Raw genomic sequence first — 58,608 nt, forward strand, 5'->3', positions numbered from 1 at the left:
CCGGTTCAAAGAGCAGACAGCGCTTCATAGTTTGAACTGTGAGGCGTAACGTGAAGTGGAACAACATTGTCACCTTGCTGTTTCATGTAAAGCATCATCTTGTGTATCGGAGGACGCTATTCTTCCGGCCATATGGTTGCGTTAATATTCCGAACTTTTGTAACGTGTTGCCGAATGGAATTTACATTTCAAATTCTGCATGTTCAGTTTATTCACAACAATTTTTTACACACTTGTAACTATTTTGTGAGCATCTGGAGAATTATCAGGAAGGTAAGCAGTCACCTGTCTTATCTGACCACCTCTCTGACTAACCTGTCTAACTACTTGTCTGAGCCGTCTACCTGTCTAATGAATCACCTGTCTAACTGACCACCTGTCTGACTACCTGTCTAATGAATCACCTGTCTAACTGACCACCTGTCTGACTACCTGTCTAATGAATCACCTGTCTAACTGACCACCTGTCTAACTACCTGTCTAACTACTTGTCTGAGCCGTCTACCTGTCTAATGAATTACCTGTCTAACTGACTGAGCTGTCTAAGTACCTGTCTAACTAGTCACCGGTCTGTGTGATAAAGATTCCTGCTAATTCTGCAAGATGTTGTAGAAGACCAAAGGAAATTGCAGAGAACATTGCAAAGCTACAGAAGAGGATTAGGGCCACATGTGAAACATTTATTTGAGGTTTGAGCTCAAAGTCAGGACAAAGTCAGAATTCTGACCTTAAACTCAGAATTATGACTTTCTTCTAAGAACGCATATTTGTTACATGGCCCTAATCCTCTTCCGTACAAATCCATCAACTCAAGGGATGAGGTGTTGACCAGGTCAGGATCTCTAATAATGCTTTCAATTGATGGGATTAAGCTGTAGGAGATGGTAAGTATTCTCTTCAGACATTTTCAATTACTCTTTACTTGACTTGACACTAGTACTAGTCTAGATAGTTTAGTCTAGTCTCATCTGCCAAGTCTAGTCCAGCTAGTGCAGTCAAGTTTGTCTTAGTTTAGGACTAAATTTAAATGAGCATTTATTTTCTTTTAATCAATTTTAGCTCAGTGTATATCTTAGTTTAGGTTAGTTAGCATAGTGTATCTTAGTTTACTGTAGCTTAGTCTAGACAGACAGATTAAATCCAGTGTAGACACTAGTCTAGATAGTCCGGTCTCGCTAGTGGTGCCTGAAGGTAGTGTGGGGTTACAGTCCTACTGTGAGCCTCGTTATCAACTTTAGCTTCAAAGTTACAATGGATTGTTTCAGAAATAGATGTAATACAATTAAGCTTTTTCTCTCATGAAACATCAAGCCAACAACTTCCTTCTCTTTGCCCTCAGCCTCATCGCCTGGAGATAAACATTCCTGCTAATTCTGCAAGATGTTCTAGAAGACCAAAGGAAATTTCAAAGAACATTGCAAATCTGCGGAAGAGGATTAGGGCCACATGTGAAACATTTATTTGAGGTCTGAGCTCAAAGTCAGGACAAAGTCAGAATTCTGACTTTAATCTCAGAATTCTGACTTTAAACTCAGTATTCTGACTTTTTTCTGAGAACTCAAATTTGTCACATGTGGCCCTAATCCTCTTCCATACAAATCCGTCAACTCAAGGGATGTGGTGTTGACCAGGTCAGAATCTCTAATAATGCTTTCAATTGATGGGATTAAGCTGTGGGAGATGGTAAGTATTCTCTTCAGACATTTTCAATTACTCTTTACTTGACTTGACACTAGTCTAGACAGTTTAGTCTAGTCTCATCTGCCAAGTCTAGTCTAGCTAGTGCAGTCAAGTTTGGCTTAGTTTAGGATTAAGTTTAAATGAGCATTTTTTTTTTTTTTAATCAATTTTAGCTCTGTGTATATCTTAGTTTAGGTTAGTTAGCATAGTGTATCTTAGTTTACCGTAGCTTAGTCTAGACAGACAGATTGAATCGAGTGTAGACACTAGTCTAGATAGTCCAGTCTCTAGCTAATTTATTGGATTTTTAACAGTTTAAGTTTGTTAGAGTATTGTAGTTCATTTTAGACTAGTCCAGATATATAGTCTAGACTATCTAGATGTCTAGATAGTTTAGTCTTATCTGCCTAGTCTAGTCTAGCTAGTGTATTTAGTCTAGATCTAGTCTAGATCATCTAGATTGTCTAGTCTAGACACTAGTCTAGATAGTCTTGATGCTAAGAGCGATAATTAATATTTCTTTCTGTGAATTGTTCAAAACGTTTGCAACCATTTTGGCAGCGTCTTCATGCACAAAATCACTCCACAAGCTGTCATACTCGTATCATAATATGTATGAGGTTGAAACATGACTATCAAACTTGGAACACACATCCGCAAATGTGAACTCTAATCAACAATTGAAAAGCCACATGCACGTTTGTGCACAGCGTGCGGCAATGTTACGGCACAAACTACAAACTTGCGTAGATTTGTTGGTTGTGAAGTACTTGTAAATGTGCAACACGTTTTATAAACATGAAAATATTTGACAACAAATGCATTTTAAAGCTGTGAGCTATAATCACTATTTCCTTTGATGAATAATTGAAAATGTTTGCCACTGTTTTCGGCAATATCTAGTGTACCGAAACAAGAAAGTCCCAAAATATGTTGTACTTGTATTATAAGATGTGTGAGGTTGTAACACGACTGGCAAGCTTACTTTGCAAGTAATGCTACGAGAAATCTATGATCAAAAAATCAATATTTAATGTTGAATATACCTCTTTAAAAGAATCAACCGGTTCAAAGAGCAGACAGCGCTTCATAGTTTGAACTGTGAGGCGTAACGTGAAGTGGAACAACATCGTCACCTTGCTGTTTCATGTAAAGCATCATCTTGTGTATCGGAGGACGCTATTCTTCCAGCCATATGGATGCGTTAATATTCCGAACTTTTGTAACGTGTTGCCGAATGGAATTTACATTTCAAATTCTGCATGTTCAATTTTTTCGCAACAATTTTTTGCACACTTGCAACTATTTTATGAGCATCTGGAGAATTATCAGGAAGGTAAGCAGTCACCTGTCTTATCTGACCACCTCTCTGACTAACCTGTCTAACTACTTGTCTGAGCCGTCTACCTGTCTAATGAATCACCTGTCTAACTGACCACCTGTCTAACTACCTGTCTAATGAATCACCTGTCTAACTGACCACCTGTCTAACTACCTGTCTAATGAATCACCTGTCTAACTGACCACCTGTCTAACTACCTGTCTAACGAATCACCTGTCTAACTGACCACCTGTCTAACTGGCTAACCTGTCTAATCAATCACCTGTCTAACTGCCTGAGCTGTCTAAGTACCTGTCTAACTAGTCACCGGTCTAACTGACCACCTGTCTAACTGATTACCTGTCTAACTATTCACTTGTCTAACTGATTACCTGTCTAACTGATTTCCTGGCTAACTATTCACTTGTCTAACTGATCACCTGTCTAACTGATTACCTGTCTAACTATTCACTTGTCTAACTGATCACCTGTCTAACTGATTTCCTGTCTAACTATTCACTTGTCTAACTGACCACCTGTCTAACTGATTACCTGTCTAACTATTCACTTGTCTAACTGATCACCTGTCTAATTGACTGACCTAACTGAGCTGTCTAAGTACCTGTCTAATGAATCACCTGTCTAACTGACCACCTGTCTAACTGACTAACTTGTCTACTGAATTACCTGTCTATCTGACTAATTTACTAATCTGTTACCTGATCCGACTCAACATTTAATCTGACAAGCGGCATCTAAAGTTGACAAAGTGCAGCTAAACCTGTCAGAAGTCCATCTAAGTCTGATACGAAAGACAAAGGCAGCTGAGGATGTCCTAAAATGGCCACCGTACATCTGTCTAACTATGCTGTCTAACTACCTGTCTGGAAAGAAAGCTTGAGGTTTAGTAGGAGCTAATTATATCCAAACCTTCTTTGGGTTGGCTCGGCTTTCTTCCTCTTTGATCTGTAGTACCGAGTTCCGTCTGCAACCTGTTTACAACATTGGACGGTGTGCCAAACAATATTAACGTTAGCAAAAGTTGTATCAAAGTTAAATGATATTACGCTAACATATATGACTGAAAGAGAATGAAAAATACTTTACTACGTCACCTTCGACCTGCATAACCTGGTAACGTTATTAACAAACGTCAGGTAACTGCACAAGAGATCGTTTCCCTTCGTAGTCTTGGAGGTATAATTCTCAAAAAATAGTTTGTAGCCCTTGTCAAGCTTCGTCCTCTCTGTGATCGAAAACTGTTCAACCAAAAGAACAATTTATTTTGTTGAAACGTGATAGATATCGCAGTGAGGATGAAAATACTCAAGGTGTGTCTTCCATGGACGCATTATTCCTATTCATAAACGCCTCCGATTGCTTCTGAGTTTCCCTACTATGACTTCCATTGCGTCGAACCCAGAAGTGTGAAAAGGGTCAATTTAATTTTTTTTAAAAACAATTTCTCAAACAGAAACTTACAGACATCTGAAATAGTGGGCGGAGATATTTCCTGAATTCATCAGGCCAAAATGTAAGTATAATGTCAAAAGCGAAGTACTTCAGTAGTTTAGTTGAGTTGTGTTTTGTTTAGCATAATTTTCTTTAGTGTAGCTGCTGTAGTTTAGTGTTTATTTCCTATTAATCTATTTTATCTTAGTTGATGTTATGTAGTGCAGTATATTTGATTTTAATCCAGTGTAGTTTAGTCTCATCTGCATAGTCCAGCTAGTGTAGTTATTTTTTTTGTTTAAAATTAGGTTTAATTTAGTGTAAAAATCTATTTAAGCTCAGTGTTCAGCATAGTTTAGGTTAATTGGCATAGTTTAGGTTAGTCTAGTCTAGATGATCTAGTTTTGTGTCTAGACTAGACACAATCTAGATAATTTAGTCTTTTCTCATCTATTAAGTCTTGTCCAGCTAGTCTAGTCAAGTCTAGACACTAGTTTAGATAGTTTCGTTTAGTCTAGTCTAGGTTTGTAGTCCAGCTAGAGTAGTTGAGTTTAGCGTAGGTCCTCTCTGGGGATCATGACCTTGACGTGGTGGAGAGGCTTGTGTGATCCAGTGATCACAGACTAACAATGATCCACTGACTACTCCCCTGCCTGGGACTTATGAAGACTAAAATCATAAGTCCATTTGGGAAAAGAAAAACAGTTTTTCAGAATGACTGCTGGCATAAAGTAATGCACATTGTGGGCTTCTAATGAATTTAAGATTAATTTTAACAGCTTTGATTACAAAATAGCAGTGTGTTTATACTTGATAGAAGAAAACCTATCTCTATCTTTTGGCTGTGTTTTTCTTTGTTGGCTAGCTGTTGGCAAGCCCACTATTGATATTACACTTTTCATTTCTACCCAAAACCACTGAGTGCTGTTTCCTCCTGCATACTTTATCCTGGAGCTTCTGTTCAAATGTAATCTTGTAGCAGATGTTGGGAACTTTACTGCTTGTTCTAAACTTTTTGATACGACTTTTACTTTTTAAGATGTTTAAATTTTCTAATTAATTCTGCATACACACAAATGCCGTAACATTCAGAGCAGAGCAGGTGATGTCATTAACTGCCATGGAACGATGGCCCAGCTGTGCTAATGACACACACACACACGCACACACGCACACACACACACACACACACACACACACACATATTTAAATGATTTATGTCCACAGAAATACAAGCATATGAAGGACATAAGGTCAAATATTAGGAGTTAACAAGTTACGTACATAAGTGCCTAACTAAGTGGCAGGTTGCAAAATAACAGACAGGATCCACTTCATGGGTATAAAAAGCAACGCCTTCTCCATATTGAGCGGCTACCAATGACAGCAGATACTGATCAATACCTCGCTAACTGCTTGGCCCTTCTCTAGGGAGACCAGCCATCTGAAGCCCCTCACAACTAGCTTGTGCACATGACCCAGGCTGCCAAATATGAAAACTAAAAGTTTACACTTGTAGCCCAGATGTGAGATGTTCTGCTCCAGCTGTTGATATTTCAGCATCTTGGTTAGAAAGGCTTCCTCTAGGCTGTAGTCAAAAGTACAGCCGACCTCTGACATGAACAACATGAACACCTCTCTGAGATCTTCATGCACAACAACAACATCGGGGGTGTTGCAATATTAGAGATGATTATAGATGACCTGAAAATAGCTGCAATATCTTTTGATATCAAATCCACTATTCTGTCATGTCTACATATGTAAAGCCCTCTGTATGCATGGCAACCATTCAGGATATGAGACATGGTTTCAGCTATCTGCTCATGACCATGATGACACACACACACACACACACACACACACACACACACACACATAAACACTAGGGTTATTGTCGCGAATCAATGGTGCATGGAGCAAAGCACAGTCAGTGTTGCTTGGCGTGGCGACTATGTTTGGTATTTTCATCTGTTACTACTCATGGTACTAATGCTGCTACTACCACTGCTACTACTGGTGCTAGTGCTGAAACTATTAGTTGATTAAAATTATTCATTATATTTTTGATAATTAATCATTTCAGTCATTTATCAAGTAAAAATACCAAACATTTGCTGCTTTTCTTTGTTTCATATCATTCTCATATCGGCTCAGGCTCCTCCCCCCCTCAGGCTCCTCCCCCCCACGCTGCAGGACGGAGCGCCTCAGGCTCCTCCCCCCCACAGACTCCTCCCCCCACCCTGCAGGACGGAGCGCCTCAGGCTCCTCCCCCCCACAGGCTCCTCCCCCCTGGCGGCACTGGACTGTTCAACAGCATCAGCGACCCCTGTGCCAGCCAGCCATGCCCCCCCCCCCCCCCACACACACACACACACACTGACACGCATTTATTATTATTATCATTATTATTATTATTACCATTATTATTATTTTTATTTGCATTTATTTGCATTTTTGCACTGTGTCTATAGTTTTTATATTATGTACATTACCTCTATTTTTTATCTTAGTATCTCTTCTCTTTTATTATCTTCTTGTACTTGTGTTTTCCTTGGTACTGTTCTGCCAGTTGCTGCTGTGGCACCTGAATGGGGATTAATAAAGTGCTATCTTATCTTATCTTATCTTATCTTATCTTATCTTATCTTACTTTTTCCCCAGGAAATGAAACTTTCTGGTTTAAGTTCTATGTTTTATCCTGTTCTTTGTTTTTATACTGTGTAAACTAATAGTGATTATATTAAGTATGTTGAATGCAATATCTCTGTCATTTACCTTTTAATGGACAATACCAGCATAATTTTACTTTTTTCCTATCGCCATTGTGCTGTTCAATATGATGCATCACATTTGTCAGTGCAGCAGTTTGTTTTAATGGACTTTTGAAGCCTGTGACTTCCAGCAGGTCGGCCAAACCTGCAGCAGAACAGACAGGAGCTTCTGACTGTGGAAAATACATTGGTGGGTTTAGACTTTTCATGGGCGTTAATGGTAAAAGGAAAAAAAAGTAAAATTATACTGGTACTATCCTTCAGTCCAGTGTTTCTCAATCTTTTTCATATCAAGGACCCTTAATGTAGTCCACATTAGGGCCATGGACCCCCATTTGATGAGATTTTGTCTCTCGGACCCAAATCTGAGAATATTATATGTTAGATATGATTTTGTCCAGAATTGCATGACTATCTGTATTGTAGGTAGAGAGATAACAGTGAAACTATGATCAGAACAGTCATTCTTCTACATTCTCTAATTGTGTTAACTTCTTGTAAACGAATTCATGGTGAAGTTTAACGCTTCATCAATTTGCTGGGGACCCCCTGGAACGCCCCTCAAGGACCCCTGGTGGTCCCCGGACCCTACGTTGAGAACCACTGGTGTGTGCTGACCTCTTCTGGCCATGTGAGGAATCACATCCAGACTGAGCTGAATCAGGGATGCTTTGATCCAGGTTTTGATCCAGTCTGCTTCCACTTTCAACTCCAAACTATAACAGTTCCCTAAACGTTCTCATATTGAGCAGTGGAAAACTAGAAAATACACAATGACAATTTAATTCGTTCCTAAGAAACAGTTGCTCACAACCGAACCCTTTCAAAGACTATTTTTGCTCTACACACATCAAACTAGTTTTCCTCTGTTTAGACCCATCCCATACGCCAAAAACGTATTTTCATACATTTTAATATACAGTATGTCATGCATTGACACTGAAACTACATATATACAGTGTATAGCAAAATAAAGTGGTTTTTAGGGGAAACAAGGTTTAAGACACAGTAGGCCTGCTAAATTATATGACGTGAGCCGTTACGAGCCTTTTTGCTTTCCGTAGCCACGGCTGTGTCGTCCATTGAAAGCGTAACTGGTTCGTCAAGTGAGCCAGAATAAGACCGGACGTACACGAATGCGCCTTCAGAATAAAAGCGTAAAATTTGTCACGAAGAAAAGTAGATATCGGGATGCACATTGTAAATTTGCAGTGGACTGAAACAGCATTTAGATCATGGGACACTAAACTATCCACTGAAACACAGTATAATAATAATAACAACAATAATTAGCTATGTGTGCATACTTCTGTGGAATCTAATAATGGAATTCAGGTTACGGGCTTCCCACAGACAACCAGTGTAGTACTAATCAATTCTGCAATAAATATGTAATAAAAAAACAAACTGCATGACATCCATCAGAGGTGGGCGATTGGCTTTTTTTCTTTCTTTCTTTTTTTTAATTTTTTTTAATTAAATAACAGTCAGTATCAGTCTTGATAGTTTGCTTAAATAGGATATGTGTATATTTGGCTATGAATATATGTGGTGGGGCTTTTGGGGAAAAAACCCCCAATTACATTTTCAATAATCCATTCAATTATATTTATTTTACCCGTTACGCCACGTTTGCCAATAATGATATTATTTCAAAAGTTATGACCGGAAGTCCCAGTTATTTGCATTGTGGCTAGCTTGACACTAGTCGTCAAAGCTGGGTGGACAAAACTTAGCCAGCTATGAATCAACTTTACATGGTGACCTGGTTTCTTCTGAGGGAATTTAAGGTCTAACAGTCAGTTTGACGATCCTCAACCGCCAGGCTGCTCAGTGTAACAGCAGAAGCTTTATTACAGACAGTGTTAGCCTGCGGATGCTAACGTTAGCTAGACTAAAGCCAGCACTACTAACGTTACTCAAAACACGGGACAGGCTCAGCTGGCTTGAGTCGCGGTTGTTCGCTTTGTTTTTCTCTGCCGTTGCATCAGCCAGTCATGTGGAAAATCACTTTTCAAGCGTTTGGTGTTTTGGTTTTGGTGTGGTTCTTCGGGAACTTTGTTTTGGGTTGGTTTCAACAAAATAACATAAAACCCAAAACGCAGCACAGCGAGTATCCGAGCAGAGCTGCTCCAGACAGTCAAGACCAGAGCTGTTTTTGTCATGTAAGTACTGCAGTGTGTGTGTGTGTGTGTACCTTTGAAGATGAAACGATTCTACTGTTTTTTTTTAAATTCCTTAAATAGTCTGTAACGTGGCATACGACACCGCAACTACCTCCATTCAGGCAGTCTTCTAGCATTTTCCACTGTCATCTTAATTTGACGTCACCCGTGTATGTGTGATGCTAGCTAGCTGCAACAACTTAGCTCAAGAAAGAAGACTCTCCTGTCTCCCTCTGTTAAAATTACATTATTCACATACTGTAATGTTTTGCAGACATATGAAATAAACGCAACAGTCTGCGTATTTCTGCCTGAAACGTCAGATGTTATCAGTAAAAATAACATTGTGTTTTTTTATTGACAAAAACCCTTCAGTCCCTTCCAGTTTTGAGAAGAGGCTCAGCCGCGGAAGATGTGATCTAACCTTAACGTTACTTAATTTTTCATGTAATTCACCTGACTGCCACATTGTGCATATTACCAATTTCCCACATTTGACTTAGTCACTGAAGTAGACATGATACTTTGCTGTTGGATACTGCAACTACCAGCTGTGTGTTTACGTTAAAGTTTCGTTAGTTTGGGGTTTTCCAGCTGTCAACAATGACGAAAACGAGAGTAAAGAAAAACAGTTTCACACACACACACACACACACACACACACACACACGACACAGCACTGTGATTTTAAAGCGCTGCTGTTTCCCAGTAGCAAGTAGCGCGTGGTGTACTGTGATTGGCTGTAGCCGAGCTCCCGCCTCTTACCGCGTCACGGGACTTGTAGTCTTTCCCGCCGCGGCGACCAGAAGCTTCCAACGCTTTAAGAATGGACAGGGGACTACAAACGGTCCCGGCGGGGAGGGCGGGGCTTAGTTTGACAGCTGGTAGCTCTGGGGCGGAGTCCGGGCGGGCATGGCGTTTTGAAATGACAGCTCGGCTCCGCAGCAGCTGTCAGATCCACTGCCAGTGTTGGGACAGACAGCCACAAAGTTCACTCAAAGTTGTTTTAAATTAAGGAAACTTAGTCAAACTCGAGCCATCCACCGGCATGCTGAGAGGAACCTGCCTCCTGTTGATCGCTCACCTGCCCTTCCTCGCTTTCAGTGGATTGCTGTATTCAGAGGTCAGCTTTGGTTTAGTTTGTTTGTTTTTTGTATTTCTGTCTGTGAGGATTCTGCGCCAGATTTCTGACTTACTGCGATGCCAGTGAAAGCTGTTAAATTAAGGAAGTAAGAGAGGCCTAGCTTGTGTTTATGAATTCACTGGTTTGGTGATTTGGCAGATTGTAAAAGAGAGAGAATGATTTTCAGAGCAGGAAATTAACTTTTGTTTTTTGTTTTTCACCAAGTGGCCACAGTGACTAGCACAAAACTCACAAGTCACTTATCCTTATTTTAACAGCCAGCTAGCTTTTTTAATAGAAGAGGAATCTAAATGATGCCAATTAGATGTTTACATTAGATTAGGGCTTGAAATGATGGTTGATTACTTGCCAGTGTTGCTGGTAGAGTAAACTAGCTTATGATGCAAAGCCAAAAGTTTCTAGCTACAGGCTTGTGTTGATGCCTCACCTTAATGTTTATTAAAAATGTGTCTGGGGCACGATATGAAGTTCCTACATTCACATTTTAGTCCTTTAGTCATTCTTTAGGTCACGCACATCTGGCTGCACTTTACCCAAGCTGAACGAGTCGGGCCTAAACCTAAACGTGTTGCAGTTTCTGGGGTCGAGAGCTGAATTGTGTATGACCGGCGGCTCAGGTGACACCAGGTCTCTCCTCACAAAGCGCTGTGGATGTTTTATGCATGGAGGGTGCAGCCGCCGGCCGTCCGCCCGCTGGTTTCACGTTGTGGAAAGGGAAAGGAGGTGGAAGAGGAAGCTCGGCGGTCAGCAGCGAAGCAGCAGGTGGATCTGCGGATCGACACGTTGCTGAAACATGTTGTGTTGCAGTCGGTCGGTCGGTCAGGAAGTGGTCCGTTATCTGCCTCAGAAACACACTCGGCCTTTTCAGATTGGTCTGAGTGTTGCTGTAAGAGAAGAGGAAGCCGTTTGTTGACGTGTTGCTCTCTTTCTTTATCGCTCTTTCATCGTTTTTGAAGTTGGTGGGGCTTTTTTTCAGGTGGGGAACTAACTTTAAAGTGCACATTTCCCCAGCAAAACCAGCAGAACTTATTCTAAACCAGCTGGTGGTTACACGCTGAACAGCTAGTTGTTTCATATTTAGCCCTGAATGATGTCTCCCTAAGCATCACCTCAACTCGCTTTATCACGTATTTTGAATGCAATGTTACTGACAGTTCCTAAGTCTAGAACTCAGTTTGTGGGAATTAAGAGTTTCCTTTCAAAATAATAATCTTTATTTCTATTGCAGTTCTCAAAACAGAGTTACAAAGCGCTTTACAAAGGATTAAAGAAAAAACAATCAACAGCTAAAGCAATAAAAGTAAGGGAAGGAATATAAAGCAACACAAGAAGCATTAAAAGGAGTTAAAAAATAATTAATAAAAGTTAATTACAGGAAGGTAAGTCTATAAAAATGTGTTTTTAGAAGTGATTTCATGATGATGCAGATTTATCTGAGCAGAGGCAGGTCCTGATGGTAAAGGATCCAACTATAATCTATAATCTAATATGAATATAATGTGGACATTGTAGAGTGTAGCGTATACAAACACCAACTTGTCAAACTGTTTTACACCGGACGCCCGTATGACATGAAGAACTACAAACGTTTTGAAAACTTTAACAGAGGTTTTAAAATGTGACTTTTATTGAAATTGTGTTTGAATTCCATTTTGCATACACAGCATTTGGTGAAATTAAATTGCCAAATGTGACAGCTGTTTCGGGTGTTTTGTGTCCGGCAAACTTAAAAAAAACCCAACTCTTATCTTTAGTTAAGGTGCTCAACATAAAAGGCAGAGGTTTGTGCGACCTAATTAATAAACTGGGACAACTTGATAAATTAAGTGGGAAATAAGTTGAGCTAAGCCATCTTGTTCAGTTCCACTGGAGAGAGGCTGGACTAACTTGTTTCCAACTTAAAGTGTCAAATGTTAAAATGTCATTTACTGTGGAAGTCGAGTAAACTAAACTAGTTATTTTAAGTTGGGCGTGAATATCTTTACAGTGCAATAGGAACCTCTTGTTTTTAATCTAGATTTGGGAGAGCCAATAGGAGCCTCTTATTTTTAATCTAGATTTTGGAACAGCCAGTAGGAACCTGCCCAGTCACCTCAGGCTGATCCGGCTCATGTGGGCCTGAAGGTCTGACCCTCCCTGCCTGATCAGTCAACTCTTTAAACCCAGAGTCAAGATGCTAAACTCAGGGTGAGGTCAGCTTGTGTTTTTGTAGCTGCTGTGTGAGTTTGAGTTGAGAGACTTTTGACTGAGAGTCGCAGCAAAAGATAACATCCACCACTGGAAAAATGTGACCTCCACTGACAAAGTGATTTGCTGGCTAGACAATTAAAATACAGTGTGGAATATCATTTTAAGTTATGAACAATCCTAGAATACAACTGTACAGGTATAGTGGGATTTGAACAGTGGGATTTCATCTGTAGTTTTGAAATATTGAGCAGTGAACATCCTGTAACAATTACTGATAAAAACCCTTCCCTTGTCCATAGGGTTGGGTGATCAATATTCAATATTATGGTTTATCGTCTTTCAGTGGAATCATATGGTGATGATATGGTGATTTTGGGAAATCATGACACACAATTCTGCTGTCTGAACTGATGAGAACAAGTACATTTTATTTAAAAACTCTGACTAAATGAGGAATGGTAGGAATATTATTTGAAAATGTCAGTTTTGTTTGACATCACACCTAACATTACCATTGGGTTCAATGGGATGAACATTAATTTGATTATTTAACATAGAATTTTGCATACGCGAGCCATATCGTGATATATATAGATATTAAAAAAAAGTCCTTATGATCATCGTGATATTGATTTCAAGCACATCACCCAGCCCTACCTGTCCTCTGTGATCCCTCTAGTTGACGGGAGTCCTGGATGACTGTTTCTGTGACATCGAAAGCATCGACGTCTTCAACAACTACAAGATTTACCCGCACATCAAGAGGCTGACGGAGAGAGACTACTTCAGATACTACAGGGTAAGAGCAGACACCTGTCGACCAACAGTTACCAAGAGTATCGGGACTTCTGTCTGGCAGATTTGCACAGAATTAAATATGCGATTCAGGATCAATACAACCAGGATACGATGTGATCAATAAAAGTTCAGAGACAACAAAGTCTGACTGTGCAGAATTCTGTTTATTTCTGAGACTCAAATCTTTCTAGCGATGCCATTGGCTCGCTAGAATGTAAACAACAATTTAAAAATGTCATTACAAAGTGACAATAATATAATTTGGATGGAGAGCTTGTGAAACTGTGATGGTCAAGAGTCTCATTAGTGATTACTACAGTAGAATAACATGGAGCTGATATCACCATTCATGTTCCTGACAGCAGAATAACATGGAGCTGATATCACCATTCATGTTCCTGACAGCAGAATAACATGGAGCTGATATCACCATTCATGTTCCTGACAGCAGAATAACATGGAGCTGATATCACCATTCATGTTCCTGACAGCAGAATAACATGGAGCTGATATCACCATTCATGTTCCTGACACAACATACGGACTGACACTTTTGTGTATCGCGATATATTGTATATTGATATATCATCCCGTCCCTACTGCCGATGTCTTTACTGTTTCCTTTACAGTTTATTAGTTTCCTGTAGCGTTTTATAGTAAAGACCGGGTGCTTTGGCGAAAAAAAAACCCTTAAAAAAAATCCCAAACTCCATTTATTTGTTTGTTTTCATTGAGATCAAAGCGTCCAGCAGTGAAATCTGCCGTCCAAAGCAACATTGCAACGTTGGAATTTAGTTCATTTAGCAAGTAATACCTCAAATTATTTCCTTCATACTATTGTAAACCATGACTTTTTGCACTTCACTGCTATATTCATTAGCCTAGAAGTACGCAGATACGAATTTGAGTTTATTTACCGTTGTACAGACACAGCAGATAGAAAACAGTGTGTGTGTTTTATATTTAGGTGTTGTTGTTAGTCAGCCACCAACACCTTTACTGTCACATTTCCTGCAGGAAATCCTGAAAAGTAAACCATCTTGACAACAGGACCGAAGTTCCCTGATGTTCTTTAAAAAGTATTTTGACTTTGCGTTTTGTGCTGTCAATTATTTTGGAAGAATAAGTGTCACTCTTCTCAAACGTTGGAGATCTTTAGGACGATGCATCATGTATCTCCACATGTTGTCATTTAGTTTGTTTTACATAGACTTGATAGTTATGATGACAGCTGAGGATTTGAGTGGCTGCTGGTCGAAGCACTCTCTGCTTCAGAAGGGACGCTCCCAAATATTCAAATCCATGCTGATGTCAAACAAAAAGCGTCTAGGTAAATCCTGCGATTTGCACTTTGTTCCTTTCCCCATGCTGTTGTTTTTGTCACCAGGCCTGCTGTGTGTAGTTTCTCAAACTTCTGTACCTGGAGGAGCAAGCCTCATATTTAACATTTTAGCCGTTTATCTGATGTTTTCATACGGAGTTTCAATGAGTGAGCATTACAAGACACAAGGCCATTGTAAAACAGGAAGAATGACTGATGTGTTGGTGAAACACTTGAATCACTGTGAGCGAGTGTGCATTAAAGTCTAATTGAAGTACTGTGTATACACAAATAAGACATAGTTGTTGACTGTACATGCTGCAGCTCTGGTGCTGGTCCTGTGTACAGCTGTAATGTTAAACTGTGACTAGACCGTCCTTCTCTTTCTAACACTGACATTTGCATTCTCAGTCAGGCTTTGCTGCTGTGAGTTCCTCATTCACACCGCTATCACCCTCTGCACCAATAAAATGTTACTCATTTGCTTATTTCAGCTCGGGTGCAATTTAAAATGAAAGTGTGCTTGAGAGGCCCAAGAACATAAAGTTGTATCTGCTCTGCTCTGCTGTTAAAATTATAATCCGTGACATTTGCATATAAATAAATGTCAGTTTTGCTCCTCTCTGTCACCGACAACACCGATCCAACCTGTATCCACTTCATGAAGCTTCTCCACTGTCTGTTCTAAACAGCCGGTGTCTGGTAGCTCTTTCCTGGGGAAAAAATCCTCTGCCGCACAGGAAGTGATGCGTTTTACGTTTCCGGTTTGTTTGGAATCAACAGAAGAAGAAAAAGAACTGGGTAGTTAGCATGAGCAGCGATAGCCACCATGGCTGAACAGGCAAAGAAAAGAGAAACTCAAGCTGAAGCAACAGAAAGTCCAAGGAGACAAAATTAAAAAAAACGCCAAAGCAATGGCTGATGATTCCCACTTTAACAACCCAGATTGCTGGTGCTGCTGGTCAGTGAGAACGTGGCAGGCGGAGAGCGTGCCAGCGGGTCTTCCTGGCTGAATGAAAGACCTGCGTCTTCCTGATCCTCTCCAGAAGAGAAGAGGCTCTTAAGTCCTTACAACAATAACAAAGTCCAGTAACAAAAGCTCGTCACCCTGAAGTCAAAAAAGACTCTCCCTCCACAATGAACAGCAGCACTAATCCTGTGGAAAATGGAGCGGCAACACGATGACACTGAATGAATAGCAGCCTCTGCTGTGATAATCCGCACCGTGGAGTTTTCAGCCGGCGACCCGCTAACGAGCCGAACTCCTCGTTAGAGCTGACGGACGGTGTGAGCCGCCACCTGAGGCGGCCTCGTCTGCAGCGTGAGATTTCTCTGAGCTCGACTTTATCTAACGGACTCCAAACCCGGCAGGAGCTGCGCTGTCTCTCTTTGTTCACTGCTGCTTATGTAACCTGCCGGCCGCCTGCTGCCTGTGGGCTGTGGGGCTGGAGGCCGCTTCACACTGCAGGACTTCACGCTCAATTCCCAATCGCTGATTTTTTTTTTTTTGGATGACTGTTCATATGTGTTGTAGGATGTAACTCATATCTGACACCAATATGAACTGACAGCGATGTGCAGATATAGTAAAAGACGTCACATCCATTTTTGGTTTCCAGCCGTGTGTTTCTTTTGAGGCCGATATTTTCTCACCCATATCAACCGATACGATACAGATATGAATTGTTGTAAGAATCTTAGTGCAAATGCAGGTGTGAAACAGGTCAGTCTTTTCAGACAAGCCCTTCTTCAGATAATTCAGTGGTTTTTAAACAAAAGACCATGTTAGTTTTTTTTCTGTTGCTAAGTTGACAGTTGTATTAAGTGACTCACTCCTAGAAAAAATGGTCACAAAAATGCCAACTCCACGATCGGCCAAATATCGGCAGTAAAAATAGTATCGGATTGATACTGATATTTAAAGCTGATACGATACATATTGGTGCATTCCTATTTCCAATGTATTTCTGTTATGGTACGGGCTGAGATGAGAGTTGACTGAATTGAGGCATCTGCACAAAGTCAAGTCGTCTATTCATCTTTCTTTCCATTGTTGTCTCATGTCTGTTTAGGTTCATTTCAGTCACCCAGGTACTAAGATATCCAAAAAACTAAAAACAAAAGTCCAGTGGATTTTGTTTTTATTTTTTAGACACCGTTGTGTGTCGTCCTCCATGCTGCTCAGCCAGGCTGACCGGTGAATGATGTCAGAGTTTCCTCCGGTCACGGCAGCACGACAAACTCCAACTGGAGCGTTCAGATGCAAGTTGCATGTAGGTCACGTGCCTCGGGATCTGATTTGGTCCCACATATTATCCATATGGTTCAGATCAGAATTGGGGGAAAAATGCAACTCCATGCAGCTTTTTACTGTTCACACTGATTAGAAGACTAGTCTATCAGCCACACTGGTGGGTAAATTCATGAAATTCACCTGCTACTGGCACCATTTCACCAGATTAGCCAGAGTTTTGGACTAGAGTAGGAGTCCAAGTGATTGACAGTAACCTGCCACAGCAGCTGGTGGAGTGAACTGACTTCCAGCCGCAGACGGACATTTAGCAGCATTTGTCTTTCTGGTGTTAACGTCCACCCTGATCACCTTCCTGTCTTCCTCCAGGTGAACCTGAAGAGGCCTTGCCCCTTCTGGCCGGACGATGGACACTGTTCCATCAAAGACTGCCATGTGGAGCCCTGCCCAGAGGTCAGAGGTCAACTCCTCTTCTATCAGCCAAATCTGCTTCTAGTTGTCAACATACACATGGCATAACCCATCCCTGTTTGGTCTCTTGACTGTAGTATAATGTTGATTAACTGACTTAAATATTCATTTACTCTATTATAATGCTGATTGACTGACTTTAATATTGATTTTACTGTATGATAATACTGATTAACTGACTTCAATATAGATTTGACTGTGCTATAATGCTTATTAACTGACTTATTATAGGTATTACTGTAAAATAACACCAGTTAACTGGCTTACTGTATTATACTGCTGATTAACTTATTAAAATATACATGTTTTATAGTGCAGAACATTTTCAGATGTAATCTTTTGGGGTGTTTACTTGATGACTGATGTTTAGAATAATAATTTTTTTGTTGTTTTTTTACAGAGTAAGATCCCAGTGGGAATTAAATCTGGGAACTACAACAAGGTGAGACCGCTTGACTCATATTCAGCAGCGATTCTTTAAACTATTTTTCATACCTCCCTTTGTTAAATGGAAACACAGTTCATTATGCGGTACAGTAATGTAACAGTGGTCAAATCGGCAACTTTCTTTGACGCATTTTCCATTTAACTTCATCTAACATGACGGACTTGTCTGCCTCTTCTTCTGTGGTGTTCATACCAGTTAAGAACACATGAAGACGTAGCTGAATATGAGCATCAATCCAGACTTCATTTTGTTCTGCTAGGGCTTTCCAAGCATGAAGAACCGCGTCTGTCTCCTTCTACCCATAATCCCTTGTGTTTTGGGGTGGTTTCCTGTAGTAGGGTACTGAGACTCTCGGTGCCGTTATTTGGTGCCACCAGAGTTCAAAGGTCATCGTTCTCACCTGGACAAACCAGCTGAACTGAAGGAGGAAACACTGCAGAGTTTGAATAAACCTCTCAGAACACGCTGGGTGTTGAACGCAGCCTCGGAGTTAAAACAGAATGCTTTATCACTAAACGTCTCTGCATGTCTTGTCCCTGTTAATCTCTAGAGAACAGACTCCAGCTTGTTTGCTCAGTCGCTGCAGCTTGCTTAATGGAGTTTAGTACCAGCTGTGTTTGTTCCAGCACATTCAGCTGATACACACACACACACACACACAAACCCTAAAATCACCTAGCACTCAGCTTATCTTGTATGGTAGTCCATGTAGCAGACGGGGGGGTTGTGGGTCGCGGTTGTTTGCCAGCGAGCGCTCGGCCTCACGCCTGATGTTTGTCTTGTAACGAAGCAGAAGTGTTTGGACATCTGGACTCGTTCCGCTCAAGGTCGATTCCACTTTACCGGCAGTCAGCTGGGGAGCGAACGTTAGATCAAGTGGAGGGATTTAAGAAAACTGCACACCTCGGCAGTCTGTGCTGCACGTCCAAACAGAAAGAAAGATAAGTCACACACTCTTCTCTCAGGTGTGTGATTTTATTTACCGCTGCTTCAGCACAAAAACTTTCATCAAGGTGTGACGGGTGTGCGCTGCTTTATTTCATTATTTCTATTTTAGAAGGAGGGGAAAAAAAAAGAAAAAGAAGACTTCAGTGTAACGGCTCCATGCAGCAAACCTCGCATTAGTTTCTTAGCTTTCTGTCCGTGTCATCGCACATCATCATGAGTGTGACGTGCTAATAAATACGCTGGATTCCAAAGTGTTTTTTTCACTTGGACTAAATCAGGTTGATGTTGTTGCAAATATATTTCATGGACCAACTGCCTTCTAACCAAGTAATCGATGAGTCATTGGTATTGATCAATAACCCTATCAGTCCCTGCAGATGCATTGTGGTCTGTCTGTGCTGTGGGACAGTAAAAGTTTTATCTATTGCCCCTTTAATTTGTTGAATGCATCACTCTCTGATGGAAGTTGATTCATGTTAAATGAGAGCGTCTGTTCCCGCTGCATCGCTCTGTGGAAGATGCATTGCGTTGCGAGGCAGGTGGTGCATGATAATGTCTGTGGAAGCTCAAACAAATACAATTTTTTTTACTTTTTTTTTGTGCTGAAAACATTTAATCAGTAAATCGAAGTTGCAAGAACAAGAGGAAGTTGTAATGGCCCGGTTAGTCTGATGTCAGCACTTCACATCCTGTAGAGCTCAGCAGTTTACAGCAACATCAGCAGCATCACAGACTGAGTGAGATTCTGCTGCTGGTTTGATAACACCGGGGATGTTACATCACATCCTGTGGACTGGAACTCTCACCCTTCCCCCCCCGCTTTCCCATAACATTCAAGCCTGGTTTGTACGCGAGCGCTCCCTCAGTAGCACGAGGAAGAGTTACATCACTTCCTGTGTACCGGCTTCGTTGGCCAGCAGGCTGCTAGTTTAGCCAAAAGCCTTTAGGTGTTGAAGTGTGAGTTTTAAAGGCGTCGGTGTTGTCGGACCAGTCGGCGCTCTGTTGTGATCTGCAGTCTGAGGCTCTGTTGGCTCTGAATAAAGGTGATGACGCATCCTGCAGGTTGGACAGGGAGCCGACTGTAGGAGCTGTGCCACATCATCAGTCGGTGTGCTGCTGGATACAGCAGGACAGGAAACTCACTGTTTTGTCCAGTGGCCACACACACTGCTGCATCCCAACATTTACCACTTTCACTACAGTTTTGGAATAGAACAGGACTCCAGATGGCGTCTGGTTACCTGTACAGGACTCTTGCACAGATCTGGAAAAGTATGGAAAATGATTTTCTTAATGTCCAGCTTTGAAAAGGTGTGGAAATTAGAAGAAAGCTGTGATTAAAAGTATGGTGAATAAGCCCACTTTCACATTTTTGGAAGTGGAGTGGCGAGTTTGGCAAGTTGTGCATAGGCAACTTGAAATTATCTTTTTTTTCTAAGATCGTTCTCTCTAAATACAGGAGTTGGTTGTCCAAGGACCCAGCTACAGACAAAAGGGCGTTTTGTAATTTTTTTAAGAAATCGTTTGAGTCGATTGGGCTCAGCGTCGACCAAAACTTCTATCCCCATGCACTTATGAAGTCTGGAAGATTAGGTCTGGGGAAAAAAGTCTAGAATTTTGAAATGGTAAATGTGCAAAACCCTGGCTGTACAGTAGACTAACTTACCAGACGCTGCCACTATTTTACCACAGATTCCTACACAGGTCTGGAAAGTCTGGATATGTATGGCAACAGTAATTTCTAGGTCTTGATAAGTTTTATACTCCTGTCATCTCACATATTCTGATATTAGTTGTGGCAAGAGTTAGTAGAGACTATCAGCATAAATCATAATGAACACCGAACTCTTCAAATCAAGATATCAAAAGTCTGGAAAAAGTATGGAAACTGGAGCTGTAGAAACTCAAACTAGATGTTTATAATGGAAAAGGACTCAAATGATGGAGGTTCAGCTGGACCTGCTGGACTTACCAGCCACAGGCGAAATACAATATACTGGCATGTGGCTGGTGGTCATTTTCTCTAAATCTAGCTTAGAAACCCTAATTGGACCGGCATTTTATGCCAAATTAATGACAATTTTCCTGGAATGAGGAAACAGACGAATTGTTAGACCGTCAGCTCTGCGTTTTAGAAATGACACAACAGGTTTTTTAATCGTTTCATGAGAGGAAACTTCCCACTCCGGTCGGACCAGCAGAGGCGCTCCTCGTCTGACTCGTCACCTCAGGTCCCGCTCTCCTCCTGAATCACAACCCCTCTCCTGTATCTGTCTTTCTCCTCTGCTCGCTCTGACATACTCTGATCTTTTAGGGAAAATCTCCCCTTTGCTCTTATTCCCCTTTTTCCTAGCTCTCCTCATCTCTGATCATTTTAAAGTCACAGAAATATCGTCAGGGCAGAACAGCTCTGAAGTGAAGATTATTCTTCTGTTGCAGCTCTTGATAAGAGCGTCAGCTAAATTACTAAAACGGGAAATTGTAAAGACTCTTCCTGCCCCGCAGCACAAACAGACCATAATATATCTGCAGATAAGGGTTATTAATACCAATGACTCACTTTTTTCTGACCTTTAGTCTGTTTTGGAATAAAAACTCTCCACTCGTTGGGAGTTTGAACACTCTCCCGATGCTGATTGAGGTTATTACTTTCACTAAAAGTCCGTCTCTGTCTGCCTCCATGCTCCAGTACTCCCAGGCAGCAAATACGATTTCGGACATGACTGACTGCGAACAGGCGAAGGAACTGGGAGCCATCAACAGCACTCTGAGGTGAGACCGCAGACCTCCACTTCCCTGTTTTCTCCGACACTTTCACTCTTCGAACCTGCCAGAATGCAAATGCTTTGAAAATGCAAAAGAGACCGCAAATGAGACGGCTGCTCTGGTGGAGCAGTGAACCTGCCGCCGGCCAGGTAAAACATTAACCGACATGTGACTGGAGGCTGCTGGTAGTTCCCACCCTGTCGCACTGTAAAGAGCTGTAATTACAGAACTACGGGGTTCCCGCTGCTCATGGGAATACCGGGAATACTGGGAAATATCATGGGATTTTGAGAGGTTGTATTCCAGACAGGGAAAGGCAGGGAATATCAGAGAATTTTACAAATGGGTCGCTTTACAGGAATACAGCAGAATGTATTTTCCAATTTTTTTTTTTTTTCACGTTTGTTGCATTAGATGGTTTTCAGCCCAACTGCAGTAGAAACCAGAGTGAAAAACAACATTACAAACCAGGAAGGAAGAGAGTTTTAGGTTCCATCTCTCCAACTCTCCGATTTAGTTTATGGAAAGTCATGGAAAAGTCGTGTAACTTCACATCAGGACCACGGTGGGAACCCTAAAATATATATCCAGTGTCATCGGCTAGGACTGTTTCTGCTCTGACCTGCAGTCTGTCCACCTGTATTTATCAGTGGACATTTCTCTTTACATGAGCTGCTGCACATTTTTGGAGACATTTCTGTACATATGTTACTTCCATCTGTGAATCTGGTAAAATGTAAATAGCCAACGAAGTGCATTTGCACTCATGGGCTTCATATCCCTTAACTATTCATTTCCTGCTGTCTTTTTTTCTTATTCTGCCTGTTTGCAGTTCCTCAACTTTCATTAGCTCTTTTCCGTCAGAAATCGGCTGGTTTAGCAGCTTTGTTTCTATATTTTAGTTGTCGAATTTGGCTTCCTGAAACCTGCAGACACCAATAGGAATGGCACAGTAGCTTCATGAAGACTCTCCATCTTCAGCACGTTTCATTTATCATATTATTATGCTGTTCTTCCCTGCTGCAGTGACCCAGTTTCCCCCGTGGGATGAGTAAAGTTGGTGTTGTGTTGTGTTGCAGTAACCAGAGTAAAGAGGCGTTCGCTGACTGGGCGCGGCACGACGACGCTCAGGACCACTTCTGTGAGCTGGACGGTGAGTTCTCATTCTGCCTCGGTCGTCTGTTAAAGAGCAAATCAACGCTAAATCACAGAAGTCTCTCACACGCTCTGTATGGGCTGCAGCTTTAAAGCGTGTTGCGCTCCTGGCCACGCCCCGATCAGTGATGTCACAGCAGGTGTTCCGCCTTTGACAGCTGATGTAACACACCTGCTTTAACACTTAAGATTTGTTTTTGTTAGATTCATTGTATCAAATTGTCTTTTGCTGATCTTGTTGAAACCTTCATTCATCCAGGGAAGGTTTAGCAGGCACACAAGCTGTTTTTCACACTTTTAAATCACTTTCCAGTAGAACCCCGGTCTGAAGGAAGTCGAGGTTCAGTCGCTTCAGTCGGCTCAACTGCAGCAGCTGGGTGTTCAGTTCCTTGTTACTGAAGCATTTCTCATTCACTCCCAGATTTCCCAGCCTGTCCGGGGATTTGAACCGACGACCTTCGGGCCTCAAACCTGCTTTTCTAAACTAATAATAATAAACTTTATTTATATAGCATTTGTCAAAAACAACATTACAAAGTGCTTTACAGAAGAGTGAAAACAGGTTTAAAACCATACATAGATAGATAAGAAACTAGAAAATAGATTAAAAAAAATTGCTTAATAAAGAACCAGAACATTATTAACAGAACCTTTTATAAAATGGCTTTTCCATAAAAAAAAGAACTTTTTCAGAAGTGTTTAAAAAGAAGACACCGATTCCCCTAACCTACGCGCCTCCGGCAGACCACTTTGACCACAAAAGCACGCAGTTACCTTTCGTTTTTAGCCTGGACCTTGGGACTGCTGTGTGTGTAGCATGTAACACTGTTCTCAGTCCAGCTCAGTGTGTTTATCCTCTGCCTGTGTGTGTGTGTGTGTGTGTGTGTATGTGTGTGTGTGTGTGTGTGTGTGTTTCAGATGAAACGTCTCCAGACGCAGAGTACGTGGATCTGCTGCTGAACCCGGAGCGCTACACCGGATACAAGGGTCCTTCAGCCTGGAGGGTGTGGAACAGCATCTACGAGGAGAACTGCTTCAAGTGAGACACACACACACACACACACACACACACACACTACATCCAGGGTTACTACATAGGTTACTACATACATAACTATTGATAATCAATTTGACAATTTCCAGGTCTTGAAAAGTATTGGAATTACCCCAAATTCTGTGAAATCATGGTACTAGTATTTCACTGATATGGGTTTTTGGTGGCTGATACCAATACTACTTTTTACTGACCAGAATAACACTTTGCATTTTTGTTTTTGCCATGAAAATGGTTAAATTTAAAGATCTTGAAATGTTTGCTATCGGCAGCTTTGACCTAAAAATATCTGTGTCGGCCTTGAACAATATTGTTAATAAAATGCGTTTCCCACGGCAGGCCCAGGTCCGTGTACCGACCTCTGAACCCTCTGGCCCCGAGCAGAGGTGAGTATCGTGAGAGTCCAGACTTACAGCTCACTTTTTCAGCTTGGTTTTAGTAACAAACCCGGACCCAGTGCAGTTCACAAGAGGTGAAACCAAAACTTACTTCAAATTTTATCACCTTTCCTGCCAAGTGTGTTGTGGGTAAAGATGCAGATATTATTATTATATTTTAGCAGCGTTTCTTTTTTGATGATATGAACTTGACACACTGGTCATGACCTATTTTAGTACAAACAAAAAATAATCACAAGTTTTGTGTATGGACTGTCTCTACTGTAAATATAGTCAATATTTCTCATTTATTGTGTTTCTAATCTCCACTTTTCACTGTTTTTTTTAATGCCTTTGCTCTGAAAAGTGTATTTAGGAATTCTGGTTAAATGTCTTCAATTAACTTGCTGTTATAATCTAATTCGTCTTTTGCCTTTGCACCTTGTGATATTTAGATCATGTTTGTGTGTGTGTGCATTATTTCCTAGATGTGTGTGTGTGTGTGTGTGTGTATATTAATAGAACAGATATAACAGCTTTGTTCTCTCTCTTCCTCTCTGTCTTCCTTCAGGAGACGATGATGGTGAGTGTTAACTAACTGGTTTCAGATGAATATATTTTTAGTTGTGTGTTAAAGAACTGACAACAGCTCTACTTTTGTTCCCTTTTTCTCTCGTGCAGGAGAGGGTTTCTACAACTGGCTCGAAGGTAACGACGATCTCATGTTTTCTCCTTTTTCCTATATTTTTGTAGCCTGATATTCAGACTGAATATCCGTTTCGTCCCACTACATTATTCAGTCTGACCTCCATGTTAGTTTTCTGTGTGTGTGTGGGCTGGGGGGTGGGGTGGGGGGGTGGGGGGGGGTTGATTTTCCCCGAACCGATCACTAGTGACCGACGTCTCCGGCCGCGTATTTACTAACTTTACCAAACATGTCAGTCGTTTTTGACAGAAATATTGTCTTTGCAAAGACAATATGTTGGTTAAGGGGATATTTCAACAAATATTATTCTGCTGAAATGCCAGTGAAAAACCGTTGCATGAACGGTTCAAACTTTAGTCCCGCCCACAAAGGTGCTGATTGGCCTGACCGTTTTTCCTAGCTAGAAATTGCTGTTGAAGAGAGCAACACCAGACTCTGAATCGCTCGACCAAATGTGAAGAGTGGAGGGACGAGACTCAGGAGTCTGGAACCAGGCTAATATTTTTGTCATTTTCATTAAAATAATTTGTGACATTTTCATATAAATAAATGTCAGTTTTGCTACTCTCTATCCTGGATTGCTCTCAGCAGTGATTCAGCTTATATCCAGTTCATAAATCGGTGTCGGTGAACAATCCTCTGCCGCACAGGAAGTGATGCGTTCTACATTTCCTGGTTTGTTTGGAATCAACAGAAGAAGAAGAACTGGGTAGTTAGCATGAGCAGCGATAGCCACCATGGCTGAACAGACAGAGAAAAGAGAAACTCAGACTGCATCAACAGGATGCATGTTTGATTGACAGGTGATCTGTGGGAAGTGCAGTACAGAAACCCCACAGTGATGAGGCTGAGCAACAAAGATGGAGACTAAATTAAAGCTACACTAAGCGTTTTTTTCTGACCACTAGAGGGTGACAGAAACAGCAACACATTTTGTAAACACACACAGTAAAACTACTGGGCTACAGAAGCCCCTAAGGACAAACTGTGCATAAAGGCTAAAATAAACGTACCTACGGAGAAATATCGCCGGTTACCAGTCTCACTTTGCCAGATTTTTCTCCCGCTGAAGGTCACATGACCCACAATGACAAGTGAAGAGGCAGGTAGCAAGTTTACTAGTTGAAAACGTTTACTCGCTCGCTTCATCGATTCTCCATTACTCAGCCGACTTTGACAACAAGCTTTAGGAAAGAGGAGAAAACAACAACAAGCTGCTGCTGTGTGGCTGTTTGTTTACATCATTACGTCTCACGGAAATCTCCACGCAGCACACGCTAGTTTCAGGATTGGTTACAGGGTCTGAAATCGCTTATTGCAGGTTTAAATAAAACAAGGATCTTGCAGATTATGACTTTAATTGAATATTAGCTAATGGAATCATCGCACTCAACAGCGCAGCCTTCACTTCCTACTGAAGCAGAATTTATACTTTTGGAAACAACCCAAACTCTCATGAGATGCTTTGAATTTCACCCAAACATCCAAAACCTCAGGTGAATGATGAAGCCGATCCTGAAGTGCAGCAGCAGCAGTTCCTCTAATGTCCGGCTCCAAAAAGAGTCCGGCTCCAAAAAGAGTCCAAACCACCCGACTCCATGAAGTCACTGGACCACAACCCAACTTCTGCTAAAAATATAAAGTCAATAAATTTTTTCCACAAGAGGTTTTGGCCTCAGTAGCTAATTTCACTTCTTCTAATTTCAAAATAATTATGTCATTAACACATATGACAGATAAAACATGGGGTTGTTTTCCTAGTGACTGACAGGTGCCAATTACGGGCCAATAGCAAGCTGAGCTGCGGCTCTACGAATGACCCAAACTCCGCCCCCTCCACCTTGGCTCCGCCCTCTGGCTCTCTTTGGCTGCTCTGGCTCCACAAAAACGTCAACATGGTCGGCGACCGTAAACAACAATCTCCAGGCTTCAAAACCCCTCAGAAGCCAGCAGGTGAAGAACACTCACTGCTCCATCTGTTTCTACAGTCTGTGATCTCACCTCCTCAACATCGTTCCTCCTGCAGACTTCTGGCTGTAGAGCAGCTATTTTTGCCGAAGCGGATCTTCTGAAAATATCTCCCGCGTTCCCTCTCGTCTTCGCGGCCTCAGAGTCTCACAGAACAGAACAGCGGCCGCTTTATCTCCTCTTCTGCCTCGTCTGAAGTGTTTCTGCAGAGACAGACAGACAGACCGGCTGCTGGAGACTCCCGGGGGGATCGTCGGGTACAAAGAGCCCATACAGAGCTCCCGGGAAGATGAGCTTTCATAAACGCAGCCTTTCTTGTGACACAAAGAGGCTGGACCGCAGCCCAAACTATGATTCAGCCGCCATGAGTTTTAAGTTTGATACCGATCTGTTTGGATTGAAGCTGCCCGATAGCCGATATTTTGCGTTGATATTGTTAAAGAAATATAATCCCGCACAGTATCTACCTTTTTGGTTTTTGTTCTATGCACCTGTCACTCAAAGGCCATTTTCATGCCTAAAAAATCAAAAAAAGGACCAGAATTCAATGTTTCCCTGAGAATTTTATTGTTGAGGGTGGAAAAACCAGTAAAGTTATGAGTGGTACACTGAACCCTGTTCACTCACTCAACTGGGATTGTACGATGGCTTTAATCAAACACACACTGCTCTGTTCGTGTCCTTCAGGCTTGTTGTGTTCACACTTCGCTCTTGATAAGAGTGGCGGCTAAATGCCAAAAATGTTAATACAGTGCTCTGCTTAGCAGCGTTGGCAGGTGAATGTGTGAATGTCCGTTGAACAGCAAGTTCGTCTGCATTCCCTATTGAATGAGAGGCGGCATAGAAACTTTGTGGATTGTGGGAAGGTGAGCGTCAAAAAGTTCCAGCCGTTGCAAGGAGGAGGAGGCAAAAAGTAGAGCTCAAATCTGCTTTATGCAAATCTCAGGCAGCTGGAGCAAGCATCGACAAATAGAAAGGCAGAAGTCCGTTTGATCGATCGTGAAATGGAGGAGATGAGATGGAGGACAAACTAATAGTTGCTGTTTATAGCATCCAATCTATGATTAAGGATGATTTATAACAAATTAAATCGAGTTCGGCCTGTAATCACAGCACAACCCACTTTTTAATTTAAAAACATTCATAAAGATAACTTGTATAGAAGCTCATTAGTATTCAATAGAGAATTTATTTGGGATAAGCCCTAGACCATCAGATTTGCCCGACGCCCATTCCCACAACCACAAAGAATTTTTGAGCGTAGCGTTGTCGAGTGGGAGGGGCTTCATCTGTGTAACGGAGAGAGAAGTGAGCTGGTGACTGGATGGTCGCTGGTTTGAATCCCCAGATGGGAAGAATCTAGGCGAGGGAAGTGTGATTGACAGTGTTAGTGTATCTCTAATAAATCTGACCATTTTCTTGCCAGAAAATTCCCCAAAAATGTAATTGTCCATTGAAAACCAAGTATAGTAGTAACCATGATAATAAGAATAATTTGGTGATAATAATGTGGATCAATATATCTCATTAGAATCAGTTCAGGTTAATGTCTTCCCATAGACAATCAGTGTAGTATCGATCAGTTCTTCAATAAACATGTAATCAATCAAACGTCCAGTGTGACATCATCATATCAGACATCAAACTGGAGCAGATGTGATTTTAATAAAAGGACGATATCAGCTCCAGATATCAGTCTAACCCTGATTCTCTCTCTCTCTCTCTCTTTCCATCTCCCCCTCCTCTCTCTCTCTCTCTCTCTCTCTCTCTCTCTCCCTCTCTCCCTCTCTCCCTCCAGGCTTGTGTCTAGAGAAGAGGGTTTTCTACCGGCTCATCTCTGGCCTCCACAGCAGCATCAACATCCATCTGTGTGCCCAGTACTTGCTGGACGGTAGGAGAATGGCATTTAAATACCAGTCACACAAACACCAGTCTTTGGTTTTCATGGCTAAGTCAACCCTGTTAGTGCCTTGCTCTCCATTCAGTAACACAGCAACACATACAGTATACTCCTCACACACATACTTTTGGCACCACATTATTTTCTGTGCTGCACTCAAATCCAATTACTGCTCCATTTTTCAAGGTTCAAGGTAAACTCTATTATACCTGAAGGTAAATTGGTCTTGCAGTCAGGTAAAATCGGCCGACTCTAAAGTTTAAGACACAATACATAATACATAACACTCCACATACAATTCAGTAAATGACATGAAAGTGAATAACAGGACAAAGTGCAGAAAGATAAGATGCCTAAGAAGCTTTCTTTTGTTCAACAGTGTGAACGAAGGATAGATTATTACGCATCGGTGTACTTTCTCACCTACGAAACCCACGCTAGTTTGTTTTGGCCATAAAAGCAGTAAAATTGCAACTCGCTTTCGTTTGAGTTTTTGACTGCATCTATTGTCAGGACTCTTTGGCTCTGATTCCTGTACCTCCTTATTACAGAGCAGGGACAGGCAGTCATGTACCACGGAGGGCAGGAATTTAACCTTATTTTACTTAGGGATGCACCGATACTGTTTTTTTTACTGCCGATCCGATAACGATACCAGAATTTTGAGTATCAACCGATACCGAGTACCGATCCGATATTGACCCCTTTTTTTTCTTCTGTAATTACACAGCTGCATACAACATGTAAATAACATGGGAACAATAATTTTATTGTTAAAGAAAAGAAAAGCAGCAGGGCAAAAGAACTGACCAAAATAGGAATGACAGTTCCTAGGATATATAAAAGATTGCTGCAATATAGGGATACAGTGCAAAAAAACTCACAAAAGTGCAAAAGAGCAATAAACTGACCAGTGCATACTGCTACAAAACAATATTGAAACAACCATACAGCCTTTGCTTATATTTTTTTTCCTCTTCTTTAGTGTGAATAACTGACAGAAGAAATACTGCTACACATAGGCTTTTTCTGGGCATAACATCCAGTGTGTGCCGAGTCTAGTCTAGTTTTAATCACTTAAGGACAAGAGGCAGGTTTTTCTTCAGAAACAGAAGCATCTCACCTCTCTCTGCTGTCAGCCTGTTCCTCCGTTCACTGACAGTGTTGACAGTCACTGACGCTGACGCACGCACAGGTCGCCAACTCAGGCATGTTTTACGGCAGGTGACTACGCCCGTTTATTACTCCGGGGGCTCGAACTGATTGCTCTGGATCGGATCGGATTATAACGTTAGCTGCCACCGATGTCCGATCCAGCATTTTAGGCCAATATCGTCCCGATACCGATGCCAAGTATCGGATCGGTGCATCCCTAATTTTACTTTCGTACTCATTGTAAGCGTGTCTGGATAAGAGCCTTGGCTAAATGTCCCCCAATGAATGTAAAACTGTAATGGTGGAGTACTGCATTATGTGAGTAAGATGGCGGTGTTGTACCTGGCCTCCTCAGAGGCGTGGGGCAAGTCGGTGTGGGGCCCCAACGTTCAGGAGTTTCGTCAGCGCTTCGACCCGGCGGAGACGAAGGGCGAGGGCACCCGGCGCCTGAAGAACCTGTACTTCCTGTACCTGATCGAGCTGCGGGCGCTCTCCAAGGTGGCGCCCTACTTCGAACGCGCCTTCATCAACCTGTACACCGGAAACTCCCAGGAGGACGGAGCCACCAAGGACCTGCTGCTGCGGGTCTTCAACGAGACCAAGTAAGAAGCACTCATGAAGCAAAGGCTTTGAAATGAATTTGATAATTTAAAGTACTTTAGACTATATTACTGTAGAGTGATACGGCCGTGTTGTCCAGCCGCTGTCAGCAGAAATCATATTGAACACCAACAAAAACATTCAAATCCAGTCAAGAATTTGTGTAGTATTTGACATTATATAGTTTAATGTTTTTCATTTTATAATTTATTTTCTTTGTTGTATTATCTGTGACTTTATGTATGTTTAATTGCTGCCGTCTTGGCCATGTTTCTCTTGAAAAAAGGACTTAAAATCTCTTTTGCAATCTGAGACTTTACCTGGTTAAATAAAGGTAAAAAAAAAAAAAAATTTAACCTCTGGAAATTTTGAAATGGGAAAACGTGTTTGACACACAAACAGAAGGTCTCGATTTCTATATAAAATGGCACAAAGGTCGAAGAGGGTGGGCAATATATTTTTTTTAAATCTCCTTGATCTTAGATTTAGTTTCAGCTCCAAGGAAGGGAAACAGCTCAGAGCTGGAATCCAAACCTGTTCAGTTTTGAGTACATAGTTTTTACTGTGTACTATGTATGTATTACTTGGTAAAGCCTCAGTGAAACCCAGCCGACTGATCTTTAATTTTGCTCATGCTTACAATTATTTATACAACTATATTGTATTATAGACATATTATAGATAACAGGCTAAACAATGTTGTACTATTGATAGTTGGGTATTCATATACACAAAGCTTGTACATCCGAAAATTTTGACAAAGCGGGGAAGGGGAACGATGGCAGCCAAAGTCGCACATGGATGAAAAGTTTCCATTTATTTTCCTATTTTGTATTTACTTTGTATTTTGCTCATGTTTACCTGTTTTCCCCACCACTGTTATGTGCAATTATATGCTAATTTCCACCAAAAAAAACATTTTAATGCCATTTCATAATTCATTACAAAGTATTAAACTAACAGTCCCACTTGTCTTCCAGAGCTTTCCCAATGCACTTTGATGAGAAGTCCATGTTCGCCGGCCACAAGATGGAAGCCAAAACATTAAAGGTGAATAGTAGAGTATCATCTGACATGTTGTGTTTTCAGGAGACAGTAGGGTTGGTTTCCATGTGTTTTTTTTTTTTAGCGGTGGGACGGAGCAGGTGCCTTCGCTCCTGCTGTTTGTCTGTTCTCTTTGCATGAGCAGTGAAGCAAACCAGCCAGGAACGGGTCAACAGTTCGATTTATTTTTATCAGCTTCAGATGCTTTCAGTGTCTGTTTGAGGCCAGCATGACAAAAGCAGACTAACCCTCTTTCATAATCCTTTAACAAGGGCTGCCTGTATAACTGGTTCAGTTTGGTGTGTGTGTGTACAAACTGTGTGTCATGTTACTGTCATGATGCCCTACTCTCTGAAAAATACTTCAAATAGAATAGAAACAAGACAAGAAACGGGAAGTGTATGCGAGTTAGAGAACAGTTGATGTATTTGTTCCGTAATTTAAACAGCAGTACACTAGAGATGGGACAGTATGTATTGAAATTCAATACATCGCAATACAAGAATGTTGTGTCAGGAACATGAATGGTGATATCAGCTCCATGTTATTCTGCTGTCAGGAACATGAATGGTGATATCAGCTCCATGTTATTCTGCTGTAGTAATCACTAATGAGACTCTTGACCATCACAGTTTCACAAGCTCTCCATCCAAATTATATTATTGTCACTTTGTAATGACATTTTTAAATTGGTGTTTACAGTCGTGAGATAAGGGGATCGTCCCATTCCTACACCCAGAAGTCTCAACCTTTCAGACAGATATGAAGAAATCCTAAACATACTTTTAGCAACTGAAAGCCAGCTGGTATGAATGAGGTGGCTGCTTCTATATGTGCGGTATGAGGGTTAGGGTTAGGGAATATGTCTGAACTTATCATCTCCACAGTAAACGGAAAGCTCTGAACGTCCTCGTCTCGTCTCTTTTCTCCCAGGAGGAATTCCGCCTCCATTTTAAAAACATCTCTCGGATCATGGACTGCGTTGGCTGCAGTAAGTGTCGGCTCTGGGGAAAACTGCAGGTAGGACATGGACTGTTTCTCTCTTGTTATATTTAGGGCTGTGTGTAGGTTTGCTCTTACGGGTTTTAGCAAAATATCTGTACGTCTGAATTGATATTCCAAATACTCTGTTTCAAGTACATAAAATCGGTTGGAATAAACGCAATGAGCATAAGTGTATTTGCATAAAGATGTCTACTGCTTGGTCTGATGTAATTCTGTTCATGATGATAGTTTCAGAATAGTAAGGTCATTTGCTAAAAAAAAATCCTTTTAAGCAGTGACAGCTGGGCAATAGAGGACCACACCTACACTTAAGTTTTTCAAAACCTTTTTTATAAATTTGAATTCTATTCAATATTACAGGGCTAGGTCATATTTGCACATTGTCACATGCACTTTTACTCTTTTACCTCTAATCTTATGTATATTTTAACCCTTATGTCTGTTTATTTGTTTTTGTGGTATGTCATTTATGAGCCACATCAAAGACAATTTTGCTTGTGATAGACAAAGTTTTCTGAGTCTAAATTACTTTTACAGTAAAAACAAATATATATTTGATTGCCATTTATTGCCCCATCTAGTGGCACCAAACGGTACAATTGAGAGAAAAGAAAAAAAGGGGAAAGAAAAAAGGGAGTACAAAACTATTATTATCATATTCTGTATATTGATAAAAATGCTAAATGATGAGGTGAATTTTTGGTCGTACGCTGTACATTTAAAGAACCAGAAGAAAAAAATGTCCAGCAACAGTTGGTGGTAGAATATGTTCTTCTGTTTGGAGAGCGAAGTAGCTGCAGATCTGTCCGTTCTTTAAACCTTGATCAGTAAAATCTTGAAGTGACGGCAGGTTGACCTCCATGTGTCCGTCCCGTGTGTTGTTTTCAGACTCAGGGCCTGGGCACGGCTCTGAAGATCCTGTTCTCTGAGAAGGAGATCAAGAACCTCCCTGAACACAGTCCCTCCAAGGGCTTCCAGCTGACGCGGCAGGAGATCGTGGCCTTACTGAACGGCTTCAGCAGGTAGGCTCGTCTCTCTCGGGAGCAGAGTGAAAGTTTCTGAAGTATTACTGTGGGATAGAACAGCTAGTTCTAGCTAAAGATAGGGACACACTACACGACTGAACAGACAGCACACACTGGCTTTCACAGTTTTTGTCTTGCGTCGGAGAGGAGCAAAGACTAGACTGGTTGGATTCAGGGAACACACACTCTTGATGATCAGTTGGATTGGGGGAACACACACTAGACGATCAGTTGGATTTGGGGAACACACACTTGACGATCAGTTGGATTCAGGGAACACACACTAGACGATCAGTTGGATTTGGGGAACACACACTTGACGATCAGTTGGATTCAGGGAACACACTCTTAACGATCAGTTGGATTTGGGGAACACACACTCTTGATGATCAGTTGGATTCAGGGAACACACACGTAACGATCGGTTGGATTCAGGGAACACACACTTAACGATCAGTTGGATTCAGGGAACACACACTTAACGATCGGTTGGATTCGGGGAACACACTTGACGATCAGTTGGATTCAGGGAACACACTCTTGATGATCAGTTGGATTCAGGGAACACACATCCAGATATCAGTCTAACCCTGATTCTCTCTCTCTCTCTCTTTCCATCTCCCCCTCCTCTCTCTCTCTCTCTGTCTCTCTCTGTCTCTCTCTCTCTGTCTCTCTCTCTCTCTCTCTCTCTCTCTCTCTCTCTGTCTCTCTCTCTCCCTCTCTCTCTCTCTGTCTCTCTCTCTGTCTCTCTCTCTCTCTGTCTCTCTCTCTGTCTCTCTCTCTCTGTCTCTCTCTCTCTCTCTCTCTCTCTCTCGTCTCTCTCTCTGTCTCTCTCTCTCCCTCTCTCTCTCTCTGTCTCTCTCTCTGTCTCTCTCTCTCTCTGTCTCTCTCTCTGTCTCTCTCTCTCTCTCTCTCTCTCTGTCTCTCTCTCTCTCTGTCTCTCTCTCTGTCTCTCTCTCTCTCTCTCTCTGTCTCTGTCTCTCTCTCTCTCTCTCTCTCTCTCTCTCTCTCTCTCTCTCTCTCTCTCTCTCTCTCTCTCTCTCTCTCAGGTTGTCCACCAGTATACAGCAGCTGCACAGTTTCCGCTCTCTGTTGAAGGAGAAGAGGTAACAGACGCTCCTCCTGGCCAGCAGGTGGCACCAGCCCACAGGGAACTGCAATAGTCTTATCCTAGCCCAGAATAAGGCCTTTTTCAGGGACATCAGGATCAACACTGAACCCCCCCCCACCCACCCAATTAAACCTCTGTTTTCCCTGTAACATCCCCCGTACTTTTTTGTTTAACACCAAGGTCTCAAAGATCTTGAACGGTAACTTTCAGCCTATTGCCTTTGTCAATATAGTCTTGAAGTCATGAAAATATCATCCACAAACATTTCCCCCCCCCCAAAATTGTCAAAATGGTCAGCAGGTGACTAAATCAAAACTCTTTTGACCCCAACATTTTTTGATTTCTTTGTTTTGGAACTTTTTTTGATCTCAACATTTTCTTTTTTATCTCTTTGGTTTGGGTCTTAAGAAGCTGACATGGAAAAGTCCCAGGTTGACGGAGTGTGTTGGTGACGTTCAGCACCTTTCTAACAGTGTGGATGTTGATGATGGAAGTGACCAAACCCCTCAGTGACTGGAAGGACTGATGTTAGCCTGGTAACAACAGATTAACATGCTCTGTATTCGGTAAAATGTATTCAGATCATCGATCCGGATGACAGGCAGTTTGTAAAGGAGCAGGGCAGAAAGGAACCAACATGTTTGAGGTAAAGCAGATGGGGAAACTTTCTCAAATCGCTACAACTTCACTGTTCAGTATCCATTTTTCCTCCTTCACTGACCACAGCTTCTACCGACAAGCGTCACATTGGATTTTAATACTTGTGAGAACCAGATTTGGACGGATCAGGACTTGTAAGAACTCTTTCCCCAAGGAAGGACTCGGCCATTAGCAGTCGAGTCTGGACGGAGCTCGTTTGCTCAGACTCCACTCTGGTGTGTGAACCATGCAGGACTCTGGTGTGTGAACCATGCAGGACTCTGGTGTGTGAACCATGCAGGACTCTGGTGTGTGAACCATGCAGGACTCTGGTGTGTGAACCATGCAGGACTCTGGTGTGTGAACCATGCAGGACTCTGGTGTGTGAACCATGCAGGACTCTGCTGCGTGTCGTGGGCTTTTCTTCTGTTTTCTTATTCTCTCCCTTTCCTCTGTCTCCTGTTTTCTCCCTCTGTAGAGAGAATGATGCTCAATGCCTGAGGATCTGGACCAATCTGCTTTTCTTTAGCATCTCAGGCGTAATCTGTCAGTAAGCTAGATGGTGTGTGTGTGTGTGTATGTGTGTGTTTTATGTGTGTGTGCGTGCACATGCAGGGTGAGAAATCGCCACCAGCCACATGCTGGTATATTTTTGCTGTGGCTGGTAAGTTACTGTAGCAGGTAAGCAGCCATCATTTGGAGTCCTATTCTACTCTGAACATCTAGTTGGCTGCAGCTAACGATTATTCTCATCGATTAATCTAACGATTCTTTCCCAGAGTCCAAAGTGATTCTTCAAATGTCTTACTCAGTCTGACCAGCAGCCAAGAAAAACCCAAAGTATTCATTTTGTAATTATATTAAACAGAGAAAAGCAGCAAATCTCAGTATTTGTGAAGCTTTAACCAGCAAATATTTGTTATTTTTACTTCATAAATGACTAAAACGATTAATCGATTATCAAAATTATAATCGATTCATTTTCTGTCGATCAAATAATCAATCAACAAATCGGCATTATAAAATAGTTAAAGTGGCTGGTGAGTTTTGTTTCTTCCTCTGTGTGTGTGTGTGTGTGTGTGTGTGTGTGTGTCAGTGTGTGTGTGTAGATCAGCAGTTGCAGCTATTGAATAATGAACTATGATTGATTCCATACTTAACCATGAGCTTGACACTAGCAGATTTTTGCTATTTTGCATTTCTAACTATTGAGAATCCGCCTGTCTGGATGAATGTTTGTTGCTCTGTCTGTCTCTCTAGTTGCTGCTGTGTGTTTGTGAAAACTCAGTTTTTGTTGGCATTATTTTAGCTTTTGGCCATGTTGTCTTAAAGCTCAACGTTAATCAGACCAGAGTAGTTGAAACATGAGAACTAGGAGCCGTTGGGTTCCCTTGAAATTAATTATTGCCTCAGTCGGACTTCATATACATTGTCAATTTTCTAAATTTATTTGGAGAAACGGATGATTGAGATGAAAGTAATTTCCTCATAGTGGATTAGGGCAGCTGGAGGGCGGCCTTGTGGTTGGAGAGAAAACGTCCCGTTAGCGACGAGGCTAACGTTAGCGACGAGGCTAACGTAGCTTCATCACAGACTGGACTTCTCTCTCTAGCTCTTCTAGTCAACATTAGCATGTTAGCGATCCATGGCAGCAAGGAGACAGAGAAGCTGCTTTGGTTCTTGCTGTAAAACCTCTCAGCTCAGTGACTTGCTGCGAGTCTCTTTATACAGAAGCTAGTCCGACGGGTCACAGCAAGATGGCCGCCGTCCTGGAACATTGATCTGAATGGGAATGACCGTTCTGTTCATTCAAGTTCAGTGGTGTCAACATAGTGAATTATGGGATGGACCAGCCACTGTGGATGGTGGACAAAAAATAGTTTCCTTCTCTGTGTAGAAGCTTATCTCGATCAATAAGCAACATGAAACAAGCAAAGGACACGACCGTGTCCGTTCAGATTGGTGACACACTGAACAAGATGAAGAGACAGTGAACGCCTCAGCTGTTCACTTTTAAGCATATTTAGCCCTTAGTTGGTAATTCCTGTCCAGATTCTCAGCTGGACATTCGTTGTGCTCGTTAGCAAAACTATTCATCTAAAGTATAAAGTGGACCAAAGAATTTTATGTTGCCTACGTTTTATTACTGTTTTTTGTTTGTGCGTTATACCCTTCCAGGAGGTGTTTTATCTTTTATTTGAATTATTCTTTGATCATCTTGCCAGTATGGTTTGGAGTTATGAGGTGACGGAATAGTAGATGAGCTTCACATTTTGCCGCTTCTGCACAGAACAGATACGATACACCAGATACGCTTTGAGCATAGAAATGATAGAAATTAGGGTTACACCGATATATCGGTCGGATGTGGGCCTTTTAACAAAAATAGGATATTGGCCGGTCGGGTGATGCAGGTGAGGATGGTTTTACTCAGCAGCTTCAGGCGCGGCAGTCTGTCAAAACCCGTCTCACCCGGCCTTAAGGAGTTGACACCTGAAATCATTTAATTTTCCTGAGTTTCAGTGGAGAGTTTTAGTGTCCTGTGGGTTCATGCTGTTCAGAGGCTTTTCCACCCGGCCGGGAAACACTGAAACCTTGTCTTTTTTTTTTTGGGCATGAAAATTGGGGTTGTTTACCTACAAAAACAACCTCAGATTGTTTTCCTCAAGGTTGTTTACCTGAAGTTGTTTTTCCCCCAAAAGCCAACCAAATGGAGAATAAAACTTGCATTAATGAGACAGGACCGCTCTGCGGGCTCCGTGGATTGGCCGATGTGACGATGTGTAAATTGAACAGTACTAATGAAAATAGACCAATTTAAAGATTTTGAATATCAGATGTCTGCAGTTTCAATCCAAAAATATCTGTACGCTCCTTCTGAAACCCAAAATGACACTGAGTGCATTTGGGATTGAATAAGAAGAAATCTGTTGAGCAGTGCAGCATCTCAGAGTCGCCTGGTTGTGTCTGTGAAGGGATGTGTGTGTGTGTGTGTGTGTTTGTGAGGGCGTGAGAAAGTGTGTGTGTTTGGTTGTGTGAGGGAAAGTGTGTGTTTGTGCACGTGGTGTAGAAACTGTGTGCATGAGACCGTGTGTGTGGCAGAAAGTTTGAGTGTTCGTGAGATAGAAAGTGTGTGTTTGTGTATGTGAGATAGAAAGTGTGTGTTTGTGTATGTGAGATAGAAAGTGTGTGTGTGTGTGTGTGTGTACATGGGGTAGAAACTATGTGCATGAGACTGGCAAAAAGTTTGTGTGTTCATGGTTATGAGGTAGAAAATGTGTGTGAGATGAGACCAAGTGTGTGTGGCAGAAAGTTTGAGTGTACGTGAGATAGAATGTGTGTGTGTGTGTGTGTGTGGGATAGAATGTGTTTGTGTACGTGACAGAAAGTGTGTGTGTGTTTGTGTGTACGAGACAAAGTGTGTGTGGCAGAAAGTTTCTGTGTTCATGTACGTGAGATAGAAAGTGTGTGTTCCTGTACATGAGATAAAATGTGTGTGTGTGTGGGATAGAAAGTGTGTGTGTTTGTGTACGTGGGATAAAAAGTGTGTGTTTGTGTGCACGAGGCAAAGTGTGTGTGGCAGAAGGTTTGTGTTCGTGTACGCAAGATAGAAAGTGTGTTTTTCTGTGCGAGTAAGACTGTGTACGCAAAATACAGTGTGTGTTTGTGAGCGTGCTTTTCGTATACGCAAGACAGAAAGTGTGTGTGTGTGTGTGTGTGTGTGTGTGTGTGTGTGTGAGAGAGAGAGAAGCTGTGTGCATGCCTCTCCTCTGAGCCTTGCATGCTGACAGCAGCTGTACATTCTGTGCAATCCACTGGTCGGCCTTAAGAGAGTCATTTTGGAAAAAGACAAAAAAAAAAAAAAAGCTTCCGCTCTTCAGCTTCACATGATCCACCAACCTGTACAATTTGTAAAAGACAGCAAAGACTGAAGTTTTCTTTCTTTTTCTTTAAAATCTATATGAATATATATAGTTGCACCCATACTGATGTGTATACTTGTTGAGTATATTTATTTGAACAGAGTAATAAATATTTCTGGACATCACCTAACTCCGTCTGGTTATTTCTAAAATCTTGTTCCCGCTGGTCAAGGAATTTCTGCAACTGAGGCTGGACCAAACCGATGTTTCTAGCTCGACACTTCAGAAAGTCGCTATAAGTCGCCAGATGATGTCATTTGATAATTTGCATATCAATATATAACCTACAGTCCCCGCTCTCAGCAGAGGGAGGGGGGTTATGCAGTGTGTGGGAAGCGCTGTGACCATCAGACCTCACTGGGTTAGACGAGCAAACCTGCATCAGCCACACACATTTATTGCCAAATGCTTTGGGATTCAACACATTAACACATTAACACATTAACACAGTTCCCCACGGTCAGAAAAAGTCGCCAGATTTGTCGCTAGTCGCTTTTGAAAAATAAAGTCGCCAGGGGGTCTGAAAAGTCGCTAAATCTAGCAACAAAGTCGCCAAGTTGGCAACGCTGCTAGCTGGGAGAAACAGTCAGCGCCTTTGTGGGCGGGACTAAAGTTTGAACCGTTCCTGCAGCGGTTTTTCATTGACGTTTCAACAGAATAGATTTGTTGAAATCACCTCCTTAACCAAAAGATCGTCTTTGCAAAAACAATATTTTTGTCAAAATTGACTGCCGTTCTTGTTAAAGTTGGTAAATCCGCTGGCTAACCAAGGATGTAGAGGCTGACTGGCTGCAGCATCATGTGACTGAAGTAACAGAGCGGCCGGACACATCAGTCACTAGTGATTGGTTCAGTGATTGGTTCGGATACATCAGTCACTAGTGATTGGTTCAGTGATTGGTTCAGATGCGTGAGTCACTAGTGATCGGTTCGGATGCGTCAGTCACTAGTGATCGGTTCGGATGAGTCAGTCACTAGTGATCAGTTCGGATGCGTCAGTCACTAGTGATCGGTTCAGATGCGTGAGTCACTAGTGATTGGTTCAGTGATCGGTTCGGATGCGTGAGTCACTAGTGATCGGTTCGGATGCGTCAGTCACTAGTGATCGGTTCAGATGCGTGAGTCACTAGTGATTGGTTCAGTGATCGGTTCGGATGCGTGAGTCACTAGTGATCGGTTCGGATGCGTCAGTCACTAGTGATCGGTTCAGATGCGTGAGTCACTAGTGATTGGTTCAGTGATCGGTTCAGATGCGTGAGTCACTAGTGATTGGTTCAGTGATCGGTTCAGATGCGTGAGTCACTAGTGATCGGTTCAGATGCGTGAGTCACTAGTGATTGGTTCAGTGATCGGTTCAGATGCGTGAGTCACTAGTGATTGGTTCAGTGATCGGTTCAGATGCGTGAGTCACTAGTGATTGGTTCAGTGATCGGTTCAGATGCGTGAGTCACTAGTGATCGGTTCGGATGCGTCAGTCACTAGTGATTGGTTCAGATGCGTGAGTCACTAGTGATTGGTTCAGTGATCGGTTCGGATGCGTGAGTCACTAGTGATTGGTTCAGTGATCGGTTCAGATGCGTGAGTCACTAGTGATTGGTTCAGATGCGTGAGTCACTAGTGATTGGTTCAGTGATCGGTTCAGATGCGTGAGTCACTAGTGATTGGTTCAGTGATCGGTTCAGATGCGTGAGTCACTAGTGATCGGTTCGGATGCGTCAGTCACTAGTGATCGGTTCGGATGCGTCAGTCACTAGTGATCGGTTCAGATGCGTGAGTCACTAGTGATTGGTTCAGTGATTGGTTCAGATGCGTCAGTCACTAGTGATTGGTTCAGTGATTGGTTCAGATGCGTCAGTCACTAGTGATTGGTTCAGTGATTGGTTCAGATGCGTGAGTCACTAGTGATCGGTTCAGATGCGTCAGTCACTAGTGATTGGTTCAGATGCGTCAGTCACTAGTGATTGGTTCGGGGAAAATCAACCCCCCCCCCCCCCACAGAAAACGGCTAACGAGGAGGAAATCTCAGGCTGGAGTGGAACCAGATGGATTCAGTCTAATTATCAGGATAGGGGATTTTTTTGTTGTTTTAAAATGATGAAGAAATGATGAATTGATTGAAGAAACGAATGCTCGGTTTCATCTTAATATGACAATCAGAAGAACTTGTCCTTTTATTGATGTTCATGTGTCGACACGTCACAACACACATCCACAGACACAAAAAGCTCCACAACAAAATATAGCATCTCAGCGACTCTCAGCCGTACAAATGACTTACAAAACCTTCATTCAATTAAAAATATAGAATTCAAGCTTTTTTTCCACCTCGTTACAGGAATGTGTGCACTGCAAAACAAAACCATCTTAACAATAATTTAATGTTGTGTTTAGTCTGAAAATCCTATTTTTCCTGATTCAAGTTTCGACTGGTGGTTTCGTGTCATTCCGGGTCGTTTCAAGACTTTTTTTCGTGAAAACAACAATATCTTGAACAGGTGCAATGACATATTTTAAGTTATATAACATTCCCAAATGTTTTCACTTTCAAAAGCAGGATTAAGACTCAACACAAGATTAAATGTCTTGTTATGGCAGATATTTTGTGTTGGACATTGTAATAACACAAGAGCTCAGATGTGTTCAACCTTCTGGTTATTGTTATATACAGACTTCAGGATATTGATTATGTTGAAAATCAACTACCTCAATACACGTGTGTATGACTTGTGATAGCTTATGATGTGGTATTTACTTTTACAGGCTTAGGAAGTGTCAGACAGATTTTGTTCCTGTCAAACAACGTCAAAAGCAAAATAAATGTGAACGGAATTAACTAGAGGAGTGTTTCAGGAAGCAGGATTACCCAGGACAGGAAGTGAACTTGTTCAACAAGACACTTTCACCAACCTACCAGTCAGCTAGACTCAAGTCACATGACTTGGACACAAATTGTCAAGCTCGAGTCACAATTTGATTTACGTGAGACTTGACTTGCTGCATGAAGAGAAGACTTGAGACTGGACTTGACTTGGGTTCTGGTGACTTGGGACTTGACTCTGACTTGTACTTTGATGACTTGAAAAGGTTTCTAAAGTCTTGACTTGAGATCTTGTGTTTGTGTAAATGACTTAGATTGAAAGTGATGAGATTTGTTCCAGCGGACGACTGAATTTAAATTCTGTTTTCTGAATTTGTATGGAATGATTGAATTTATTGAAGTTGAAATTGATTATAGAAATCAAACTCATGATGCTCTTACCAAGTTTTTATCCTATTAAAACCATATTGCATTGGAAAGTCCTGGATATTTAGTTTTCTTTAAGATATTAAATTGATACTGGACTCTTGATTTGTTCTGACTTGACTTGCTGTCCCACATTTTCCGATATCTATAGGAACCAATGCCTGAGTTTAGTTTTGATGAATTATTTAAAAAAATAACAATTATATCAAATTATTTTTCACCTATCTGGCTAACTGAATAATCCTTGTCGAAATACTCCCAAGATTTTCAATAAACATTCTCAAAAACATTCATCACAATATTGTCTACATACGTCCTGACATGTCTCCATCCTGTGAAGCAGGGTTCCTACACAGGGACAGGGTCTGGACAGAGTCTGGACAGAGTCTGGACAGGTCTGGACAGAGTCTGGACAGGGCTGGACAGAGTCTGGACAGGGCTGGACAGAGTCTGGACAGGGCTGGACAGAGTCTGGACGAGTCTGGACAGAGTCTGGACAGGGCTGGACAGAGTCTGGACAGAGTCTGGACAGGGCTGGACAGAGTCTGGACAGGGCTGGACAGGGTCTGGACGAGTCTGGACAGGTCTGGATGGACATGTGATCATCTCCAGGTCTGGAAACTTTTGGGACATTTGGAAAAATGTTCAGTCCTGATACACAATGATGTGTATACATGTGATGTAGATGTGGATCCACTGTGATATTAGTTGTGCTGTAGAATTATGTTCAGCTATAGAGTAATATGGTCTGGTCTGGATCACTAATTGGATATATTGGGTAACACCTTTTATAAATTAACTTTTTTTTTTTTAACGATATAATCATCAAACATCATCAAAACGAACATCAGAAAATGACATTCAATGTAATATATTAAGTATACAGTTACCCCTGAAAGTAATTTTTGCACTGTGCATCATGCTCTTATTATAAAAATTGTCATGTTTTCACAGTGGGCTTTTAAAGTATTTTAAAGTCTTATGAGCAGCACTTCAGGTGTCACCTCATGTCGGGCCTCATTCACAGAACTCTTCTTAAATTGTTCTTAAGAAACAAGCGTACGAAAACTCAGCATGGGATCCCCGAAACATGCGCAGACTCGATTTTTGCGTATCCCGGGTGTGTCCGATGACAAATGTTTGCGGAAACATTCGTAATCGATTCGTACGTTTTGCTGAATGAGGCCCGTTGTGAGTAGCTGTAGTGGAGAGTAATCTGTCATCCGACCCAGCCAGTCTTTGATTCCAGGCATTTGGGAAGTGAGAACCGACTCCGAAGCTGCAGAGTCGATTCCACACAGTGCAGAAAATGTAGATTCTCCGCATGTACGAGTCCCAGAGCCAAATTCCTATCTGCCGATTCTGAGTAACGGAGTGAGAGAGCAGGAGAGTGAGAGATTAGACCCGGTGTTACACTGTCACTGACTGGTGAGAAAATGCCTAATTCTACACCACACACATCACTCTACCAAGTAATCCCTTAAAACACCTTTACATTTACATTAATTCACCCCTTAATTCATGCAAAATCCCCTTAAAATGAATTAAGGGAGTTATTAATAGAGGAGACCCCATCAAAACCTCCTTAAACTCCCCTTAATGTTTGACGCCTTACTTTCTAATTTAATTTAATTCAGGGAGACAGGAACTTTCCATTAATAACTCATTAATAACCTGTAAACCTGCACAAAAGGCATGAAAATCCCTTAATTACTAGTGTCTCAATGAACCAACCCATGAATAAATCCCTTAAAAACTCATGACAGTAACTTTATTTTTGTAAAGCTATGTTAATTTTAATGGGTAGTTAATGTTTATGTAATGAGATATTAAAGGATAAGGCTGGTGTTTTTTAATGCATTTCTTACCGTCAACAAATCCTATGAAAATAACAAAATCAACAATGCGTTTGCTCTCCTCCCGTTACTTTCTGACTTCCCACGTTCCGTTTTTAGCCGTCAACCCGGAAGTCATCGGCTCCAATTGTAAGATAAAAACCTTTAAATGCAGCTCACAAAGACATAGTTTACATTTTAAAAATCTCTAACTGTTACCATGAAAAGTCAGACTGTTGTAGTTATTACCAAATCAAATTCAAATGGGAACAAATTCTTCATTACGCCGGGGACTATTTTCTGTGCTACGGAACTACTTTCCTGAGATGGAAAGCGTGTTTACGGCCGGCTTATTAAGTTGTTTGAGGAAAACGTCGCCCGGCCCGGTGCATCGTGATGATGAAATATGCTGCAGAGCAGCAGCATGGCTCTGTGACGGGTTTTAATAGTTTTTTTAATACAATGGAGTTCTATGGCTGCTGGGACATGAGGCTGCACTGGGCACCAGCTACATGGACGAGACTTGTTGGCAAAACAAAATCATTGCTGATTTTGTTATTTTCATAGGATTTGTTGACGGTAAGAAATGCATTAAAAAACACCGGCCTTATCCTTTAAGGACATTTCGGGGATAAAATTAAGGGGTTTGTTTTGTCAGTAGTGTGGCGGTACTTTAATTTAGAGAAAGATGAAAACAAAGTAAAATGTCAGATTTGTGACAAAAGACTGGCTGACAACAAAACAACGTCGCCAATTAATACTGCTCTGTTTATTTTACAAGATCTGCTTGCTATGTTTTGGTTTTTGGAATTGAGAATCAGAAAAAAAATTAGTCTGGAATCGACTCCCAATACTTGGAATCGGATTCGGAATATATTCCAAAATGTCTGGAATCCAAGAGCCATGATTACATCTGAACACAAAGACCAAGATCTTCAAATCCAGTCTGAGAGGAAAAAGTCTGACATGTTGCAATGGGAGAAGTGATGTGTAGGAACCCTGCTGAACCTTCCGGTCTTCCCTAAAACCTCTAGTGTGGCTCTAACCTCTAGGTGGGTGATACTAACCAACACAATACTGAATGGTGCCAAAGTGCAGAGTGATGCTGTACAGTGGAGCGCAGGCTCACGGGTAGGGGCAGAGCTCCCCGGCGGCGGCGGCGGTCGCCGTCAGACGCTGTTCGTCGCTGTTGGTGTGAACGGTGAAGCTGCTGTGGCGACTCCCCCAGTCGTAGCAGTCTGACGACAGGCTGCCGGGGGAAACGGTGAAGACTCGGTTTAGTGGCGCTGACACCTGCGTTTTTCACTGAGATTATAGATCAGAATGGCGTGATGTTTCAAACAGGCCACGCCCACAAAGTGCGGTACAAGTGATCTGCCCCGCTCTCTATGGGCAAAACAAAAAAAAAATCTAAATTTTCTTTGGTTGCTTTTTCTTTGTTCTGCTAATCAGTCCCTCCAGGAGTTTTTTTTGTGATTATTGCGGCCAAAAATGCTTGATTTTGCTGCGGCTTTTCTCAAAAATTGCGATACAATTTGTGAGGTTTTATGTGCTCTTTTTGCGGTAAAATTGCGGGAATTGGGAAAAATTGCAAGCAAAGAAAAAAAAATGTTTTCTCTCTCTCTCTCTCTCTCACACACACACGTGCACGCACACACACACACACACACACACACACAGCCTCCCCCTATTCTCTCCCACTCTCCGTTTAAGCTATTAACTCTTCCAAGAGCTTGAATTTTGCACTCACCTCGATTCCTCCTGCTTTTGTTTTGTTTTGCACGGTCTGTGGCAGTAACTTTTGTTGGCAGGTGAGTTTTGTTCATCTTCCACCTGAATGCGCGCTGCGATGACGTAAGTTACCACGACACCGAATGCGACAATTGGTCCAAATCACAAGCGGTCTGTTGATTTGATTTCATGCGGAAAAGTTGCGGCAATTTTGCAAAACTGCAAGCTCTCGCAAATATTGCGGAGATTTCTTGAATTTGCGTTAATTATTGCGATCGCAAAATCGCAAGTTCCTGGAGGGACTGGCTAATTTATGTGAAATATATATGGTGTAAATAATTTGTCGTTACCTTTCAAGTCACAAAATGCTAACAAGCTAGCAAACTTCCGTTCAAGAGAAGAGTCGTGCTCGTATTTTGACACTTCAAGAAAAAACATTTTAATGATCTTGCTGTTGTTTGACAACTGTGAAAAGGTAACGACAAATTATTCACACCAGATATATTTCACAGAAAAAACAAACACAGAAAATGTCGATTAACTGTTTTGCTCATAGAAACTGAATAGGGTTTCGCACTTGTACGACAGTGATGCGGCTAGATGCCCATAATCCTGAACTTTTTGAGGTAATTTGCCATCAGCAGCCAATCAGATTTCCTCGCTTCCTTGTTTCCCTACTGATGTGACTCAAATGATCGTGGACGCTACAAAAATGCTAGGGAAAGACATAACAACCAGGGATTCACGGTAGAAAAGTTGTTTTTTATACTTTATGCCATGTTTCCCTGACACTGCGCGGGCAGGCCGGGGTCGTCGGCGGTCTGTTCTCACCTCGCTGATGCATTCTGGGGAGGAATGCTCCACGCCAGGTCGTCGTCACTGTCGTACCGACGAGGGTTGTCGAAGAAATATCCTCTGGAGGAGAGAACGTGGTTTGGGATCCCAGCTGCGCTCTGCGGAGACAAACGGATTCGTTAGAAACAGGATGAAGAGCGATCTGTTCTGTCGGCTGCGGGCACACAATGGAAAATATGGATGGGATTTACAAGAAACACATAAAACAAACCATGTGCTACACAGAGTCTTACTAGCTATACTATGGTTTGTTCTATGAAATAAAATACATCAGCTAACATCAGCTTTGTGAATTTTTGCCCTTCAATTACTTTTTATGTCAGTTGTTGCTAGCAAAAAGACTAAAGAGGACGACAACAATCGTTAGCTAGCTATCTGCCAGTTTGACGTGATTAGCTATGTGAATAATAACTAGAATACTTGTTCAATGCAATGCTATGAACAGCGTAATAATTTGACTGTAAGGCCCAATCAGGGGATCAAGAAAAACGGATAAACGAGAGGTAAGGCTATTGTAATCCACTTTCCCCAACGTTTAGCATTTTGTTAGCAAAAATCGATATTAAAAGTAACTAAAACATTTTAAAAAATCACAAATGTGATGCTGATGGATGTGTTTTAACCCCAGGAACAAAACGTAGTAAATCTCCTGGGAGTCTGTTCAACACAGGCTATTTTCTGTAGGGATTTGGACTGCACACCAACCAATAGTAAGGAGTGCAAGGGTCAGAGGTCACAGCACCCTGACACAACACACACACACACACACACACACAGGAGGACTGACCCTGTCCTGCGGCGGCCGGCGGACCCTGAAGAAGAAGACGACCAGCGAGGTCGGCAGCAGCTCCCAGACGAACAGGATCACTCCGAACACGATGTAACCCGCATCGCCCAGCGAGGAGCGCAGGTCAGCCTGGACACACAGGGGTCAAAGGTCAGGGGCAAACTGAGAGAGCGTTTGTATTAAGGAGTAACGCTGTGAACACACTGACTGCAACGAATCCTGCAAGTGTTGGATGTGTTGCATTTTTCCTACTTTTTTGTTATAAATGCATGCGTAAACTAAACCAGATGTTGTCAAAATAGCAGTAAAACTAGTAAAACATTTAAATAAGTATTCAATATAAACTAACTTTGCATGGTAATAAAGTCATAAAAATTCAACATTTATTGTTGAATTCCCATACCAACATATTACATGTTCACATAAATCGTTTTCCCTCCATAATAGTACTTCATTGAAGGGAAACTAGATAAATAAAGCCCATACACATCTTTGTTCATATAATTCAGGAAATCTCGAAACCGCAGTTATGAGACACTCATCTGTCACTGTTGCACCACTAGTCAGATGCAGATAAACCTTGCATGCTGCTCTGCACGCTCTGTAAGACAACACGGAAGTAGTGTGTTCAGCAGTGTCCTGACACCCACAGTTCACTGAGACACGAGCCGGCCGGCGTGTGTGTGTGTGTGTGTGTGTGTGTGTGTGTTATTAAAGAATCAGCTGTGCTTCACCTGGTCGGAGACATTGTACCAGTCGTAGTCGAAGGAGTTGATGGCCTCAATGTCGGTCAGAGCGAGCACCACCAGGTTGTAACAGGCCCGCGAGGCGTACAGCAGCACCACCATGACGCCGATCAGAGTCACCTGACACACCGACGTCCCCTGCAGGCACAACACAGTCACTCACCTGTCGTTACACATGAAGGTCTGTTACAGAAGCTTCCCGCCGCTCGTCACATCTCTGAAATATGGAGTTTTGAGAGTTCTATTCCAGGCAGGGAAAGTCAGGGAATTTAATCACATTTCTGGGAAAGCCAGGGAATATCAAGGAATTTGACACTTCCCACTGAATTTTACATTGATTAGCCGTTTAAGAGATGGTTATAGACATCTAGGCTAAAATGAGGCTACATAGGGTTTAAAGTTTAGTAACGTCTACGTCTTCTGGAGTAAATGACAAATATATACGACATTATGTTACGTATCTTCTAACTGGCCGTGTTGAAAACTGGTCTGGTGCTCAGTGGGTTTGCAGGAACAGCAGAATGTGTTTTCGAACTTGTTTCATGCATTCATTACATTATTCCTCTCCTGTGACTTTATTATTTGTGTCAGTTACAGGCCACCGTAGCTGAAGGGATAGAGGCAAGTTGATGTTATTGCAATTCCTACTGGCCGGCTATAGAGGTTGATAGAAGTCATATATCACCTTTAACATATTTTTTTTTTGGTCTTTGGGCAACTTATTTCATATGATACAAACAAAAACTCATTCATACTGCAACTTTGAAAGAAAAAACAAAAATATTCAAATTTCAAAAACAAAAATTTTAGAATACACAGACGTATATGATGTAGTAGCGCTTCCTCCGGCTTTCTCCCTGACCAGACGCTCTCTGCTTTGCTCCCTGCCTGCTTATCTATTTCCAGCGGACCTAGCTGACACTCTCCCCTGGCTTGACCCAACTGCAAATGGACCGGCCGCAGAGGCATCCCCTCCGCCACTCGCTACAGATATGGGCTATTGGCACAGCAAGGGTGCTAGACCAAAAGTCTCTACTCCTGGTGAGCTGTGGTCAGACGTCGTCCGCCGTAGGGGCAGCGGAGGAAACAACAACAATAACGAGGAAACCCCAATACTCTCCCCAGCCAGGACTACAACTGGAGAACAGGTACAAAATACTCAGTGAGCCAGATCCAGTGACTGCTAATGCTAATGACAGCACTTCCATGATGCAGCCCAGTACTAGCCGCAGAGCTAATGCTAATGCTAATGCCAGCACTGGTCCCGGTGCTAACATTAAAGGGTAACTTTGGTATTTTTCAACCTGGACCCTATTTTCCCATCTTTTTGTGTCTAAGTGACTAAAGGGGACAACAATTTTTGAAGCTGGTCCAGTATTGAGCGAGATCGCTTCAGCTGGCAGCCGCGAAACGAGCTGCGATGTAATCCGACGGGGCAAATCGGTTCTATTGAAAAAGAATAGCTCGGAGCAGCTCATTTAAAAAAAAAAAACGGAAGAAATGAACGTGAACTAGTTCATTTTTTGGGACTGTGAACTTAGTTCAAAATTCAAAATTGTGAACTATGAATGTGAACTAGTTCATTTTAATCTGTGTGAACTGGACTTTGAGCTAGCTCTTGTGAAGTGTGAACTTGCACAACACTGTCTGATGGCTGTTAACAGGTCAAAAATGGGCGCTGACCCCCCTCAGACTGTTCATGGTCAAACACACCACAGTTCCTACAGTCACTATAGCACTTTGAGAAATGTACACAGACCATCTGGCGTCTGTCTCTGAAACATTATCACAATCTCTCACAAGCTGCGATCTGCTCAGGGACATCTCAGTCCGGAGAACGTTTTTAACACACTAAACTTGGCCTTATTGAATGTCAAGTCTTTAGCAGGCAAGTCACTTTTAATTAATGATTTTATAATAGAACGCCAATTAGATTTTATGCTTTTAAGTGAAACTTGGTTAGACCAAAATAATAGTGGAGCCGTGGAGATCTCATTTGGAAAGTTTGCAACCTTTGAATATCTTGCATACCAGGACAGATGTAATCTCAAGACGGTATATCAATGAGAAGACCGGCACATCATTTATCCAGGCTTTCTCCACGTCACCTGCTCTCACTTTGGCCTCTGTCAGTGATCTCGTGGATAATTTTAATTCGAAAATTACAAATATCATTGATGCCATATTGCACCTGCAAAAGTTAAAGCGATCTCTGGTAAGAGAAAGGCACCGTGGAGAAATGCCACATTAGCAAAGCTCCAAAAAACAGAGTGCCGGAAAGCTGAACGCAGGTGGCGAAAAACAAAACTCAGGGTTCATCACGACATTTACAAAGAAAAACTACGCATCTGCAGTTTGGAATTGAAGAGAGCTAGACAATCATTTTTTTCTGACCTCATCAACAAAAATATTAATAATGCACATGTCTTATTCTCCACTGTTGATAGGCTGACTAACCCCCAAGTGAAAGTAGCCCCTGAACTGCTCTCCACTCTCCTTTTTTACTGAAAAGATTCAGAAGATTAGACAAGAAGTCAGTACCTCCATTTCAAGTAAAATTTCTCACCTTTGTATTTACACAAAACAAATCTAGCTAACATGTCACAGTTTAATCCAGTTGATTAGAAAACACTAGAAGAAGTGGTGTTGCATCTAAAGTCTTCTACCTGCTGCCTTGATAGTCTACCGACAAACCTTTTTAAGAATGTTTTTGATTGTATTGCATCAGATTTACTGCAGATAGTCAACAGTTCCCTTTTATCAGGTGATTTCCCTCAGGCCTTGAAAACTGCAGTTATTAAGCCTCTTCTGAAAAAGAATAACCTTGATGCCTCAATAATTAGTAATTACAGGCCCATATCGAATCTGCCGTTTCTAAGTAAAATAATTGAAAAGGTTGTCTTCCTACAACTTAACAGTTTCTTAACTTCCAACAATACTCTTGATATCTTCCAATTGGGATTCCGGTCCCACCACAGCACTGAGACCGCTCTAGTAAAGGTTTTAAATGACATTCGTTTTAATATGGACTGCGGAAAAATCTCAGTTCTAGTTTTATTGGACCTTAGTGCTGCGTTTGATACAGTAGACCATGACAGAGTGGTAGGCAGACTGGAAAAATGGGTAGGGCTGTCTGGCACAGTCCTAAACTAGTTTAAATCTTACTTACAAGACAGAGACTTTGTATCTGTTGGTAACTGCGTATCTGAGCGAACAAAAATGGCATGTGGAGTTCCCCAGGGGTCGATCCTCGGGCCTCTTCTGTTCAATCTCTACATGCTGCCACTAGCTCAAATTATGCAAAACAACAGTATTTCCTATCATAATTTTGCAGACGACACACAGATCTACATAGCTTTCAACTGATGACTATGGTCCAATAGACTCACTAAATAAGTGCATTGAACAAATCAGTGACTGCATGTGCCACAATTTTCTGCAACTAAATAAAGATAAAACTGAAATAATTGTTTTTGGTGCCAAAGAGGAGAGACTTAAAGTCACTGCTCACCTTGAATCCCTCTCACTGGAGACTAAAAACCAAGTCAGAAGTCTTGGTGTAGTTATGGACTCTGACCTAAACTTCAACAGCCACAGCAAGACAATTACAAAATCTGCCTACTATCAAAATATCGCAAGAATTAAAGAATTCATGTCCAAGCAGGACCTTGAAAAACTTGTTCATGCATTTGTTTTTAGTAGGCTTGACTACTGTAACAGCGTCTTTACAGGTCTCTCTAAAAAAGCTCTTAGACACCTGCAGCTCATCCAGAATGCTGCTGCCAGGGTTCAGACCAGGACTAAGAACATGGACCACATCAGACCAGGACTAAGAACATGGACCACATCAGACCAGGACTAAGAACATGGACCAACTGCATTGGCTTCCCGTGTGCCAAAGAATTGAGTTTAAAATTCTGTTGCATGTTTATAAAGCACTTAATGGTTTAGGACCAAAATACATTTCTGATCTCCTTCAGTGTTATGAACCCGCCAGACCCCTCAGGTCTTCAGGTGCTGGTCTGCTTACTGTTCCCAGGGTCAGAACAAAGCATGGAGAAGCAGCTTTTCGTTTTTATGCTCCTCATGCCTGGAAAAAACTTCCAGAAAATCTGAGGTCTGCCTCCACTTTACAATCTTTTAAATCAGGGCTTAAAACGTTTCTGTTCGCCAGGGCTTTTTAAGAAATCTAGGGCAACACTCATCTGCACTGTAATATTTATTTATTTATATCTTTTTTCTTTTAAATGTGATTTTAATGCACTTTTCACTTTTCTAATCCTCTTGCACTGTCTTTTTATCTATGTCTTTATTTTTATTTTATTTATGTAAAGCACTTTGCATGAGTGAACACTATATGTGAGGGGGACAGAGTATCTAGGAACTCAAGAGCTAGATGACAGAGCTTATCTAGGAACTCAAAGAGCTAGATGACAGAGCTTTATCTAGGAACTCAAGAGCTAGATGACAGCTTTATCTAGGAACTCAAAGAGCTAGATGACAGAGCTTTATCTAGGAACTCAAAGAGCTAGATGACAGCTTTATCTAGGAACTCAAAGAGCTAGATGACAGAGCTTATCTAGGAACTCAAAAGAGCTAGATGACAGAGTTTTATCTAGGAACTCAAAAGAGCTAGATGACAGTTTTATCTAGGAACTCAAAGAGCTAGATGACAGCTTTATCTAGGAACTCAAAGAGCTAGATGACAGAGCTTATCTAGGAACTCAAAAGAGCTAGATGACAGAGTTTTATCTAGGAACTCAAAGAGCTAGATGACGAAGCTTTATCTAGGAACTCAAGAGCTAGATGACGAAGCTTTATCTAGGAACTCAAGAGCTAGATGACAGAGCTTATCTAGGAACTCAAGAGCTAGATGACAGAGCTAATCTAGGAACTCAAAGAGCTAGATGACAGAGCTTTATCTAGGAACTCAAAAGAGCTAGATGACAGCTTTATCTAGGAACTCAAAGAGCTAGATGACAGAGCTTTATCTAGGAACTCAAAAGAGCTAGATGACAGCTTTATCTAGGAACTCAAGAGCTAGATGACGAAGCTTTATCTAGGAACTCAAGAGCTAGATGACAGAGTTTTATCTAGGAACTCAAAGAGCTAGATGACAGAGCTTATCAAGGAACTCAAAAGAGCTAGATGACAGAGTTTTATCTAGGAACTCAAAGAGCTAGATGACAGCTTTATCTAGGAACTCAAGAGCTAGATGACGAAGCTTTATCTAGGAACTCAAGAGCTAGATGACAGAGTTTTATTTGGGAACTCAAAGAGCTAGATGACAGCTTTATCTAGGAACTCAAAGAGGTAGATGACAGAGCTTATCTAGGAACTCAAGAGCTAGATGGCAGAGCTCATCTAGGAACTCAAAGAGCTAGATGACAGAGCTTTATCTAGGAACTCAAGAGCTAGATGACAGAGCTTGTCTAGGAACTCAAAGAGCTAGATGACAGAGCTTTATCTAGGAACTCAAGAGCTAGATGACAGAGCTTTATCTAGGAACTCAAGAGCTAGATGACAGAGCTTTATCTAGGAACTCAAAGAGCTAGATGGCAGAGCTTTATCTTCACCCTGTATGATTCTCATCCATCTGTGGACCAAGAGGAGAATCTATGATTCTCGTCTGCCTGAGTAGTGAGATCTGACGTAAATATCAGATCAAGAGTAGAATTAGGAAGGACAGGATAAGAAAATTAAAGAAAAACATATAGGTTCACTCACAATATGCATCTAAAAGTGGGAGTATTTGTTGTGTTCTTTTATCTTTCTATTTCACTTGATTTGAACTGCACTAGTTTACTTTTTAAGCCTTTTATCCTGTGGATCTCTTGTCTGTACTTTTGCACTTTTTAACTGTACATTTTTTACCTTTACTGTATTTTTTATTACTCTGTAAAGCACTTTGAATTGCCTCAGTGTATGAAATGTGCTATGTGCAGGTTTACAGGTTAATTAATGGAAAAGTTCCTGTCTCCTTGAATTTTTCATTAAATTAGAAAGTAAGGAGTCAAGATTAAGGGGTGTTTAAGGAGGTTTCGATGAGATCTCCTTAATTCATAATTCAATTAAAAACTGTAAGGTTATTTTAAGGGTTCACTGGTTTGTAGAGTATGTAGTATGTACATATGATGTAGTATGGTCTATGTGATGTATGTACTGTATATGATGCTATGTAAAGCCCTTTGAGACATGCTTGTGATGCAGGGCGATATAAATAAACATGACTAGACTTGACTAGACTAAATTTCCATGTAAAAATAAACCTGTGTCCTCCGCCTGACCTTGGACTCCAGGTAGATGTTGGCCAGCGACATCTTGGCGACCTTGTAGAGGCAGACGGACAGCGAGACGGCGCACAGCACGAACAGGCTGTCGTTGATGGTGACCCGCACCAGGACCACGCTCTTCACCTCGGCCGAGCTCATCTTCACCAGCAGGGCGCAGACCAGGTTCACCACCAGGAAAACCAGACTGACGCCCAGGAAGACCAGGTACAGAGGAAGCCTATTGGACGAGAGACAGGAAGTGGGTCGGCCGGTACTTTGCGTTGAGTATTAAACCCTGCAGGATCCAGTTCTTTAAAATGATTTGTGAACCAGGAATTAAGTCGCTTACAATTCACTAAAACGTACCATCATTTGTTTTAATTTCATATGATCATTTTATGGGAAGGCGTCACTTTTCCTCATATGAGACTTTAATGATTCCTGTGGCATAACTGGGTACAGAACAAATGGGGTATAACACTAGAACATGTAGAAATATGAATGAAATGTAAAAGAGAGTATAGATTTCAGCATTATGAGGGTGTCATAACAGCAGTAGAACTAAGACAAAAATAAAAAAAATGAAAAATAAAATATGAAAACACAAAAAAAGAAATATGTATGTATGTAAGTATGCAGTATGAAATAATGTAAAATTATCAAGATATATGAAGTACACAATGTGGGAATAGGAAGAAAACCAATATGTGCAATCACAGCATACAATATATACATGAAAGATGTGCAAAATGCACATTTTACTCACATTTTATTCACATTAACAAATGAAGAGATTTATCACACCAAATGTATAATATGAAAATATGAAATCTTCTGTACGTAATATGAGGACATTTATATAAATTATATATATTTATTTATTTAACATTTCTTCAACAGTGAATATCTCATTTTGGAATGAAACCTTTTGAATATTAATTGAATATTCATTAGGTTAGGATAATTATAAGGTGCAACCAGTGTAACCACTGTCACTATTTTTTAAACAAATACTATACCAAAAGCCACTTATATTCCACCATGAGTTTTACTTTCATGTTAATTCTGTTTTATTAATACTTTCTGGAAACTATAGATAGATTTTTGTTTTTAACCTTTTTTTGCCGTTATTTATAGCAGCCTATATTATTTAAATTTTTACAATGTGATTAGGCATGTAAAAGATATGCATGTTAATTGATATTTTATTTTGTATCGTTGTATTTTTTCTCTCTTTTAGGTGAGGTTTTTAGATAAGCCCGTAGTGGGTTTCTACCTCACCTGCACATGTAACTTTATTTCTATTTACTTTTTCTCTGTCTGACTTTTCTTTTTTTTAAATGTGCAAATAAACTAAAACTAAAAACTAAAACTAGATGTTTCATTTGAGAATGAAGCTCTCCTCTGTTCAGCGGGTGCAGCAGCAGTGAAGAGGAAGGTACCTGTACTTCAGAAGTGCTGGTGTGTACTTGGACTTCGCCTTGAAGTAAACCTGTGGAGGAGAGAAAGATAAAGGTTGATTACAAACACACACACACACACACACACACACACACATACACACACACACACTTGGGTGTTTTTCTACTGCTGTTGTAGGCGCTCTTGTCAACCAGCAGGAAGTTAAAGCAGCAGTACTTCAGGTTTTTACTGCCCTATAGCACAAACAGACCATAATATATCTGCAGGGTTGATAGGGCTGTCGATCAATACCAGTGACTCAATGATTACTTGGCCAGCTGCTGAGATTTCTGACGTTCATACTCTGTTTTGGAAAATAAAACTTCTTCCTATTCCTCCAGTGTTCAGCATGGTGATATATTATCTCTTCACTAGACATTTCTGTTGGATCTCTGCTCTGATTAGCTGGCTAGCTCCTCTACATTGGGAAAACTTTATTATTATCATAAATGACTTAAAAGCTGCTGTGACATCATGCAGAGTGGAAGGATAGAGAAGAGACTTCAAATCCCCGGACCGCCTGGTACAATCTGTGTAGTGAACATGAGTGAGTGATGCCTCCCCTCCCTCAGCATGGAGCTGCCTTTGAGCAAGGCACTTCATCCCTCCGTCAGACCAGCTGCTCCAGTGGAGCTGCTACAGCCTCCACCTGTACCAGTGCCTCCTCCTCCCTCTGTACCAGTGCCTCCTCCACCTGTACCAGTGCCTCCTCCCTCTGCCCCAGTGCCTCCTCCACCTGTACCAGTGTCACCTCCACCTGTACCAGTGCCGCCTCCTCCCTCTGCCCCAGTGCCTCCTCCCTCTGCCCCAGTGCCTCCTCCCTCTGTACCAGTGCCGCCTCCACCTGTACCAGTGCCTCCTCCTCCACCTGTACCAGTGCCTCCTCCACCTGTACCAATGCCTCCACGTGTACCAGTGCCTCCTCCCTCTGTACCAGTGCCTCCTCCCTCTGTACCAGTGCCGCCTCCACCTGTACCAGTGCCTCCTCCCTGCACCAGTGCCTCCTCCCTCTGTACCAGTGCCTCCTCCTCCCTCTGTACCAGTGCCTCCTCCACCTGTACCAGTGCCTCCTCCACCTGTACCAATGCCTCCACGTGTACCAGTGCCTCCTCCCTCTGTACCAGTGCCTCCTCCCTCTGTACCAGTGCCGCCTCCACCTGTACCAGTGCCTCCACCTGTACCAGTGCCTCCTCCCTCTGTACCAGTGCCTCCTCCACCTGTACCAGTGCCTCCTCCACCTGTACCAGTGCCTCCTCCCTCTGTACCAGTGCCTCCACCTGTACCAGTGCCTCCTCCCTCTGTACCAGTGTCTCCTCTACCTGTACCAGTGCCTCCTCCCTCTGTACCAGTGCCTCCTCCACCTGTACCAGTGCCTCCTCCACCTGTACCAGTGCCTCCTCCCTCTGTACCAGTGTCTCCTCTACCTGTACCAGTGCCTCCTCCCTCTGTACCAGTGCCTCCTCCACCTGTACCAGTGCCTCCACCTGTACCAGTGCCTCCTCCCTCTGTACCAGTGCCTCCTCCACCTGTACCAGTGCCTCCTCCACCTGTACCAGTGCCTCCTCCCTCTGTACCAGTGCCTCCACCTGTACCAGTGCCTCCTCCCTCTGTACCAGTGCCTCCACCTGTACCAGTGCCTCCACCTGTACCAGTGCCTCCTCCCTCTGTACCAGTGCCTCCTCCACCTGTACCAGTGCCTCCTCCCTCTGTACCAGTGCCTCCACCTGTACCAGTGCCTCCTCCCTCTGTACCAGTGCCTCCACCTGTACCAGTGCCTCCACCTGTACCACTGCCTCCTCCCTCTGTACCAATGCCTCCTCCTCCCTCTGCACCAGTGCCTCCTCCCTCTGTACCAGTGCCTCCTCCACCTGTACCAATGCCTCCTCCTCCCTCTGTACCAGTGCCTCCTCCACCTGTACCAGTGCCGCCTCCTCCCTCTGTACCAATGCCGCCTCCTCCCTCTGTACCAGTGCCTCCTCCTCCCTCTGTACCAGTGCCTCCTCCTCCCTCTGTACCAGTGCCGCCTCCCTCTGCCCCAGTGCCTCCTCATCCTGTACCAGTGCCTCCTCCCTCTGTACCAGTGCCGCCTCCCTCTGCCCCAGTGCCTCCTCCACCTGTACCAGTGCCTCCTCCCTCTGTACCAGTGCCGCCTCCCTCTGCCCCAGTGCCTCCTCCACCTGTACCAGTGCCTCCTCCCTCTGCCCCAGTGCCTCCTCCTCCCTCTGTACCAGTGCCTCCTCCCTCTGTACCAGTGCCGCCTCCCTCTGCCCCAGTGCCTCCTCCCTC

The 58,608-nt window shown here is 42.1% G+C and overlaps 2 protein-coding genes across 2 annotated transcripts in view; one reads left to right on the forward strand and one right to left on the reverse strand.

Annotated features, from left to right (window-relative positions):
* Positions 1-10,366: 10,366 nt before the first annotated feature.
* ero1b (endoplasmic reticulum oxidoreductase 1 beta) lies at positions 10,367-39,515 on the forward strand. Its single transcript, XM_078282633.1, has 15 exons — positions 10,367-10,515; positions 13,406-13,525; positions 17,466-17,549; positions 17,968-18,009; positions 21,653-21,735; positions 22,809-22,882; positions 23,803-23,923; positions 24,278-24,339; positions 25,000-25,023; positions 28,788-28,880; positions 30,400-30,646; positions 31,625-31,694; positions 32,622-32,708; positions 33,582-33,715; positions 34,768-39,515. Exons 1-15 carry the CDS (start codon positions 10,441-10,443, stop codon positions 34,826-34,828), a joined length of 1,377 nt encoding a protein of 458 aa, XP_078138759.1. The 5' UTR covers positions 10,367-10,440; the 3' UTR covers positions 34,829-39,515.
* A 6,080-nt stretch (positions 39,516-45,595) lies between these two features.
* LOC139917524 (G protein-coupled receptor 137Ba-like) overlaps positions 45,596-58,608 on the reverse strand; it is a 14,091-nt gene continuing 1,078 nt past the window's right edge. The window contains exons 2-7 of the mRNA XM_071906659.2: positions 56,304-56,353; positions 54,877-55,099; positions 48,578-48,727; positions 47,844-47,972; positions 47,033-47,154; positions 45,596-45,719 (exon numbers count right to left, since the gene is read on the reverse strand). Of these exons, the coding sequence (XP_071762760.1) occupies positions 45,596-45,719; positions 47,033-47,154; positions 47,844-47,972; positions 48,578-48,727; positions 54,877-55,099; positions 56,304-56,353 (798 nt within the window). The remainder of the gene's footprint in view (positions 45,720-47,032; positions 47,155-47,843; positions 47,973-48,577; positions 48,728-54,876; positions 55,100-56,303; positions 56,354-58,608) is intronic.

Source organism: Centroberyx gerrardi, chromosome 3, assembly GCF_048128805.1.
Source record: "Centroberyx gerrardi isolate f3 chromosome 3, fCenGer3.hap1.cur.20231027, whole genome shotgun sequence".
NCBI classification, from domain to species: domain Eukaryota; kingdom Metazoa; phylum Chordata; class Actinopteri; order Beryciformes; family Berycidae; genus Centroberyx; species Centroberyx gerrardi.

Bases quoted from the DNA above. Each gene is read 5' to 3' on its own strand.
- ero1b (XM_078282633.1), top strand. From the start codon at position 10,441: ATGCTGAGAGGAACCTGCCTCCTGTTGATCGCTCACCTGCCCTTCCTC. The intron at 17,550-17,967 runs GTCAGAGGTCAA...GTTTTTTTACAG, and splicing joins ATGTGGAGCCCTGCCCAGAG to AGTAAGATCCCAGTGGGAAT. The intron at 22,883-23,802 runs GTGAGTTCTCAT...TGTGTGTTTCAG, and splicing joins CCACTTCTGTGAGCTGGACG to ATGAAACGTCTCCAGACGCA.